Source organism: Hibiscus syriacus, unplaced genomic scaffold (genome assembly GCF_006381635.1).
Source record: "Hibiscus syriacus cultivar Baekdansim isolate YM2019G1 unplaced genomic scaffold, ASM638163v2 tig00116975_pilon, whole genome shotgun sequence".
In the NCBI taxonomy this organism is placed as follows: Eukaryota; Viridiplantae; Streptophyta; class Magnoliopsida; order Malvales; family Malvaceae; genus Hibiscus; species Hibiscus syriacus.
The window spans coordinates 564,962-629,201 of NW_024063499.1; the positions used below are offsets into that span (position 1 = coordinate 564,962).

The 64,240-nt window shown below is 35.0% G+C and overlaps 1 protein-coding gene and 4 pseudogenes across 1 annotated transcript; 2 read left to right on the plus strand and 3 right to left on the minus strand.

Moving 5' to 3' along the window:
* Window positions 1-2,166: 2,166 nt before the first annotated feature.
* Window positions 2,167-3,386, plus strand: LOC120192523 (annotated as a pseudogene).
* Window positions 3,387-4,465: 1,079 nt separating this feature from the next.
* Window positions 4,466-11,524, minus strand: LOC120192454 (annotated as a pseudogene).
* Window positions 11,525-12,987: 1,463 nt separating this feature from the next.
* Window positions 12,988-31,216, minus strand: LOC120192446 (annotated as a pseudogene).
* Window positions 31,217-45,849: 14,633 nt separating this feature from the next.
* LOC120192580 (protein-lysine methyltransferase METTL21D-like) lies at window positions 45,850-48,870 on the plus strand. The gene is made up of 9 exons (XM_039195335.1): window positions 45,850-46,063; window positions 46,157-46,223; window positions 46,447-46,512; window positions 47,091-47,184; window positions 47,296-47,412; window positions 47,628-47,728; window positions 47,858-47,932; window positions 48,019-48,111; window positions 48,518-48,870. The coding sequence occupies exons 1-9, from the start codon at window positions 46,050-46,052 to the stop codon at window positions 48,830-48,832; spliced, it is 942 nt and encodes a 313-aa protein (XP_039051266.1). The 5' UTR covers window positions 45,850-46,049; the 3' UTR covers window positions 48,833-48,870.
* Window positions 48,871-50,432: 1,562 nt separating this feature from the next.
* LOC120192400 lies at window positions 50,433-55,021 on the minus strand (annotated as a pseudogene).
* Window positions 55,022-64,240: the final 9,219 nt, after the last annotated feature.

The window sequence follows — 64,240 nt, forward strand, 5'->3', positions numbered from 1 at the left end:
TGGATTGAATAATAAAATTTAAATGACACATTTTAATCGAACGATTTTATCGAAATATCACTCGTACATGTAGTAATCATATGTCAGACATCATTTCTCCTAATATTATCGATCTAACATCCTTTTTGACAAGGCGTAGAGCACCATTCGCGCCTTCGCGGGGTTTTATCCGATATGGCGCTACGTAAAGGAAGGCGCGGATCGACATCCGCGCCTTCACGGGGTTTTGTCCGAAATGGCACCACGTAAAAGAAGGCGCGGATCGTTATCCGCGCCTTAGTTGAACCTCTGACACATACGAAAGGCGTAAATCATGAAACGCGCCTTCCATAGGTCCACATCATCCCTAAAAGCATTTTTAAAAAAATATGCTTTAAAAAATTAAAAAAAAAAATAAAACTATAAGGACTAACATCGTAATTTAATACATATTAGTTCCATGAATTGAAGAGTTTAATGAGGTTACCCTATATATGCATATTGGAGTATTTAGGTTATGTTTTTTGATAACGTGGGATAAAAGTTAAAAGGTGTATTTCTGGACAATGTGTTTAGGTTATGTTTTCATGAGTTGTCTTGGATCGTTTTCATTACATTTTTATTTCAATTATATACATATAAATGTAATAAGAAGTTGATAAATTATTATTTGTTTAATTTTTAAGTTACCTTACATCAACCCAAAAAATAAAAGTGAAAAAATAATTGATTAATTACTTAGAATTAGATCATGTTACTACTATATCATCAATGTACATTGTATCATGAAAAATTAATGGTGTGACTATATGTTAAAGCAAAGGAATCCAAGTATGATCTTAAAACCGAGTGAAAACCTTTAGCAGCTTCAAATATCAATCGCTCGATAAATAAAGACAAGACTCAAGGACTCACTCAAACAACAAAGTGTAAAAATAACATGCAGTCATATTGACTTAACAAAGTTAGAGAAAGTAAAGAACACAAAGAAGCAATGGATGAAAATCCCCCTTCGCGTGTTCATTTGCCAAGGTATGACAGCTTCATCGTCCAAGCTTCGTTTGAGAACTTGATCCATTGAAAATCAATTTCTTGCCAGAATTGCAGCCATCATTCGAAAAAGGAAATTGGAAGAAAGAAAGAAAGAACTGTTACCGATATCCTCTCTTTCTTTGTGTAATCCGACCCTTTAAAAATTAAAAACAAAATCCTTGATTGTTTTCCTTAACTTAATCTCCTTAAAACACTGTCTTAATTCCTTTTCCCTTAATTTGTTAAAAATCATCTAATGAAGTGATGATGTCGTATTCAGTGGTTTGCTAATTGTTGTCTTGATGTTGCATGTTAATGATAGATTGAAACTGCTAAAGGTTTTCTCTCGGTTTTAAGATCATACTTGGATTCGTTTTGCTCTAACATGCAGTTACACCACTAATTTTTCATGATACAATGTACGTTAATGATATAGTAGTAACATGATCTAATACTGAGTAATTAATCAATTATTTTTCACTTTTATTTTTTGAGTTGATGTAAGGTAACTTAAAAATTAAACAAATAATAATTTATCAACTTCTTATTACATTTATATGTATAATTGAAATAAAAATGTAATGAAAACGATCCAAGACAACTCATGGAAACATACATAAACACATTGTCAATAAATACATTTTAACTTTTATCACACGTTATCAAGAAACATAACATAATCACTTCAATATGCATATATAAGCTAACCCCATTATGCTATTTAACTCACGAAACTAATATAATACTAAATTACAATCCCTATAATTTATTTTTTTAATTCTTAAAGCATATTTTTTAAAAATGTTTTTAGGGATGTTGTGGACCAACGGAAGACGCGTTTCATAATCTGCGCCTTCCGTATGTGTCAGAGGGTTATCCGCGCCTTCTCTTACGTGATGCTAGCTCGGACAAAACTTCGCAAAAACGCAGATGATGATTTGCGCCTTGTTAGAAAAATTTGCTAAATTGATAATATTAAGAGAAAGAGTATCTGACATGCAATTATTATCTATACGAGTGATATTTCGATAAAATCGACTTTTAATCTAACAAAATCAAATTATTTCTCTATTTATAAAATTCAAGTCAAAATTTTATTTAAATAAGAAAATTGTCGGTGATCACATTTTTTTTTCAATTATCAATGGTCTTTCGGTCACAATTCTCAACAATTTGACTTGTCTGGTATCTCATGGTTCTATAAAATAAACAAGGATCTTTTCACCTTATGCAACCACCATCTTTCAATGGCTTCCACCATTAGCAAACTCTACATCACTCTCTACTTCACCTTCTTTTTCTCTTCAACTTTAGCTGTAAACTCTTCTTCAACAACAGACCTAAACTCCAATCTCTCTTCCGTACGAAACTTTTGTCGATCAACACCATACCCAGATGCTTGCTTCGATTCATTGAAGCTTTCCATTTCAATAAACATCAGTCCCAACATACTAAACTACCTTCTTCAAACACTCGACACCGCATTATCCGAAGCCGGAAAGCTCACAAATGTTTTTTCCAGCGTCGGAAAAGCAAACGATATCATTGAGAAACAAAGAGGTACAATGCGCAAGGGGCTCCATGAAATCACACTATCTTCCTTGAAAAAATCAGTGTCGAGAATCAAATCAGGTGATTCGAAGCAACTACCTGATGCAAGATCATATCTCAGTGCAGCTCTAACAAACAAAAACACGTGTTTAGAAGTGTTGGATTCAGCTTCCGGGTCTTTCAAACCTGTGTTAGTGAACTCTCTGGGGAATATTTACAAACACGTAAGCAACTCTCTTTCGATGAATCCCAAATCAGGTAAAAAAGGGCCACAAAAAACGTCGATTGTTGGGGTTTCCGAGCTGGTTGAAACCGAAAACTCGACGGATTTTGCAGAGCGGCGACGATGAATACGATCCGAGTGAAGTGATCACGGTGGCGGCTGATGGAACAGGGAATTTCAGTATCATAAACGATGCTATAAGCTTTGCTCCGAACAATAGCTATGACCGAGTCATAATCTACGTTAATGGAGTTTATGAAGAGAATGTGGAAATCCCAAGCTATAAAACCAACATTGTTCTTCTTGGAGATGGAAATGATGCAACTTTCATTACTGGTAATAGAATTGTGGTTGATGGCTGGACAACATTCAGATCTGCAACTCTTGGTAATCTCTCAAAATACTTAATATACCTTTAAATTTGGCCGGTCCTGTTTGGTAATAGAATTATGGACCGGGTTCGGGGACAGATAACCGGGTCAATTGGACCGGTTACCACGTGATGGAAATCGAGGATGCTTATAATTTTACTTTGTCGGAGTTAATTACTGGTGAAGCTTGGTTGGATTCTACTGGTTTCCCATATGATGCTGGGATTTGATAATATATATATATTGCCTCTTTAGTCCTCCATAGTTTGATTTCTAACATTGCAATGGAAGTCTAGTTGAGTGTGGCCTACAAGAAGATCGTGAAGCTATTGAATGTAGTGTAGATATAAGATAAGGGGAAATTTGTTTACTTTACATATCAGATCCCACGTGTATCTCGAGTCCTTTTCGAAGTTTAATTTCATGTGTTAAAAGTTTAGTTTTGGTCTAGCAAGTGGGTCATAGACAAATCAATTATCAAAGTTCCAAGTCTACGGGCTGTCCTTCCACACCCAAATGGACGAAACGCAACATGGTCTGTACTCTGTTGTTCACCTGTTGTCGGCACTGTGCCGGTGGTTGCTATTTGACTTCAACGTTAGCCACCCGGCACCCATCGTTTATTGACTCGGTCACTCGGGATACCGACGAGGCTGATAATATAGGCTCAATAATGCTCATCTGACTGCCATCTTTACATACAATTACTTGGAAGATTCTGATCATTCTCATTTGCTCCAAAGAAAATTAAAATGCAATAGATAGTATTTTTTAAGAATTCGTTTACGCCATAATCAGAAATTTTGTGTTCTAAAGAATGCTTGAGGTCATTGGATTCTCATTCTCCTTTGGTTGCAGAAATCTATTCTACCAACCACATGTACAAACACGGCAATTCTTTGCCTATGGATGATTCGCGAGTCAGCTAATTAGATGATTTCCATAATTGGAATGGACCAAATAGTTAACCAACATAACCCTACAATTAAACTTCTATTTAATAGGTAGGTTATTCCTTGTTGTGTTAGGTGATTGGTAACGGTCGACGTACCTTTAATAAAATTTAGAATTCGAGTTCTTAAGAATGTAGCAGTGATGAGAGAGCTTTACTATTTTTGCGGTCATACCCAACTTAAGACGATAACTTTGTAATATTATGAATACAAAGGCAAGTGTGAAACCTTCCCTGCGATGGAATTGGAACCCAAGGATGTTCTTCAATATAACTTGGGGCCATCTCATGTTCTTATCAGTTCTAACGGATAATGGAAATACTTGACAAAATGAATGTTCAGAAAAAAACAAATTATTTTTTTACATAACCTCTCTTTTAGTTATCTATCAATGTAACCTTATGAACATACCAAACCACGGTATCGCCGAAAATTACTGAAAAGTTTGGATTAAGGAAAATTACTTGAATGAGCTTTGATAGCTCACTAAAGGAGATTGTCGAGTTGCGCTTCCAGTTCTTGTATGTCCATCATGTTCATGGTGCTTTTTTCCTCTGTTGAATACTCTGATTTTAAAAGTGATTGAACTTGGATATGGGCTTCAACAATATTTGTCCTGCATAAACATACAATTGTTTTAATTTGTTGTTCGATAAGCCTGCTAAAGAAACAAAATTATTCAAAACTTGCTTCGATATTAGATAACTAGTCGGGATGGTATCCGAAATTACTTAATAAATTTGGGATGGTATCTTACTTGATTGGTTTGAAAAGAATTGTTCGTGTTGTTGGGTTCTGTAAATAAAGCTTCATCTTTGCTAGCACCTGTGGAAGTTCTTGCTGAATGGCTGAATTTACCTGTTCGAGAATGAAAACCATCAGTATGTGAATCGAAACTATGAACTTATAAACAGAGTTGCGACTAAAAACAATGATAAATCTTCAAAAACAAACGCAAACGGTAACCTCCAAAATAGGCAGGCAAAACATGAATTGAAAATGCGACACACCTTCTGCACAAGTTCAGCCACCTTTTCCGGTGTAGCAAAGGCTTGTTCCTTGAGTGGCTTGGCCATAACGGAGTCTAGTTTTGATTCCAAGTACCAGTAGATAATGCAACTTTTACGGCAGTTACCTATTGTAGAAATTGCCAACAATTAGGAATTTTATTTCACTTGAGAGTTTAATTTATTTCAATTACGAGTCTACAGTCTATTCTTTTAAGATTCTAATATCCTGAAGTAATGAAAAGACCAAGGAGAAAAAAAAATACCTTGGTAACAAATGAAAGCATAGGATCCACAACTTGCTTAGTGACCGCCATAATAAACTCCTCGCAAGTTGCTTTTAAACTTTTCTCCAACTCCTGAAAGTATGCGGAAGAAAAATGCGTCACACTATTGATGGCAAAGCAAATTCCCAGCATCAATCACAAAAAGGGGGAAAAGAAGGGAGGGGGCATTGGAGTTAGTGTGGTAATTGCAGGAGAAACATAAATAGTTGAAGACTGATGTGTTAGTTGAGGATTATTTCAACATGAACAAAAAATGCACGTCATTTTGATTCGTTTAGAACTATCAATAAATTATCAAAAGGTAAATTGCTAACCTTCTTCGCATCTACTTGACTTTCCAAAATACGGGGAGATAAGGTCCTTGCTAATGAAGTTGATCTAGTCCAGTCAAATAATGATGCCTGGCCTCCAAGTATCAGTCTCAAGTGTTCCTATCAAAGGCATTTTAAAGCAGCCAAGTAAAAGAAAGGTAAAATATGAATGTAAAAAAAACGTACAGCTATTATTTGTCTTCCCAGTATCTGCTGAAACTCAAAAAGAGCTTCAGCTTACAAATGCTAAAGAATCCTGGAAAGATTGTAAACATTAAGTATTGCCTTTCAGTCAAATATAAATTTAGACTCGGAAAACTTACCAGCACATGAGAGAAATCAAGTTCTTTGTGTGTAACGGAGAACTCTATGTCAAATGGTGATATCTGCAAGGCAAAAACTCATCCCATTCATTAAGAATTGAATGACCAGATAAAAAGAGAGCAAAAAAGAGGAAATAATGAAGATAACCTGTTCCCTTAATATCAGAAGATGCTTTATAAGGAAGAGCTGTCCATCCATTGGTGTTGATCTCTTTGAAATTACTTTGCTTGCTTTCTAGGTAAAATTTAAAGATTAAAGAGGGACAAATGCCAATGGTTAGATATCCAAGCAAGCCCACTGTTTATTTTAGAACACGCTAAACAGTGAATATGCCTGCCAACATGCTTATCCACATACAGAAATTGCATCATTACAGCAATAACATGCTTAAAAATAAAATAACTTTAGGCCTGTTATTCAGCTAACTTACTTGGATAGAGTCAGAACAAAACTCTACAGCTTCCTGAGAAAAACAACACAAATTAATTATTTAACAGAATACACAAAGAAGGGCAATGTTTACATAAGAAACTGAACAGGGGTGATTATTCAAAAGCACCTGAGCCAAGCCAGTGAAGACTTCTGGTTCCAAACACTGATACAATTTTGAAATAATAGATATTGTTTTCTCTAATGGTGGATACCAAGTTTTGAATACAAATGGATTTGCATCAACCTGTGCAAGAAAAAGAAAAACATTATCACAGATAGAAGAGTTAATTTCATGAAATTGAATTTCCAAAAGGGGAAAACATGAAGTGAAATTCAAGCAAACATGAGTGACGTCCTACTAATCTGGCTAACATCAATCTCCAGATGTCAAAGCTGCAGACATTACATACTTCACTTAGACTTTGCTTGGTATGAAGGATAGAAATGAGGGAGGATGAAAAATTTGTTAATCAAATGGATAAGATTCAAAGCAAGAAAGTCGTTATGAATCTTAACCATTTGATTAACAAATTTTCCATCCTTCCTCATTTCTATCCTTCATACCAAGCAAAGTCCAAGTGCTTCCACTTACAAGTCTGCAAGTAGGTTTTAGACTTGCATGTTTGCTAACCAACTGGAACAACCACACACAGGGCTAATACAACAGGATGACGAATTTGTTCCCATTCACCATGAGACACCACATATACTAATTTTTCCATTTCATGTTGCAATTATTTCTGTATAGGAAAAATACTCATGCCAGACATGTCACATCCACATATTGCACATGCTTCATTCATTATAGGAATGGAAACAATGGAGTTGCGTCTCGATGTATTTTTGTTAGGGTGTTGGGTAATGTAACAACATAGTCTAAACAGACACACAAACATATAGTTAAACACTTATGTCCGGGCAGAAAAGGGAGGGAATAAATAAACACAAATTGTACGAAGTTCTATAATAATGGTTACAAAGAGCATAGACACAAGGGCCTGAACTAGAAAGAGCAACCTTGACTAGCAGGAAAAATTGTCTTGCAAATTGAAAATTTTCCAGAAAAATGAAGATTTAAAGACACATCATTATCTACAAGCCGGGGATAAGGGAAAGTGTTAGTGAACTTACATAAGTAATTTCTGTCTTCACATCTTCAGACTGCTGCAGTTTTGCAGGGTAATCTAAATCTTCATCAAATGGGATATAATTTGCAATCTGTGTAAGAAAGAATACAATGGTTCAACTAAAACAACAAATTATGGGCAACTAAAACAATTATGCTTTCAATAACGCAGAGGGAAGTTACTGGCAATCATTTGATTTCTAGTACTATCTATCCGACAAACAAACCAAGACTTCATTTCCAATCGACTACCACAAATATCAAGTAGCCAAAAAAGACTCCTATTCCTCAATAAGGTAAAGAGTAGGTAGCTTCCATTGATTTATGAGATGTACACAAACAGACATATGGATACATAAACAATAAACAGACCTCATCACGGATGTGTGTTCGAGCACGAAAAGTCAAGCGTTCGTGAATGTCTGCCAAAATCCTTTCTAATGTAGGGCGTACCCCGGCCAATGACTCACTTTTTCGGCTAAACTGTTCTCCCAATACTTCAGTTTGAGGATATCAACCAGCTCACAGAGAAAATCAACATTTGTTTCATGAATGAGTTTTGGACGCAGTGTATCATATAAGAATGATGACCTGCAATTAAATACAACTTAGTAAGACATGCAGAAGAATTATTCTTAAGTCAAACTCTGTAATATTATTTCAATTAATTTCCATAAAGTCATTAAGCCATGTAATAAGGAAACAAAATGAATATGGTAAAAGAGAAAAGAAAGCTCTACAATATAGGCAACAAGGGTACTTACAAAGGATCTATTAATGGTGTCAAACTTGAAACATCCTCTGACGAAGGGAAAAAATGATCAAAGAGTTGGTGCTCTAGTTGACAGACCTGCAGCCATGACAACATGTAGACCCCAGTTAATATAAAGTAGTGCTGTCTTCAATTTACAAACACCAGTGTAAGAAACTCGAAGTTTCAGACTAGATATTGTCTCTGATCTGATGCCACCAAACATATAAAAGGTGCAGAGAGTGCATGACCTAAGTAACAAGTTTTGCTTCAGCCGATCAGAAGTTCCAAGAATCATAGTCCCATAAAGGTACTAAACATAAGGACAGTTAGTTGACCATACCTGCATTAGGTAAGCACATCCTGATCTAGTCAACGATGGCAAACCCTCTTTCTTGGCAAATTCAGATATTCGCAGATGCACTATGCCTTTTATCTAAAAAAGCATATATTAACGGAAACATTAAGAATTGGTTCAAATACTACATTAAGTGGAGTATGCGTGTGCCAATGATAAATCATCCACTCACCAAAGAAAGCCTCTGTTCACAGTACAATTTATGGCATTCAGCAAGAACATGAGCATATTCTTTTCTTGATGCTCTGCTTTCAATTTCTTCTAATACCGACTTAAGCTGCAAATGCTAACTGTTAGTGATCTCTTCCGAAGGAGAGTCATATTTCTATACATGTAACAGCTTTCAGACCAGAAAAGGAAACCATTACCTCACTGGCAGCTGCCTTGAAACGGATATAAATTACGGATGCCTCAACACCCTCAGAAAGAGATGCTTTGTTGCCACCACCGCTCCGAATTGCTGCCTGAACCTGATGATGGAAAGAACAATCATTTTGGAAGCATTAATCCAGCCATAAAAGCATATCCATGTATGTAAAGTTGACCTAGAGGTGGAAATTTTACCTGAGAAGAAGCACTTCTGAGAACAGAAAGCACGTGAGAGCGGATCATACCCAGGGCCCGGGACTGTAAAAACAGGTTTCCATATATTTAGTAAATCATCTATTTATACGCATACATTTCATTAACTAAAAACAATCCATAGATCGCCACGATATCTCCTTACCTGCAGTTGACGGAATTTTAACAAATAAACACTGGATTCTGCATATTGCGGATTACTTTCAACATACCTACAATGGAAAAAAATTCAAAAAGAAGTTTTGATCACAATTGCTTATCAAAGGGACAATTATTAAGCAATTGTTGATTAGTTTGCAAAGCTGGACTAAGTACAAATGTAACTTACGATATGCACTCGTCAAGCTGTTTAAGAAGTGGGAAAAAGTTTTCATTTCCAACATTCATGTTTGGAGAATAAAAGTTAGAAGTAATCTGCACACAAGAGGTAAAATTAGACAAACCATGAATTTCAGAACTATTGCACTAACAGAAATTCATCAAGACCCCATATAAATTAACATAAATCCTAAAGGATAAAAGGCTATAAACCAGGACAAATAAGCAATACATAAACTGAAAGTAAAATGATCTCTAGTTAAGATAGCATTCAAACCTTACATTCTCCAACTCATCAAAATACTTGAGCTTACTGCGAAGTGCTTCAGCAAACCCAATCAACTTTTGCTTCTCCAGTACCTGCAATAACAATAAGCTGGTGATGCAATCAATTGACTAATTTAAACCAAAATTTTCCATCTCACAGACAAGTGAATTACAGCTATTGAACATAAAGCCGAAAGTGAAGCTAGAAACAAGAAGACGAAACTAAATTCCAAACCATGCAATCAAAAATCATACCAGTCGATCACATGCATCATGAAGTGTTTTAGTTTTTGTTGCTACTGCTTGGTGTTGCAGCTGTAGTTCATTAAAAAGGTCTAAGGTCTCATCCACCTGAACAAAAGTGTACTCTTAACTTAGAAATCACAAGGAAAAGATAGATCAAACTTAATACATAGCTAGCAAAGCAAATGAGAGAATATATAGAGATATGTACTTGTTGAAGTATATCATCACAAGTCTGTATGCGGTCTGTTAGAGTATTAACATAGTGCTGATACTTCTCTTCGGTCTAAAGTAAGAGAACCAATGAGATGAAGTAAACAAATATTCAACAAAATTACTCCATGGACAAATATTTTGCAACAAGATATCGCTACTAACCTCCGACCTCATGGCCGATTCAAGATCTGTGAACCATTTATAAAACTGCACAGAATAAGGAGACGAAGCAAAACCTTTAGATCCAAATTCATCGATTTCATAAAAATTTAGTAGAATTAGATTATTAGAACAAAACAATGTAACCATCCACGTAAGATTAGATGTACAATTCACAAAATATATATAACAATTTGATTTACCTGATTTGTATTAACCAAAATTGCTTCAATAGCTCCAGAATCAATGAAATTGTTAGCCTTTGTAGAAACAGACAAGCCGTTATCTTGCCCATAGGTTCTCTCTTGAGCCTGCATCAGCATAATCCATACATCTTTCACCAAAACATTCATAATGCAATTAAAAGAAAAAAAGTAACCGAGAAGCAACATAATTCCTCACCAAATTTCCGGAAACGGCCGTTCGGCAACAGCATGAGATAGCATTAGAATAGCTCCTTGCTGTTGCTCCGTCAAAGGCGCATTCTAAATACAAAACCAAATTAAATAAATCAAAATGAAGAAGAAAACAAATCTAAAACAACGCATTCAGTTCCACACCACAGATCCGATCCTCAAACTAAAAAGTGCTCGAGTCATCCGATAATTATCAACAGTACAATCTCATTTTACTTCAAAAATGCGATAGCATTTACGTTACAATAAGGCTCCGGTTAAGAGATTGGATCTTTTAATTGCTAGATTTAAAAATGAAATGAGAGATTAAAATCAAATTTTCAAATTAGTTATAAGCTGAAAGTTTTTTTAAGTTCATAGAGATAAAATCAAAGCAGATCTAGAGTAGAAGAGGTTAAATCGTTAAGTTTGAAAGCAGACATTTTTGAGTTCTGAGGAGTAAGTTCAAGAGGAAACGAGGGAGAAAGATTACCTGTTCCCATGTAGAAGCGAAGTTGTAGCCTTTGGAAATGGCTCCAGATTTAGGGAGATTCGGAGGTGTAGCTGCTGTATTCGTTGCCATTTTGTTTGTTTTCTTAATTTCTAGGGAGTCTGGTTCTACTAGACCAGACGGACCTTAGCTATTTGATTTTGTTCATCAGACGATGCTGGTAACTGAATCTAACACCATATTTTAAAGCTGTTTTCACTTCAACGACGCCGTATCCTATTCTAAACGGATTGTTGTATTATTATTTAAGTTATTTAAAATAAAATAAAATAAAACTACTAATAAAAACATAACATTTGACATATTTTTATTGAATGTTGAACGAAAATAATTTTTTGAATATTAAATTAAAAATATTTAGATTATTTCACAAATTCTTTACATTGTTTCATCCCACAAATCTACTTTATTTGTTAATATTTTCTTTGATATTGTAAGTAATATTTATAAAATTGCATTATTAAATAAATTAATCTCAATTATATCTTAACATGTATATTATTTTAGTTAAAATTATGATAAGATTATAAATTAATCTGATAGATAAGTGTTAGATTTTTTCTCAATATCTAAAGTTAAATGATATCAAATATAATATATCCATTTTAATTATTTTTTTATAAAAATATCAATTTTAATAAATTCCCTGATAGTTGAGCTTATAAGCAAGTTTTTAAATAGTTTTAGATGATTATAAAATAATATATGTACAGAATGATTGCACATATTACACACACAATTATTCAAACTTAAAAATCTCTAGAAAACACACACTATTTTTTACCATTGAATTCGGCTTATCAATGAAAAAATCTTTAATAGTACCAACGAACTTAATGCTGCATTCATTTACCTCCCTGAGCCAGAAAAAAAAACTCGCATTTTGTTCAAGGATCCAAATTATGTGTTTGTTAATACATTAGAATTCAACATGTACCCAAGTGATTGGATGAAATCCTTGTTTTGAAAATAAAAACTGAGAATCAGGCACGTTTTAACAATTTTTTTAATATATTTTAGTTAATATTTTTATAATCAATTTTATAATTTTAATTAAATTTCTAAGATTTCATCAGATTTTACAACCTTTAACTATTTCTTTATATTTTAGTTACAAATTCTTAAATTTCATAAAATTCTATAAATATATATTTATTTAAACTTGTTAAAAAATAACATAATATAAAAATAATATTTAAAACAAATCGGATTAGAGTCAAGATTTTTTATCGACACCAAGTTTAATGTTAAAATTATTAAGAAAAATGAATGAACAAAATGTCAACCCAAAACAGATATGTTTTGAAAAGAGAATAATAAACGTGTAACAAAAAAGACCATATTGTTCTGCCCTATAACCATCTCAATTTATATTAAACTACACTAACCAGTAGGGTACAAAGGAGATATATAGAATAAATACATTTACAAATCAATGTGATGAATTTCATATACACAAATGAATGATGAAAAGTCTTTTTCATGTTTACTCCTTATAACGAACAATTAACAGATGCATATATTGATGATGTACAAATGTCGCAGCCACTAAAAATTACAATCGGAAGGGGATAAACAGGCAAAAAAAAAATTTAGGAAAAAGAAGAAATAGAGAGAGAATGGGAACCGAGCTTACATGTCAACGCGATAAGGCAGAAGCTCTGTTACCTGAAATCTTCATTTTTTAGTAAAATATTTAAGCTTGACAACAGTTTTAGACGTATACTCGAACGTGAAGATGTATGGTACTCCAAATATATGCAATGAACTCGAAAATGAATATACCCATGTCCGACGTTCATCATGAGTCCAGGTATCAGAGAACGGATTTACATTATCAATCAACGCACAGAGTTACCACCTTGTGTATTTACTTCACAAAGATCAGTCTGTGATCCACTAGGAACAATTGTCGAAGGAGACGACCACTGATCTGGCACCATTAGAAAATAAGCAGTCATTGCTTTTCGGAACCGTTTCTTGTACTGTTGGGGCGAGATCACGGTCGGAGGTGCGTTACTAGTCCCGCCAAGTATGCCCGAGGTCTTCACCCAAGTTTCAAGGTGCTTGTCCCATGTGTATTGTCTCATGAAATCAATTATTCCGAGAACAAGCTCATGTTTTTCCTCATCCACACCAACCAGTAATGAGTAATCCATTACATCAATCAACTGTGCCAAAAAAAGCATATATTATTAGAAAAAATACTAGCATTCAACTCTGACCAATTGATCGGAAAACATTACTGTGACCATCGCATCAATTCAATTAGCTCACATGCATGCCATAGGAGAAATATCAGAGCGAACGTCACTATTACTTGAATGGTTAAAATATAATGATGGTGAGAAGAACCCTGTCCTATATTATCCACAATTGTTCCTCTCAGGTCAGTACGATAATTACCAAAGTTTACCCTATAGTAAGTGTAGTAAGCACCGTGGGATCAAAATGAGAAGTAACTTACAGCAAGAAAGGAAGTGTCATTCCAGACAGCTCTCTCCAACAACCGTTTTGCCTTGCTTCCAACAAATATCGGAGATTTCGGCATTGCTTCAATCAAATTTTGATCCAGAAGGACTTTGTTGGTACCAGTTGTATCAGGGTTATACCTTGATCGAGAGGATCCTTTAAGGTCGTAAAGCCTTGTAATATTACGCCTGAAGAGAAGATTTTCCATCACTAAAATGTCCATTTTTGACTCCTTCCCTCCTTTAAGGTGCTTCGCTGAAACCTTCAAGACAATGATGCCAGAAGAAATGTTAAACAAAAACCACGGTAAATTTAGAACAAAATAAGAAAATCCCAATTTAGATTTGGAACTTGGATTCAGTTAAAACAACATATAAATCACAGGAAAATTGAAAAGCTTCTCAGTGATATGTACTTTGGCAGCTAAATTCTCAGGCTTCTGACATCAGAACATCAAGTGTTACACACCAAAGAGATGCACACGAACAAACAAAATCTCTAAGACATCACATTTAAAATGTGCTTCTCGCAGAATAAAAAAGGAAGTATTGCTATATGATTTAACAGGAATGTTTCAGAAATGAAGAGGAAAGCATAATTGACAAGACAGGAAAAGCAATAGATAATGAGCGTTTTGGGCTACTAAATTTTTTTTCTCCCGACTTATTAGCCAAAACTCCACCCATGAATTCCAACTATAGGTGATATTTTTTAATAATACCTGATATATCCCAAAATCTTTGCCAGGCAAGTTGGGCTCCTAGTATTGATTGAACCGGATAAATACTTGAAATAAGCTGGTCCAAACTTGATGAATGACTCTAGCTCTGTCTTTGTAACTTGTTTGATTATAAACCGATCATCTAAAGTTTTTGCAAAGAAAACATTGCTCTTGCCACCTTGAGCACCCCACTTCTTACAACGACTGAGAGAACGTACAAAATCCAGCTCAGAAGGGCAACAAGTCCTCCTCAAGCTCTCAAACCGCTTTGAAAATAACAAGTTACAGAATACTTCACCTTCCCAAGCGGGCCATCATCTGTAAAAGAAACTTTGGCATGGAAATCCTGTGTGTATGAGATGGGGTCGGAAACCAGGGAGCTAAATGACCCAGACAAAGAAAAGATAGTATCATCACCAGATCCAAGTGATCCATTTGAAGAATTAAGTGAGAGTGCATTCATCAAATCAAAAAGTGACGATGAAACTGCAGACTCTGAAGCATTTTTGGTCTCTCCAACTCAGACATCTGTGAGTGGTAATCTGATGACACAAGTGCATATGATATAATGCTAGTTGGCTCATCGTCATAAACAGGCACTACTGTGTCATTAACACCAATAGGAAGCAGCAGCCTGGCACCACTTTGCCTCTCCAACTCCCTAAACGATAAGACATAGACTGGATTATACTCACCAATATTGATTTTTTGAGCACTGAATAAAGATTTCTTGTTAAATGAGTAGTAGACATTTGGAAATTGCATGTTTGCCCGAATCATAGACTTCTCCATAGTTTCAAGCCCCGCTGTAGGCAAAGCAGACTGAGAAGAATGAGCCACTTCTAATTCATTAGGATCACTAGCACAAAATCCCAGATCTGAATCTACTGCAGCTGACACATCTGTCAAGACTGAACCAGGAACAGAGTAACCATTCTCCTTAGGAACTACACTAGCTGAGTGATTTTCGCCAGTCCATGCGATCTCAAGGGTATCCGATAAATTTTCCATGATTGGAAATTCCCCTTCCAACAGGACCTTCTGTACAACTTTTCCAGATTCTAAAGAACTGGTTGCACTAGAAGTAAGAGAAAGTTCACCCTCCTTAATTTTATGGTAGTCTTGGTCCATACCCTTTTCGTTGTGATCTCCGCCTGGTTTGCTAATTTCATCAGTATTGCCTCCATGATTTATGTCTATAGCAGGCTTGGTCTCAACTACAGCAGAGTCACAACTTCTAAAGGCTTGTATACTTGGCTCGGGAGTGACATTCATCTCAACACGCTTCTCCAAAGAACTTACAGGCTTCAGTCCAAGATTTGGGATTGAACTGCTCATAATTTCCTGGACATTATTGTTGATTGAACTATATACATGTATCAACCGTCGGTCCCAAACATACGAAAGAAAGAGTACTTGCCTCCGCAACTTATTAATCTCAAGAATGTCAATCACAGGTTGGCCAACGTTCACCTCCTTGCGGATCACTTCCTGCCAAGATTTCTAAACGGATAAGAAACCAGACAGTAAAAGATGAACAAACTTAGAAAGAAGGTTGTTATTTTTTACTAAATAGTTTACAGACTTTATATAGTAGTCTAAGTATAAATAAGGAAACAATCCCTAAAAATCAGTAACTCCCTAAGAATCAGAGACTAAGATTCGACCCTACTATACAAGGGAACTCCTAGGAATAAGTAAGTAATTTATCCTTAATTTTAGGAATTCCAATACTCTCCTCAAGCTGGAGTGTAGATATTTATCAAACCCAGCTTGCCAATAATTTCTTCAAACATGCTTCTGCTCAAGCTTTTGGTCAACAAGTCTGCAACTTCTTGTCTCATAGGTAGGTAGGTAGGTAACACAAACCTCTCCCGAGTTAATTTTTTCTTTGATGAAGTGGCGTTCAATTTCCACATGTTTGGTGCGATAGTGGTGAACAGGATTATGTGCTATGCTGACAGTGCCTGGTTGTCACAATGCATTTTTATAGGTCTGGTATAGGACACTTTTTTTTTATAGGAATGGAAGGCCTCGTTAAAAACCCCCTTCTTGGTTAAAGGAGCTTAGGGGTAAGCTCCTTAATCAGCGAAGGAGGAAAAGAGCGCCTTAAAAATTTTATTATAATAAAAGTTTAGATAAGATTTAAACACTACACCAAATTACATCACATAAAACTTAACAACTACTTTCAACTAGACCTCCTCGCTGGATCAGAAAATCCAGTAATAGAGCCTTACCGTCAACCTATCCCTTTCTTAGCTAAGCTATCAGCCTCCCCATTGCTTGCCCTTGGAATCCACCTCACTGAATGAACCATACCATTTGAAAGTCGTTGTATCCAGATTCCTTCGCATATACCATGGGATAGTGTTTGATACTCTTCCTCTGCACTGCTGCGTGCTACAACGGACTGTTTTTTACTTCTGCATGTTACGAGATTACCCCAAATGTAGCTACAGTAACCACTTGTAGAACGTCTGTCGTTAACAGCACGTGCCCAGTCTGCATCAATGTATACTTCTACACTTTGGTTGGCAGTTTTCTTAAAGTGCAAGCCTTTACCCGGAGTCCATTTGAGATACCTTAATATCCTGTACGCAGCTTCCAGATGTTTCTCCCTTGGAGCGTGCATGTATTGGCTAATAACACTCACACTGAAAGCTATGTTTGGACGAGTGTGAGATAGGTAGATAAGTCTCCCTACCAGTCGTTGATATCTCCCCTTGTCGATATCTTCTCCATCCAGATCAGTTCCCAATTTAAGATTGAATTCCATAGAGTTTTGGCTGGTTTGCAGCACAACAAACCAACTTCAGAAAGCAGATCGAGAGCATACTTTCTTTGGGAGATGGAAATACCTGCTTTAGACCTTGCTACCTCTATTCCAAGAAAATATCTCAGATTCCCCAAGTCCTTAAGTTCGAATTCAGCACTAAGAAACTCTTTTAGCCTTTTAATATTGCTTGAATTATCCCTTATTAATATTATATCGTCCACATAGACAATGAGAATGCAACATATTCCACTTTTTGAGTGTTCGTAAAACATGGTGTGGTAAGTTTGTCCTTGAATATAACTTCTACTAGTCATAGCTTTGGCAAATCAGTTGAACCACACACTTGGTGATTGCTTTAGTCCATATAAGGATTTCTTTAACTTACACACTTGGCCCTTGCTCTCTTCAAATCAGGTGGGAAGTCCATGTACACTTCCTCATTTAATTCTCCATTGAGGAAAGCTTTTTTACGTCCAATTAGGTCAAGGACCAATCCAAGTCGACAACAAGGGATAAGAGAACTCGAATGGTGTTTAGCTTGGCAACTGGTGCAAACGTCTAATCGTAGTCAAAGCCATAGGTTTGAGTAAAGCCCTTAGCCACAAGCCGAGCCTTGTATCGGTCGATACTGCCATCCGGTTTAAATTTTGTAGTGAAGATCACTTGCATCCTACGATCTTCTTACCACTTGGTAAATTCAAGACTTCCCACGTTTCATTGTCTTTGAGAGACTTTATTTCTTCCATCACAACTTGCCTCCACTCAGTTGATGTAAGAGTTTCTTCTATGTTTTTTGAAACTTCTACAGTATCAACATTAGACACAAAGGCTTTATAAGACTTAGATAAGTTTCCATAGGACAAAAACCGAGAAATAAGCTGTTGAGTGTAGATCCTTGTTCCCTTTCGAACTGCAATTGGAAGATAAATGGATGGTGATTGAGGTGAGACTTCTTTTTCAAACAGTCCTCGGTTGGGGATGAAATTAACACTGCTGTTTCGGTTTCAGGAGAATAAAGTCGTCTAGAGTATACTCGAAGTTCTGGGGCCTGTTCTTGCTGCCTTCCTGGATCAGGTTCCTGTTGTTCTTCGGTGGTGTGATTGATTATGCTAATTTCTTACTGCTTCACAGGAAAAACAATCCCTAAATATGGAATTACAATGGATGTTGGGTTGTTAGGTTTGTTTGTGATAGTAGAGGTAGGCTCATGAGGTATAATGAGAAGGGTATTAAGGGTCTTATCTTCATTGAGAGTCTCCCCCTAAAGATAAGATGATACAAAGTATGGTTCATTCTCAAAAAAGGTGACATCCCGATAAACAAACATTTGGTGTAAGGTTGGTGAGTAACACTTATAGCCCTTTTGTGTGGGGGAATAGCCAATAAAGTCACATGTGTGGTCTCGAGGATCAAGTTTAGATTGATTGGGTTGATCATTGTGAACAAAAGCTTTGCAATGGAATATTTTTTTTGGTAGGTTAGGAACACGAAATAAGGGAAAGACCTTTTGAAGTGTATGTAAAGGTGTTTGAAAATTTAATACCTTTGATGGTAGACAGTTTATGAGGTAGCAAGCAATGAGGCCAGCCTCTCCCCACAAGTATTTTGGGACACCCATGGTGAACATTAGGGCTCGAGCCACAACAAGGAGATGTCGATTTTTTCTTATGGATATCCCGTTTTGTTGAGGTGTGTCGAGGCAAGAACTTTGATGTATGATGCCTTAGTCAGAAAGGTAAGGGCTTATGACAGAGTTGAAATATTCTCTACCATTGTCAGTTCGAAGAGTATGTATGGTAGAATTAAATTGGGTTCGAACAATTGAGTGAAAGTTTTAGAAGATTTTGGGTGTTTCAGATTTCTCTTTGAGAAGGTATACCCAACAAACCCTAGTGTGGTCATCAATGAAAGTTATAAACCATCTAGCCCCTGTAACATTCTTTACACGGCTGACTCCCCGTAGATCACTGTGTATTAACGAGAAAGGTTGAGACTGGACATAAGGCTTTAATGGGTATGGTACACAGGTGTATTTGGATAATTGGCAAATTTCACATTTCAAGGAGCTCACACTTTTATTGCAAAAGAACAATGGAAGATGTTTCTTCAAATACAAGAAGTTTGGATGTCCTAGTCTGTAGTTCCATAACATAATTGTGTCCTCTTTTGAAGTAGATAGAGCCAATCCTTCTTGTGTACTGTCTTTATTCCAAACATAGAGTCCATCATCAACTTTAGCAGTGCCAATCATCCTCCCCGATTTCTATTCCTATACCACACAACCAATTGCAAAAAATTCAGCAAGAACATTTTCATCCTTGGTAAGTTTATGATTGAAAGTAAATTACAGGACAATTTTGGGACATGTAGGACTTTATCAAGGGAGAAATTTTCTGCTAATTTACTTTTCCGATTCCAACCACCCGTGAGTAGGATCCATTAGCTATGCAGATTCAGGATTGGTCATGACAAGGTGTATAAGTGTGAAACAAAGTGAGGTTACTTGTCATATGATCGGAAGCACCCGAATCGAGTATCTAGGAGGGTTTATTAGGTTCAAAGACAATGTTGAGGGCGATACCTTGGGTGGCTAGAAAACCACTAGCCGTAGAAGTACCAAGAAACTTATGGAGTGTCTCAAGTTGGTTTTGGTTAGGTGAACATCAAGAGCATCATCTGCAGCAGTGGAGGCATTAGTGGACAGCATTGCAGTCTTATTCTCCTTTTGGTTTTTCCAGGATAGCCATGGAGTTTGAAGCACTTTTCCTTTGTATGATCAGCACGATTGCAGTGGTTGCACCATGGTCTGTTTGATCTAGAATCATTTCTAGCATATAATTTTTGTGGATGAGAACTTCTAGAGATAAGGGTAGAATTTTCAGGAGGACGGTAACCAATTGTTGTCACAGGTTTAAGTTTTTTTAGGTCTCCCATCATGACAAGTCGTCGTTTTTCTTCTCTTTTAACTTCTGCAAATGCTTCCCCGATTGTTGGTAGAGTGGTTCTGCCCAGAACTCGTCCACGGACCTCATCTAACTCACGATTCAATCCTGCTAAGAACTCATAAAGGCGTTCTTTGTTAAGATGAGTTTTAAACTGGGTGTGTTCCCACGCCTTCGCCCCAGTCTGCCTCGTAGTACATATCCAGCTCCTGGCATAAAATTTTCAGATTGTTGTAGCAGTGAGTTACTTCAAGTGCTCCTTGTCGAATATTTTTTAACTTCAGCTTGATCTCAAATGCTTGGGAGGCGTTTCCCAGATCAAAGTAGTTTTCTTTGATTGCATCCCACATGTCTTTTGCAGTTTTGAAGAAGAGATAGGTGCGACTTATATGTCCCTCCATTGAGTTAATTAGCCAAGCCATTACAATCGAGTTGTTGAGTTTCCAAATCGCGTAAGTCGCATCTGTGGGGGCTGGTTAAGAAATTTCTCCATTGATGTAACCTATTTTGTCATGGAAATGAATTACCATAAATACCGATTGGGACCATTGCAGAAATTTTTTTCCATCTAGATGATGATTATGAGGGAGGAATTAAGGTCACCTTGAGAGGTTCCTTAGTCTGAGTCATTTGTGAGGTCTCAGTTTCGGATAGAGTTTCATTGTCACCCATGGAAAATGGCTTCAACCGGAGAGGTAGGAAAGATTAACGAGAGGGACAAGAAGATAAAGACGAAAGGAGCAGGATCGAATGATTTCTATAGCTCTGATGCCATGAATAAACTTAGAAAGAAGGTTGCTATTTTTTACTAAATAGTTTACAGCCTTTATAGAGTAGTCTAAGTATAAATAAGGAAACAATCCCTAAAATCATTAACTCCCTAAGAATTAAAGACTAAGATTAGATCCTACTGTACAAGGGAACTCCTAGGAACAAGGTAAGTAATTTATTCTTAATTTTAGGAATTCCAACAAAAGATTAGGCTAGTTTTATGAAAAAGAGAAACAAATTAACATTCAGACAGCAACACAAGTGACAGGGCAGGGTGAAGATGGTGAATTTCAAACCAACTACCTGAAACTCTTGTCTATCCTTTTGCAGGATAGCTTCCAGTTCTTCGATACAGATTTTTCTTTCAGTAAACTTTATGCTACTATCTTTGAACTCTGAACCTAATAATTTCTCTGAAATCTTTTGAATTGCATTGTACACTTCACTAAATAGGAATTCTGCCCTGTTACTCACCTGCAAAACCATATAAACCATCTTGTATGTGTTTTGTGATTCAAGAATAGCTTTATGAACAGGAACAAGGATTTATGATAATCAAACCTCAATTGCTTCACTTTGCATCCACTCCTGATTATCACAATTAAATTCCAGTTTGGAAGGTGGAAGATAAACAGAATGAACATCAATGGAAGCATATCGAAAACAAGCAACCATTCTCCCGAAACTGCAAATAATAAAACAGTATAATAAGATGATACCACAGGAAATCTAGTGTTCTGAATTTTACAATCTATAGTCTACCTTTAATTTCCCTACCCTTCCCATCCCCCCATGGAAAATAAACCACATCATTCAGAAGGGAATCAATGGATTGGAGGGTCAATCCTAGGGCTTCAAGGCAATTAGTTACTTTATCTTGGGAGCAAAAACCGCTTGGCATCGTGCATATGTATAAATAGATATATGCCCTTATTCTCAATTACATAATGATATCATTTTCCTTAAACTCTTTTAGGCCAAAAAACTATACTGTGTAAGAATAGCAACAAGACTCAAGAACTAATGAAGGCATATGATGTAACCAGGCTACCTGGATCAATCCTCCGATTAAGAATAATGAATTTCAAAAGCCAACTTAAACCATCAATGTCCCAAAATTCCCTAATTGAGCAGAATTGCTCAATTCTAAAGTCAAATGGAATATTTTTTTATTGGAAATAAGTCCAATTAGTTTTCATTTCAGTAAAAACAACATACATCACTAAGTATAGATATTAACAAAGTTTATAAATACAGGGTTAATCTAGATAGTAACAAAGTGAGTCTAGTTAATCCTATATGAGAATCATTATGTTACCAAATATTACCAAAACGACACATATGACTAACATTCAGTGAATAGTTCACAGAGAAAGCAAATGGATTGCTCGTAGATTAAACATAAATCAGATAAATGGAATAAAAAAGACCAATCTTCCACAAGTGCCATCTTCACAAGTGATCATTAAAACCAGTAATCATTATTCTCTAATATTCGTTATACATCATCTTAATTAAGTAATAACTTACCCATAGAATCGAAGGCAATCCCTATGAAGGGAATGACCACAGCTTGCAACTCTGCTAGCAGCTGCATGGTTCGAAAAACTCAGCTCCAAGAATTTCCCAAAGGATAAACCCCAAGCAGCATCAGACATTATAACTCTTCGAGTGGCTGGGGGGAATCCCTTGACCTGAGGGCATCGCAAGCATCTATGCCACATCCAAATCTTGCCTTCCCGTTCTCCTGGTAAAGGAGGATCTTGTAGTTTCTTAACAGATATCGTCAGGCTACCTTGCCAATGGTATAACAATGAACATGTGCCTCGGATGGCATCTCACACGAATGACAATGGGAGTTCTGATAAGAAGAATCATAAGTTGTACTAATAGGAACCAAAGAGGAGGATAGGATTTCTACATGAAATAACAATTACCTGATCAAACAAATTATCTCGTAAAAACCGCCCCAAAGGTTTATCAAAGCTACCATAGTATTTGATTCGAAAGAGATGAGAACGCTCACACACAGTTCCCTTCCACACACAACGTGTTGATAAGGATACCAAAATGCTCTGGTGGTCTGAAGGTGATGGAGGAAACTCTTCCTTTGAGGATGCCACCTCTTTATTACCATTAATAGCCTCTGGTTTTGACGAGGCCAATTCCGGGCCACCTACATTATTTGCAGACAACATATTGCCATCAGCAAGATTATTGCCACCACCTTGCTCAGGTGCTTCTGATAGTGTTTGACAAAGAGAAACAAACTGGTCACCCATTACAGGTTCTCCATGCTAGCTGGTGTTTGAATAGATTCTTTAAGATACACTCCACCTACCTTGCTAAATGCATGATTTAGGGAGGGAAGATTGTTATAAGATATATCCTCCCTAGAATCAGACGGTGAATCAATAATCCCAACAGAGTCTGAGGGAGATTCCTCGGATGTAATTTGAGTGTGTGTACCTTTAGACAAACAAGATGAACTGACCCCAGAATATTTGCACGGGATTTCAATGTCGGCAGATGATGGTCTAACAGAGATAGCTTTGTTGGATTTCTCTAATTCATCTATAGGTTGAGAAACAATGGGTTTCCCAGATGATGAGATAGTAAAACCAGGTATGATGGAAATAGACCTGTCAATACTTGATGGTTTATTAGGTAAGGCAACATTTATAGGAGATTTTAAAGGGAGCTCCGGAAGTGTAGCACCTTCATCAGCTAGAAATGATGTCTCAAGAGCCAAGTGATAAGCTGCAAAAACACCATATTGGACCACGTGTTTCAACTTTTTCAACTCATCTCCACTGGCTCCCTTGAGTAAAATCTGAAACAAAGTAAGCGTAGGACCATCTTAGTGTCGCCATTTTTATCTAGGAAAAACATGTTACAATGGTTATCAAGTCTGTTTTGTGGGTATATTAGTGGCATGACATGACCCGACAGAGATTTATGCAGTCGTAAATCTACCCATCTTACCATCCTAACAATTAGTAATCAACCTGATTGCAGCATAATTTCTGCTGTCGAAACCATTTTTAGGTGGTTCGAATTTTCGTCCCACCTAAAAATGGTTTCGACATCTGCTACATTATATTTCAAATTTAATCTAGAAATCATGCATGACAAAGAGCATATCAGTGGGCTGTTGCTACAACATGATGCTCTAGTTGATGTAATTTAGAATATTTGAATATTGAAAAGTATGTTAAGGTGAGAGATTTATGGAGAAATGCCAGATGATTTCTTTCTGTTTTTACTGTTTCTCTAGTTTCTTTTCAGGTGTTTATGTTGCCGATCATGCGATGTCTTTAGTCCATATCATGCATCTTACATTACCACGAAAAATATAAATGAAGTAAAATAAAACCAAAATAAAACAAATAAATAATAATGATTCTTTTCATGCAAAAATTTTGATAACTAGGGAATGGATGTGCGTGTGTGTACTGAAGGACTTACGGTGTAACCCAGAGGCTTAGGGCAACCCTCAAAAAACATTAGAGTCTTTGTCAATTTCTTCCCTCCTTGCCCAGCGCTCCCATGCTGCTCAAGAAATTTCTCCACGTGGAACACATCACAACAACCCAGCTTTGGTGATGTTAGATGGTCAATGGAGGGAACTATTTGAGCACCAGTGCAGCGGACTATACGCTCTAAGAGTGACCTCTTAATATTAAGAACAAGTGATATGTCTTTGGCAAGAAGGTACTCTTGAGCATACCGGGACACGGATTTCTCCACCAAAAGAACTTTAGGATGATGTGCGTCAATTTTAGCAACTGCCATCTTAAGATGGTCCATTTCCTGAAAGAGGATGATAAGCTCGTAAAAACAAAACTTAGCCCTAACAGCCTCATATACCACAAGGTGGGAACCAAAATAATGTTTCATGGTTTAACCCTATTAGGAACCAGAGTTAATAAACAATAAAAATAGATGGAAAAATTAAAAATTCAAACCTGCTGCAACAATGTATCAAAACTTGACAAGTGGTTAGAAATGCGCTGATATTCCAAAGCTCCTCCAAGGACTAGAAAACGAGGTTTATCTATTTTTGATGTCATTCGTCGATGAGCCACATTTTTCTTACAAACAACTCCCTTAACCACAGCACTAGAAAAGAAAAGGCATTAAAAAGAATCATTTTTCCGTCAGCATAATTAGACAGTAGATGGAAAGAAGACATACATGAAGTATAAAGCCTTCTTTTGTAACACATTTACATTGATTATTAATTGCACTTTCTTTTCCATTAAGCCCAGTATATAGTATAACTACCACACAAAAGAAGTCAACAATCTCTCCAGATTAATCTCTATTTTGCCCCCAAATGAACACTAAAAACCACCGCAAAAGCATTCTCTTTGATGTTCAGCTACAAATATGAAGGAAATTCACAAATAGTAACTGATCAGGAAGTGATGTATTTGTAGAAAGAACTTTAGGCATGTGCTCATGCACAACAAATTCAAAGAATTGCAACCAGTTCGATAGTACCCATCAACAGAATGAGAAAAGAATGAACCATAATTGGTATATTGGACAATATAACAACAAAATATTTGTCAAGACCTGATGATTGGATGCTCATGCCATGATATACGATTAACTGTCTTGAAATCAACAATAGAATTGATTACTAGCAACAAAATTTATTTTTATGATTAATCTGTTAGCTGCCACGTGATAAGAATTATGAACTATTCTAAAGCTGCTCAATAAAAACAAGTGAAGTTGAATTCTTCATGCAAAACTTTAAAAAATAAATAAATGATGTTGGTGTTACCTTTGCACAACTGTGTTGAAATCTATAGTATAATTGATTACTAAAACAAAGTCATTTGTATGATTGTTCTGTTAGCTGCACCAAGGGTTGCTTCCTCCTCACTTTGATATTTCTCCCACAAAAACATCCTATTGTAAGGCGTTAGTGAGAGAAGCTCCTCATTCTCTCTAAAAATCAGGTGTTTTCAAATATTTTCTTTCTTTTTCCCTTTTTTATATCTCGTCGATGTCGAGTAAGGTGAGAAGATCTGTTGGGAAAAATTGCTTTACAGTGATCATTTTCAATATCCCAGAGTATCTTCATCATCATGGTCTTAGGTTATTTTTCGATAAATATGGCGATGTGGTTGATTCTTTCATCCCTATTAAAAGAAGCATGGGAGGAAGTAGGTTTGCCTTTTTTCGCTTCACCAGAGTGGAGGACGCGAGGAAGGCTATCAACTGTGCTGATAGATCTTGGTTTCAAGGTTTTAAAATTAGAGTTTTCATGGCGAGATTTCAACCTCGTGAAGAATTCTGGAGAAAGAAGTTTTCTGGTCCAAAACTAGCCGAGGTCAAGAGCAAAGTGGAGGTTGTTACTCATTCAGAGGCTCCCTTAGTCGGTGTTGTTGACGAGGATAAGCTCTTACCTCTCAAAAATAGCTTGGTAGGTTGGTGCAGAAAATTTTTAAAAATGAAAGAGTTGGCTACTCTTTTGCATAAGGAAGGCGTGTTTGGTCCCAAAATTATGAGGTTAAGTGGTTTAGCAATTTTAATCATTTTTGAAGATGAAGAGAGTAGGGATTTTGCTCTTAATAATCAGATTGGGGCGTTGAGAAACTGCTTCGACAAAGTGGATGTGTGGTCGGAAAAGTTTCAGTGCAGCAGCCGTCGGGCATGGCTTTCGTGTAAAGGAATCCCTTCGTTTGTATGGAGCCATTCCATCTTCAGAAACATTGCTGGCAAATGGGGAGAACTTATCTCCATTGAGGAAGGGACCTTCAACCCCGACTCGTTTGATAGAGCATTGTTGCAAATAACCACGAACTGCCAAGCTCGAGTGGAAGATTTCTTAGATTTGAAAGTCGGGGATCAAATCTATACAGTTTATGTTTCTGAGTTTGAACCTTGTTTCAAACCAGAATCTGTCTAGGTAGATTCGTCCATGATGGAAAAGGTAGTTGCCTATCTGTTATCCACGGAGAGGGAACTCGATGGTGATTTGCCAGTGAAGATTTCCGAGGTGGTTAGAGGTTTAGCGTCTAAGGTGGAAGGACATGGCATCATTTCAAGACATATATTGAGAGTCGCCAATTGGGAAGCGTATGAGTTAACAAAGGCTGGTATTGGTTGATCAAGTAGTATTCTGTTGAGGTTTCTGTGTTCTTGTGTTTGTCCAGTTTTTTAGGTCCTGGTCTTACTGCTGCAGGTCATTCTATGTTTTTAAGTTTTATGTCAAGCTGTCTATGACTACGAATTGGTTGTACGTTATGTTTCAGGGTAATAAAATCCAGAGGTGCTCTTGTCCTCCTTCCGATGTCCTTCATGTTACTGATATAACATGAAGGATATGAAGGGGGTTTTAATGAGGCCTAACTTCTATAAAAAAAAAAGATTTCCAAGGTGAAGGAATGCGCTGAGGAAGTAGGTAGAAGCATGGACTCTTTGGAGGTCAATAATTCCAAGCGGTGTTCTGAGGAAGAAGACAATCTATTATGTTGTTTGGGGAACAGAACTAGAGGCAACACCTTGTCGAGTGAGGTTGAGGAGGAATTATTCTCGGGACTGTCGATTATTGTTGCTGGTCAGGGGATGGCTCAATCGAAAATTGAGGGAGTAGTGGAACACGAGAATGTGCTGGTTCACGCGGAGAAAGAGGCAGAAAATGACAAGAGGAAAAGTAGTGTCACTACACATGGTTTTGAGGGAATGAAGGATTATTTTATTGAATTCCCCATGTTGGATGGTAGGGTAGAGACAAAGGTAGTGGAGGATGAGAATATTGTGGGCCTGACAAATAATTCTGCATTCATTAATTCCAAGGGAGTGGACAGACAGAACTGGACAGCAAAGGATGGGAATAATAATAATTTAAACTCTCTCCATTCAGCTCTTGGAAAACATCCCGCTCAGCACTGGAAGTCTAGAGAATGCCGTAGGAAGATTAATCATAGTAAGGTGCAGCGTGTGGAAGGATTGTCTGAACTTGAAGGTAGAATCCTTTATGATTCTGATTTTCATGCAAGGCGGCAGAGACATAACAAGGATGCGAAAGAATCCCTTCATATCGGGGAAGATTCGGATTTTGAATCTAAAAGCTCACGAGTGTTCTTGATTTCGGAACATTTTAGCGATGGACGTATTGAAAGATACAATATGTGGTGATTTGTTTTCGGGGAATCAAAGTTGATTTTGGATTTTGGAGCTGGAGTTTCGGTTGGTCACCGATGTCATGTCCAGTATTAGGTGCAGAATGGCGGACAGAGTTTTTTCGAAGTTTCTGGTTTCTTCACTTATCGTGTGGAAGCTCATGGCTTTAATGTCCGAATTTGGCTTTTATGGTTTGTGTCAGCTGTTATGTGTTCTGTGTTGTGTTGTGTTTCGGGCCAAGTTCTGGTTATCCTCTTGGAGTTGTTGTTGTAGCTGAGGTGATTAGGCAGTTAGTGTTGTTGTGAAGGGTTGTTTTCTGGTTCTTTGTTTTTGGTGGGGGTACTATAAGTTTGTATCTTATGTACTTTCTTTTGTTTAATGAAATCTTAAGGCACTCTTTTCTTCCTTCCTCTGATTAAGGAGTTCGTTTACAAGCTTCTTTAATCAAGAAGGGGGTTTTTAACAAGGCCTTCAATTCCTATCAAAAAAAATTTGTTCTATTAGCTGTCACGCACTAAGAGTTATGAACTATTCTAATGACCCTCAATAAAAACAAATTGCATTCTTTACATAAAACATTAACAAATTTTTAATGAGTTTAGTGATAATACCTTTCACTGCGATGCCCAGAAGCTATGCATTTAACTTTCACATATCCTCCAGGATCCATTCCACCTCCCTTGCTTGTGTCTGGCTTCAGAAGTGTTGCAGCTTCCCATGACAAAGAAACTATTATATCCAGCCAACTTTCTGCGCCATTCTCATTATCCACAGAGAGTTTTTCAACCTGCAAAAGCTGAGCTACCAAAGCTCTAAAATGCCCTTCCAGCACATTTTTCATGGCCTGCCTGTGCTCCTCAATGAACTTATCCCTACTCCGGTACTCCCCACTGTCAAAGCTATTTGAAGTACATAAATATCCCCACTCCCCTGTAGCACCCTCATCATCATCATAATAAAATATAGCAGCTTCTCTTTCATCCTCTACATCCTCAGGCTCAGGAGGGAGCCACAGTAGCATATTGTTCTCAAAATCCACAGGCTTGGAATCTGTACCATCCACTTCATAAGCAGGAGCTTCACCTTGTTCGGCATTCTCTTGCCCATTTACTTCTTCAAATTTCTTAATTCCATCCACGCTTTGTTTATTGGAAATCTCGGTTAATGGTGAATCATCAAGAGATTTTGCATCAAGGTTCTCCCCATCAGAATGAACTTTAGCTGATCCATAATCACGATTGACTTCATCAATATTGATTGCACCATAATACTCCTCAGAATGAGAATATTGCCTTGATTCTGAATCTGAACGATATGCAGCATATTCATCATCTTCATCATCAGTCCTGGAGACAACAGTTAAAAGCAGTATGAAGTTTTGATCAAGATCTGAAAATACTAAATAAAACGCACAAGAACTTGAGATTATGTATTCAGTCAAGGCAGACTGAGTGATTTGAATTTGAAGAAAAATTGACAAAGTAACACAAGGTAAAAGAACACTTTGCTCTCACTCAAAAAATACATCAGCAAGGACAAAGGTACCTGTTACCACAAAAGCCAATATGGTTTGATGAAGAATCTACTGTGATGGAACTTGGATTTGTGCTTGACCCAAATGTCTCATTGTTTTCTTCAGTGGCTCCATTCATCTGGGCCAATCCACACGGGCTAAGAACAGAATTATAATTCACACGGTGGTAAGGTCCAGTTGACAGAGTAGAACCAACGGTGCTGCTACTACTAATACCAGTGCAGCTGGACTTGGTACTGGCCAAGCTTGTTGCAGATGGTGATGGACTAAGACCAGGACTAGGTGCTTTAGTCCCATTCTCAATAGTTGCTATACCCTGTTCCCATTGCTTGAAGCAATAATTACATACCCTAATCCTTTCCCAATCTTCCCGAACATCTCTTGGCCGATCAGATGGAGCAGGAACTGAGATCGCGGTACACTTGGCACAAAAGACTCGACCACAAAGTCGACAATGATGCCTACGGTTAAATACTGTAAACTGGGAATCACACTCGTAGCATACCCTACAACTCTGGTCGGGCATCCAAAAGTCTCTCGACGCATTTGGTGGCTCACTCTTCCTAGGGATCCACCACGACTTAACTATATCAACCAGATCAGATAATTTGTTGTCTGGAGTGCCCATTGAAAACTATCCCACCTGATCCCAGTCATCATAATTCATTCATTTGCCACTAAAACAACCACAACCACAGAAAATTCACTACACCCTGTACCCTGGCCATATGTAACCACAACAAATTATAATAGTAGGTTACAACAAAAACCACTACTCTAAAAGCTTATGAATCTAAACTGAAATAAATTCTATTAACCGATACTGGAGGGAAAACATGTATTGGAATTACCTTTACTGATAAAAACAGAATTAAACTGCTTGATCGATTAATTTATAATTACATTAAAAGCATAAGATTAACTATACATTTTCAAAAGAAAAATAAGATTGCCTGGAATATAGCACCTCAAATTCTAATATCCAAAGGCCCTAAATTCTGATACCTTCTTCTTCTTCTCTACTTGTACCGGTAGCTTCTCTTCACTGCTCGATCCAATAAAGCACGGAATTCGAGATTCAATAAACTGGTACTGATAAACCCTACCAACTATATGAATCGGTTAATTTTCATTGAGATCGGTGTGAAAAAAAAAGAAGATCGATTTAATCAGATTACAAGTTCAATTCAGTAAGATCTTTCACAACGGAAAATCTGAACAAGAAACAACGAATTGCTGATTTAATTTTCCAATGAAAGGAAAATGAATAACTAAAATAAATTACGACTATATAAACTTCATAAATTAAACAAAAAAAAGAATTCTACCTTCTTATCAATTAACTTTCGGTTTCCAGCTTCGCTCTTTTTCTCTTCTTCCCGTGAAGTCTGTTTCTTCTTCTTTTGTACTCCTCGTTTTGTTTGTCTCTTGTTCCCATGTAATGGGCGTAAGGGAGCTAAGTTAATAGGCCCAACATCAGGTTGAGAACATACCTATCGATCTCTTCTTTTTAAGCATATTCTTTTTCTTATTTATTTTTGCAAATAATAACGGTCCTATGTTTTTATGAACCGCATCTCATCTCGCCTGTAAACAAAATATTATTATTTTATTGTATTTTTATGACCAATAAACTACAAATGGATGGTTTTCTATATAAAAATTATTTTAGTGAAATATTATGAAAATAAAAAAATAGAGATGGAGACAATTTTTTTGTATTTTTTATTTATCATAATATTTTATTAAATAAGTTTTAATATTATATGTATAAATTTATATATTGAAAATAAAGTATGTTATAAGTATAAATACTTAGGGTAAAGTACGGTCCCTCAACTATTAAAGTTGTAAAATGATCCTTCAACTATAGGTTGTTGTTTTGTTGAGTTCATCGACTATTAAAAATTACAAAATGATCACATGACTATTCATATATTTCAAACTCATCTTTTTTCGTTGAAAAATTGATAACAATCTAAGTTTGACGTTAACTTGACTGAGATATGATAGTCGTTAGAGATTTTGGAATCAAATTTTATCATATCACACTCAACAAGTTAACATCTAGTTCAGATTATCGTCAAATTTTTAAATAGAAAATGATGAATTTGAATATATTAATAGTTAAGTGACCATTTTGTAACTTTCAATAGCCGGGAGACTCAACAAAGTAATGTCATATAGTTGATGGACCATTTCATAACTTTTAATAATTAGGGGACTCAAAAAAATAATATTTTATAATTAAGGAACCATCTGTGTACTTTACCCGAAAAATTATTTAAGAAAATAGTCAGACGTTTATATTTGATGATAATTAATAATGTATCAACGTGTAATGATCATTACAATTTTTTCAAGGAAGATAAAACCTGGACATTCATTAATTTTTTAATATATTTTAAAAATGATTATTTATGAATTATTCTTTAAAAATAATAAATATATCAAAGAAAAATCAAATTTAAGTAATTATCAGTTGACAAAATAAGATAATATATTTGAATTTGTAAGAAAATAAAATTAATATTCTAAATGAGAAAAACGTTTTATGATGAACTTTTATAATATTAATCTAAATTAATAGATAAATAAAATGATACGTATAAGTATAAAAAAATCAAAGTTTATTGATAATTATAAACGCTAACCGCGCTTAAAGCTAATCAATTTCTTTCATTATAGTGGATTTTATTTGTGGCCATAGATTTAAAAAGTGGAAATAAATACAATAATTATTATAATACGAAGGAAAGGAGAAAAAAAGGACTGATTTGTGGCACTATACAACATTTTGACTTAGTCATGTGCGTGACAAGTCGACAATCCCCATGCATATCTGTATATGTGAAATAAGGTTGTAATCACGATCAATCATAGTAAGAAAATTTTTAGTCTGAGTTGGAGTTGCCAAAGCTTAATATAAATTTAGATGAATTTGATTTGAAATAATATTAATTTATTTGATTTTAATTTGACAAAGTTTATATATATATATATATATATATATATATATATATATATATATATATGTGTTTGAGTTGGTAGAGCACAAGATTTTAACCTTGAGGTCGTGGGATCGAGTCCCACGGAAGGCATTTCATATATGGAAGTCTCCCACGAAAGCTGCTCTCAACTAGGGATGGCAGTATGACCCGAACCCGACGGGGAAACCCGGTCAAGTTCGGGTCGGGTCGGGTTTAATGATATCAGGTTCGGGTTCGGGGATTTTTTTGGGATTTTTTCGGGTTAGGTTCGGGTTCGGGGAAAGGTATCCCCGCCCCGCCCCGATTATATATATATAATATTTATATTTTTATATTAATTATATATATAATATTTTATATTTTTTATATTAATTATATATATAATATTTTCGGGTTCGGGTTTGGGTATAATATTTCGGGTCGGGTTCGGGGACAGGGCAAAAAAAATCCCCGACGGGGCGCCCCGATAAAAAACCCGTCGGGGATCGGGTCGGGGTCGGGGATTTATTTCGGGTTCAGGGACGGGACGAGCAAAACCCACCCCGAACCCGACCCGTTGCCATTCTTACTCTCAACCTGGCGTTGGGGGCAGCCTACTATTTTACCTCCCCTTTACCCCCATTAAATAAGGGTATGCTAATTTGAGTTGGAGTTTATTTATATATACTGGCAAAATAATAATTTATTATTAGAAATATATTTACAAGTAAAAAAAAAAATTGTAAAAACCTTCCGATTGAATTCATCACTAAAAATCTACCATTTCTTAAGTTTAGGTGTTAGAAAATGGCATTGACAATCTTCATACTAACAGTGGCATGCGTTAGCGCGGTGGTTCTTCTAGTGCAAAGCGACGTTAAACAATCGGCTGGGATCTTTAGGCGCAACGTTAAACATATAAGGAATTGGCTTGAAGAAGAATCTTCTGCTGCTTCCAAGTAATCATTTTTTTACCATCTCTGCTTTACTTATTTGTATTAGTTTTCAATTAATTTGTTTCAGCTTTTTTACTACTCAGATTTGTGTGTGTGTGTGTGTGTTTAATCTGAACTGTGTTGGATATTGTATCGTAAAAAAGAAAGAAACTTTTCCTTCAAAGTTTTAGAGTCTCTGGAATTTTTGAATTTTAAGCTTTGTGATATTCTGGAATGAGACCCAGAAAGGAAACAGAAAGAGTAAGTTTTTATAAAATTTCTTTCATAAGGGCAGTAGGGGTGTTTTCTGCTTTGATTTCATATATATCTAATAGTTTTGAGGTAATATCCGTAGCATATATTGTGGCTGACAGTCTTGTCATGAATTTGGTGCCTGTAACCTTCTCATGATTAACTTCCTCGATAAAGCTAGTTTTTTTAACAATGTGATTGCCATGAATCACTTATCCTGGGAACTTGTTTCTTTCTCAATCATGCTTCCCACTCTTCATTTTTTTCTTTATATCGCCCGTGTCTGCTCTAACCATTGGTTGCAAACGGCTCTTTTCTTAAGACAAGGCTTAGTTCTCAAATTGATCATCTTCTTTCAGGTCTTTCAAGGTAGCTGAGAAGGCAAAGCCCAAGGAATTAGAGTCTAAAGTTCCCCCTAAGGAGTACTAGTTTCTTTGAGGGGAGTTTGTGTTTATTCAATCACTTCAAAACTGCTTAATTTTGTTGTCTTAACATTTTTCGGTTTGTTAATAGCCAGACTTGTTGCTTGAGAGTTAATACTTGTTAGAAAAGTCGAGTCTTATTTTGATGAGCATGTAATGCAGCTAAAGAAATAGTGTACAAAGCGTAGAAATATTAAAGCTCAAATTGTCATCATTCAGTTGAGGTGCATTTTTATAGGGTTGTAATGGGACAAAATGGCTGAGTAAATAATGTGGAAAAAAATTCTCAATATAATCCACCTCGAAGATTATTTCCCCATCTAAGATGAATTGCACAGTACCATCTTAAAGACGTCATGTGCTCCACGCTTCTTCAAGCTAAACATAAAGACTATACGATTGTATGGCATCTTTATGAAGAAGACCCCATGACTACATAACGTCTTCAGGCAAATGGACAAGACCCCAGGAGTGCACGGCATCTTCAGACCAATAAGAAGCCTTAACTTAAAAAATAATACGGTGGATACCTTATATGGAAAAATCATTTTTCCCACAACCCTATATGGGCGAAAAAGCCGTTGTAATGGAGTTTGAACACTTAGAAGCTCAATCTCGATTAAAATTCATTGCTCGAAACTTGATTGAATGTTATTTTAAAACTTTAAGTTATACTTGACGTGAAATTGAACTATTTGAATTTGGCTTGAATAGTTTATTTATAACACTATTAAGGACGACGTTGTTGATGATGGGGATAAAAACGATAATTCTTAATTCTTAATATTATAAAGTACTCATACCCTATGGATATGGTAAATATAAAATAAATTTTAAAATTCTAAAGAGATGTAAAGAAAGTTATAAATATTCATTAAAAATTTATAAAAAATTAGAAAACAAAATTTATAAAAAAATATAATATTAAAATTTCAAATCTCCAACAATAAATGAAGTCTAAAAAATATTATGCAACATAAATCAATTATCGCTAACATATTAAAGTAACATTTTTTATTTATGAAAGTAGAATAACTTATCTCTAATCTTGAAAATGGGGTTATTATTAATAATAATAATATCAAAGTAATTTTTAGTAACTGTAAATATTGTATATTGGATTCTAATTTTTATTGGATTCAGGACAATGAACTTTTCATTTTATTACCACGATGAGATCACTATCCATTGTATAGAGATTGGTTGGGGCGTCACATCTGATATTAGCATTGGTAGCTCTTCTCTCGTCGCATTTGTCATTGGATATCGATTAATCTCTTATTCTAAGAGAAAAATAATGAGGGAAATCTATAGAAAATTTGGTACGTGATTGACAATCATATATGCAAGATTCTTGTTGCTACATTACGCACTATGGATCAAATTCATTTGACGGTCACTGCTTGTGTTTCGAGTGAGACAATGTATAGGTCATAAAATACTTGTTTTAACGTTTCCACTCGTGAACTATTTAAATACGCACGAAAAATTCAAATGACATCTCTAGAAGTCTTTTTGACGTATCCAATTAATTTCTGACATACCTCTTCAACACGAAACACATATAGCTAAATGGTACTCGTCTCATACTCATCATAGGCATGTATGAAAATACATTATCATACCCGTGCTTCACAGACCTGTCCCACCTGATGAGTCCAACCTGTACGTGATTATAATAATCAGCGGATCCAGAAATATTTTTTATGGTGAACACATATATATTAATAACAGAAATTTTTTATATGAGTAAACACAAATAAAATTTCATAAGGAGCACCTTTAGTAAAATTGATTACTAACATAAAAAAAATTCAGATTTCAATGTGGACACATGTCCACTCTCAACAATACATACATCCGCCGCCACGATGCATTCTTCCGTTTATAATCTTTGTTTAGTACATTGAATATATAATTCCTAATTACTTCTTTTGATTATTTCTTTCTTTTATCAATATTTTTCAGTTTATAATTTTTGTTTACTAAAACGAAGATATAATTTATCACTACTTTTTTTATGTGTATTCCATGGAGTATCGTATCACAATATTAAAACATCAATTTTTTGTATGAATTAAATCACTCCGATGAATAAAAAATTGTTCTTTGAAATCCAAGATTTAAGTATCACGTATGTAGGGATATGAATATTCAATATCAAATGTCATCAGTGATAAAATGGAGTATTATTCTTCCTAGAGGTCCTAGATTCAAGTAGTTGTATTTGTATAAACGTGTGTATGTTATCAATGACTAAAAATATTCTGAACATATATTATCTTATAATCACTGTAGACTATTTAAAAAATTATAATAACTACTGTAGATGTTGAGGAACAATCTCCTTCACCATCATTAATAATGCATATGATGTGATATATAATATAATTGTTTTTAATATAGTTTTAAAATTAATATAGTTAAATTTTGAATTTAAAATTTATCTGGTTTAATTATTTTTAAGACCCTTAGATTTTAAAATTAATGAAATCAAACCCTTAATCTCTTATTTTTTTATGATTTAATTACTATTTAAAATCATATTTATTTTAAAATTAAACAACTTGTCCTCTCGTATTAACCTATCTTAATTTAAACTAACTTATACTAATTATCATCAATGACCAAGCTATCTACCCATCTATCATAAGATCACACACATACCAACTATAAGGAGACATAAACTTGGCACCCAAATCAAATTATAACTTCAAGATAAAGATACATTTTTACAAGTCATCTTTCCTAGAATTCAAAACAACATATTTAAACATAAGAAGGAAAATTTTGTGACTTGACTAGTGATGCGATTCCATAACTATGTATTAAACGTAAAATTATTTAACGATGGAAATAACTTTTGATTTTTAAATAATTATCCAATCATTTCTTGTTGATACAATTTTACAGGTGTATATGTTATCGAAATTTATTGATTTTACTAGAAATTATTATTTGTAATGAATGTGAAGGGTGTTTGATAAACTAAAAAAAGTAAGTGTTAAAAAGATTAAACACTAAAAAAGTTAAGCATTGAACGATTTATTGATTTATAGAGTTTATAATTCTATATAATTACTACACGTTGTAAGATTAGGACAACTTCAATGGATAACAATAATCTATTGTGAGTTTCGATTCTCAAATATAATAATAATAATTATTATTATTATAGTACTTATAATTAATTCCTTTATATATACAAATCCTTGAATCTCGATTCTCGAATACTTATTAGGGTTCTGCACCCTCGTATTTCTTCTATTTTTCCCTGTTCTTTCTTTGGCATCTTGATTGAGCTGAGAAAACCAGTATCAATGGGCGTCTTTCTAAGCCCCAATCTCAAATCAAAGTTAATTTCTCTTCAATTTTCGTGTAAACGGAAAACAAGAAAGATCGGCTGCAAATCGGGCAAGTTCCTCGACAGCGTCACATGCAAAAATCCTGTTGCAAAAGACTCATCCACCGATGAAGAAGTTTTTTTTCACTCCAAAAGCACCAATGAATGACAATGGCGATGGCTATGATTGCGGCATCTTTTCAGAGACAAAGGCAGTGGAGGAACATTAATTAGCAGTGCTACCCATCTTTGCTATAGATGCCATCGTCGAGCAATGTAAATTTTATTATTTAAAGATTAAAATTTTTCAAAAGATCTTTTGAGTGAGACCTCATTAGGTAATATAATTTGCAAAATACACTGCTTGTGATTGAGACGGATAAAATCATCGTAGTTGGATTACTTGATGCAAGTAGTGGTTAAGATGGATCTTTCGTTTTTCAAGGATAAGAATTTTTGTAGTAGAGAATGAGCCTAATTGATTATATTAGACGAGTCCAAATCGAATATAAAATGATTAACCACGTTCAGCTGTAACAATTTTTGAATATCCATATAAATAATAATGAGGATTCGTAGGCTGCCATCGAGTTTCGCGAAACAATTCACAATTCTATTTGCTTCATGTTATATTAACTTGTGTTGAATTTCAAGAATGCAGGATACTAACATAAATGTATTGTATTCTTTGCAATACACCAGCTGGTGTTATATACAAGTTTGCACAACTAAGCTGGCTGTAACTAACTGCACAACAGTTTTAACAGCCTCAACCAACTTCTAACAACATCCTAACAGACTGTTGACAAAGCTAATTATCTCACGCATACATTCACACCTTCATCACACTTAACATTCTAATATTCTCCCTGCTCCTTCGACTCCTTCTTTTATTGACAAGGCAAAACATGCAACTAGTCTCTGAACACTTCAAATGCTCCCTTTGTCAGTGATTTGGTGAGGCCATTTGCTACCTGATAACAAGCTGGAACGTAATTCACTTGAAGTTGTTTAGCTGCGATTTTCTCACGAATAAAATGCACATCCATGTCTACATGTTTTGATTGTGCATGGTGCACTGGATTTGTACATAATGCAACAACACTTGTATTATCACACCAAATAATGGGTGCATTTCGACTCTACTCCTAGCTCACCTAATAATGAGCTCACTCATGTAACTTCAGCAGCAGCATCAGCAACACTTCTATATTCAGCCTCCATTGTAGATCTGGAGACAGTTTTCTATTTCCTCGAGCACCAAACCACAGGACATGCACCAAGAAATACTATATGTCCAGACACTGACCTCCTGTCATCAAGGCTACCACCCCAATCGGCATCAGCAAATGCCACAACTTCAAGTGATTTACCAGTGCATGAAAATGTGAGACCATAGTTTAATGTTCCAGCTAAATATCGAAGTATCCTTTTTACTGCAGCCAAATGCAACTCACGTGGAGCATGCATATACTGAGCTGCCTTGTTGACACTGAATGCAACATCAGGTCTCTTATGACAAACATATAAAAGAGCACCAACAATGCTACAATATTCTCGAGCATTTGTTAGTAGCTCACCAGCTTACTGAGTCAATTTTGGAGCACCTACCATTGGGGTGGTTGTGGGTGTGGCATTCAGTAAATATGTCATCTCCAAAAGTTCAACTATGTATTTCTTCTAAAACAACACCAAGAATTCCTTGTTGTGTTTGACTTCAATACCCAAGAACTAGGACAACTCTCCTAGATCATTCAAGGAAAACTCCTGGTTCAAAGCTTGCACCACACCATCAATGACATGAGAAGAACCACCTGTAAGAATGATATCATCAACATAAACAAGAATATATGTATAACAACCTTCATCATTCTTAACAAAAAATGATATATCAACTCGAGATTCACTAAACCCCAACCGAATCAAATTAGCTTTAAGTTTGACATGTCAGTTCCTTGGTGCTTGTCGAAGACCATATAGAGCTTTGTTGAGTTTACACACAAGTAAACTACCATCAGCAGCATACTCCTCAAACCCAAGTGGTTGTTGTATAAACACATCCTCGGTCAGATTACCATTTAAGAAAGCATTATTCACATCAACTTGTCTTAAGGGCCAATTCTTTGCAACAACTATCGAAAGAACTGCATTTAACCTGACAAACTTAACAACATGACTATATGTTTCTTTGAAATCACAACCAGGCACTTGTGAATATCCTTTAGCAACAAGGCGAGCTTTGTGTCTGTCAATAGACCCATCAAACTTCTTTTTTATTCGAAATAACCACCTCCATCAAACAATCTCACGCCCTGCAGGTATCTTGACAAGTGACAAGGTATTGTTTTTCTGTAGTGCATTAAACTCAGCTTGAACATCTTCTCTCCAGCTGGAAGGTTTAAGTGCTTCATAAACATCACTTGGAACTTCATTCACAACAGTAGTAGTATAAGCCTTTGGCTTAAATATGCCACGCTTACTTCTCGTCATCATTGGATGATTGTTACTTGTGCACCACTTATATTACATGTACCTACTTCAGAAGTATTACAAGGATTCAACCCTTGAACATCATCATGTGCACTGGCAACATCATCTTGTTCAGCATTAACAGCACTTTGATTAATAAATGAGAATTCACCTGATACTTGGTGCTCAACACTTGGCATATCATCTCCAACTTCTACCATTTTGGAACTTGAACTGGCAGAAGGTAAATTACTTGAATCGCCATTAGTATTGTCCACTAAATCATGTTCAGACCCTGTAGTGCATCTCCCACTGTGAAACCTACTAACATCAGTAACAATTTGTAGTGACTCAGGTGACCTACTTGCATTTGATGTGGCAGGTAACTGAAAACACTTCTTTGCAAAGGGAAACTGCATTTCATCAAACACCACATGTCTTGTTATATAAACCCTACCATCATCAGCAAGGCATTGAAATCCCTTATGTTGTGTACTGTAACCTAAAAACGTACAAGGTTTTAGACCTAAAATCCAACTTATGCTTTAAATATGGTCTCAAATGAAGAAAACAAAGACATCCAAACACTCTCAACTGTCCATAATCAGGTTTTCGATGAAGCAACTTCTCGAATGGTGAAACTCCTTACAATACCCTTGTGGGAAGCATGTTAATCAAATGAACTGCAGTAACCGCTACATAACCCCAAAACTTAACAAGCATTGATGCTTGAGGAAGCAAAACCAAGGCAAGTTCTATAACATGGCGATGCTTGCGTTCAACTACTCCATTTTGCTCAGAGCTATGTGGACATGTAAGCTTGTGTGTGATGCCTACTTTCAACAAATAGCTCGATAACCTGCGATATTCACCTCCCCAATCACTTTGAACAGCCTTGATAGGCAAATTAAACTGCACCTTAACCATTTGCTGAAACATCTCAAAATCACTAATTGCTTGAGCTTTGTCTGTGAGCAAATACAACCACGAATGACTGGTGCAAACATTAACAAAGGTTATATAGTATTTGTAACCATTCGAGACAACATGTGAAGGTCCCCAAAGATCTGTATATACTAACTGGAAAAGAGTATCATACACAGTTGTAGAAGCATGAAATGGTAACTTATGGCTCTTTCCCATATGGCATGCAATACACTTTTTATTAATACTTGAAGGAAGAATTACATTTAGTTCATTACAAACTTTTACTAGGCTATCATGCGATGGATGTCCCAAACGCTGATGCCACAAGCCATACACAGATGTAGACAACTGTGTTGTATAACATTCTACCTTAGAACTATCTTCAAGTGATGAATCAACAGCAAAGGAGTACAAGCCACCATCTTCCTTCCCTCGAAGCAAAATTGCACCAGTCCTTTTATCACGTACACAACACTCTTGCGCATGGAATTCAAAGAAAACGTTGTTATCCCTAGCAAGCTTCGACACCGAGAGTAGATTCTTGGTTATTATTGGCACATGCAATAAGTTGGTTAATAACAATACACGAGAAGATGTATATAGAGAGGATCTACCAACATATTTAACATCTAATGGAACATCATCACCAACTATTAATTTACATGGATTGTTTAAATCCATTGTTTGAGAAATATTCATGCTATCAGAAGTAATATGGTGTGTGGCACCCGAATCCATAACCCAATGTTCACGAGCAGCCAGTGGCTTAAGTTGAGTCAGCTGATGAGCACCAGTTTTTTGATTGGAACCACAATCATACCCAACATCCTTACTGTTATTAGCAGCATAATAAGCAGTGCCAGACTCATTCTTTGAATAAGAGTTACTATTGGCTGTAACTCCAGGAAAGTCTTCATCAAATCGATGCCAACGTCGATCAACTATATGGTCATTCTTCCCACACAATTAACACTGTAACCGAGATTGACCCCATCCTCAACCAGCCGATCGACCATAAGAGTACATCTGACGAGACACAATATTACGATCAGATTGATCTGCATTCTTACCTGATACTTGCCCTTGAACAATATTATCACTCATGGGAAGTGACTCAAGAAAATCACAAAACCCTGGTAGTTGAGTCTCAGCATCCAACAACATGGTGTAAATAGTATCAAGAGACACCGACTCGCGCATAGTGGTTATGACAGCCACAAAAGGTTGATAGTCACGAGGCAACCCCTTTAGAATACTCGCAACATGCACTGCCACAAGATGCTAATGCATTACACACTTCTTTAACTCAGGTAAGATATACTCTCATTGACTCATCTCCTTTCTTAAGAGACTGGAGCTTGTAGTGCAGGCTAATGACAGCAGTTGTAGATCTATTCGAGAAAAATTGAAGCATCGTGCTCCACACCGCATAGGCCGTTTCAGCACCCACAAACTGAGGTAGAAGTTACGGGTTGATCGTTGATAGCAACCAGGACGCAAGGGCGTTATCCTAAGCGACAAACTCTTCATACAACTCGTTCGATATAAACTCACCAGAATCACTAACCACCGTTGTGACGGAGCAGTCATCGAACCAGTGAGAAGCTGTTCTAGTCTATGGCTACGAACAGTGAGCTGCACTTGTTGTTTCCACAACAAAAAATTTTCTTCATCAAGAATAACATTGACTTTCTTATTGGAGAATGTCTTAGCATTCCTCGATACATTCTCCATTGAAGAAGTGAATCGGTCAGTATTCATCATGTTGATTGTTTTTCAAACAGCGAAAACACAAAGAAACCGCCCAGATCGTTTAGTGAAAGATACCATGTTGAATTTCAAGAATGCAATATACTAACGAAATGTATTGTATTCTTTGCAATACACCATCTGGTGTTATATACAAGTTTGCACAACTAAGCTGGTTGTAACTAATTGCACAGCAGTTTTAATAGCCTCAACCAACTTCTAACAACATCCTAACATACTGCTAACAAAGCTAACTATCTCACGCATACATTCACACCTTCATCACACTTAACATTCTATTAACTTGAAATCAACGAGCCATCCTCTGCCCAATAAATTAACAATTCCATGAACCAAGAAAAATGAGCTGGCAGGGGAAGTGAAAGTTACCAACTTCAGGACATCAACCCTATCATCAGACAAGAAAGCACTTGAAATCATCCTCCCAAGCTAGTTTTAATGCTTCAGAGTTTTATTTGGATTATTGATGAGATTTTTAACTTCTTATTAAATCCCATGATAAAATTACCCTCATGGTCACGTAAGACTCCACCTGTTGAACTGTTTTCCAATGTCGTGATCGCCCTATCAAAATTTAATCCAATCCAACTCGTAATATTTTTTTTATTGAAAATTCTATTAAATAATTCTATTAACTCTATTAAAAAGGTCTTATTTAATAATTTTTTTATTAATACATAGATTAAATCGATCAATTTAATTATAAATAAACTCATTTGAACCGAACACCTATAATAGAAAGATTGAATTGATAATAGAAAAGATTAACTTAAAACAAGGGTTAATTTCATCATATGTCCTCAACTATAACCGTCATTTTAAATTGGTCCTTAAACTTTTGAATATTCCAGTTTCATCCTCAAACTATGACTCTCATTCTAAATTAGTCCCTAAACTTTTAAACAATTTAATTTCATCCCTAAACTATGACTCTCTTTCTAAATTGGTCCCCACACTTTTGAATCTTCCAATTTCATCCCCAAATTCATCCAAAAATATAATTAGTTTCAACCACAATTTAAAATAAATTTTATTTTTTTCAAACATATATAATAATATAACTTGGTCTATCGATTTTATTAACAAATGATATAATTGGTATAACATATAGTTTGGGACAAAACTGGAATGTTCAAAAAGTTTGGAGACCAATTTAGAATGAAGGTCATAGTTTGAGAATAAAATTGAAATGTTCAAAATTTTAAATACTAGTTTAGAATGATAATCATAGTTTAGAGATGAAATTAAAATATTTACAAGTTTAAGGATCAATTTAAAATAAGGGTAATATTTTGAGGACATTTGATGCAATTAACTCTTAAAACAATCATCTACGATGAAGGGACCTACCGTGTACTTTCACCAAAGACTAAGACATAACTAGAATAAAAAAATATATCTTTTTAAAGTCAAATCCTGGAAACTTAAAAAAAATATTTTAAGTAGGTAAATTATACAAATAGCCATCAAACTTCTAAGATGTTTTCATTTTGGTCTCTAAAATTTTTAAAACTTGCAAACTAATCATTGAATTTTCAGATAAAATTTATTACTGCAATTCCTGTAAATTACTCACGTTAAAGTCCATATCAGCATTGTTCATCTTCTTCATCATTTTATCTCCATTTCTTAATATTCTATCAATAGGATTCATTTTTTGTATTTAAATAATGCTTGAATCATTAACGTCGTTACCGTCTAATGTTCTTCTATCGTCGTCATTACTGAATAGTTCAACAATATGATTATTGTTCTTAGCTTTCCAAATGCTTACTGTTTTTGTGCAACAGAGGTGTGATGATTCATCTATCATAGCAGGTAAGCTCTGCTAGAGTGTTGATGGGAACCTAAGAGATGGAGGGGGATTCAGCTCTTGATATAGTTATGGTGGAGGTAAAAACATTGCATAATATAAAAAGACACCTTAATGTTTTATTAAATGGTCACTTTAGTTCCTTTTTTTTGGAAGCATTTTGACTTCCAATAGTTCATTTTGGGCCAAAAAACCCTCTATGGATGGAAATCGCTACCTAACAAATGGTTAATGCTTCAAAATAGGGACATTCTTTTTAACTCTAAAAAAAGAATAATAATTAAAGTGACTATTTGGTCAAACGTTAAAGATCTTTTTGCTATAAAATAAAACGTTTAAGTCAAAATGCTCCAAAAGAAAGAATAAGAACCAAAATGATTGCTATTATAAACGTTGGGACCAATTTTAACATAATGCATAAAAACATAAGCAAATAAAGTAAAACTATTCCATCACATAATCGCAAAGCAAACAAATAGAATTCACTTTCTATATTTTATAACAATTGATGTTCTTTTCACATCGACAGAGATTCCCTTATGTTATACACTTATATATAGAAAAAAGATGTTTTCATGGTATGCAGCTTGCCGTTTTCGTCATGCACTATTGCAGTGATACAGAGGTACAATCTCCTACCTTGATGCACTATATAAATAAAACATGTCCTGCTTTCCCTAATGAACTTAATAGTGATCATGGTGCGTTACTTGTCCTATAGGTTGCTGTTAGTAATGCTGATTTTGAGAATTGATCGATAAAGCAAATTATCCACTCCATAGATGATGCCATTAGAGATGACTACTCTCTTACTTCCCTTACCCCATTAACAAGTGACATTTATTTTTATAGATGAGGCCTCCATTTTCCCTCAAAATTATATTTTGGCAGAAGATTAACTACATAAATTATATACTTATCGTACTCGATTTAATTTAGACATGTAGTCAAGTTTGGATTCACGTTTAATTTTTTTATCCCCAAATTCAAAAAAAATCGATTGATTATCTATTTTATTGATTAATTATATATACTATGGGTTAGTCCTTGGACGTGACACTTTTAGATCACAAATTCCATGGCCCATAATCCAGAAGAGATTCGGTCTGAGAAACCCAAATCGTTTCTCAGTTCAATCAGTGGTCTGATTTAGTCTAAACAAAGCCTGTCCCTTTCATAACCAAGGAGTAAATGGAAGAAAGCATTGCGATTTTCCCTGCACAACAGTCTGAAGCTCAACATCTCACGCACCCAGAAACAAAGGAACTTAGATTCCAGCAGTGATCGTCAATTCAAGAGCTCATATTAAGCATTTGGGAGCTTGAGATCGTCTGAAGTTAAAGATCGCGTTTTGGGATTTTGCTTCTCTTTGGGGCGAAAACGTTGATAAAATGGAGGCTGATAGGTACCCATACTATTCATCTTTAGTTTACTGCGATTGTTATAATGAAATAAATATCGAGTTCTTTAATTATATTTTACAAATATTTTGTGTTAGGTTGAATTCTCCAAGTACATCCGTAATTACTTTTGAAGTATTGGGTCATCAACTGCACTTCTATCAGGTGATTTTTTTAATCTTTTCTCTTGGGAGGTTTCCTTTTCAGTCAAATTAACTATCTTTCTAGGCTGATTAGCAAATTGTTGTCTGAGATTATGTGTTTCAGTCATGCATCATCTTGCTTGTTGATTCTGCGATTCAGCTATGATAGAATCACTTAATAGTGCAGTGTTTTTTAATTGTAGTTATCCTATATTGTCTCCTGAAACTTTCCTACATTGTGGCAGGATCCTAATTCCAAACATTTGGGAACTACAGTTTGGGACACATCAATGGTGTTTGCCAAATTTCTGGTATTTGTTTCAATCCCTTTGGTTGCACTTTAACTATGTTAGTAATATTTGAATTGTTGGTGCTGAGGACTTTGTTCGAGTCGAGTTTAAGTTGATGTTGATACCCAAATTTTCTGTATTCATTTTACCCCAAATTTCCAACGGTATAGCTCTTAGCTTTTACATTTTTCATGTTGGCGATAGCTCTCATACCGATAGAAGAAACTTGTATCCCGGGTATAAGGATTGTTCATTTTTACCTGATATGCTCAAGGTTTCATACCACAAAAGGCACCTCACAAGTATAATTTCAAGTTCTTACATATATACATTGCAGATCCCAAAACCTCCTCGGTATGAGATTGAAAATGTTCCATGTTTATTTTGCCAACCTTACATTCCCTAAAAAATTTTAAGCTAGTTTGTGTAAGGCCGAAATCAATAGAACACGGTCTAAACCACAGTTCATATTCTCTATTCTTACAACGTACTTGTCCTCAACTGGGAGCAAGGTTTTCCTTTCATTTTATTAAAATTAAATGTCTCGGGCTTTTCTTTAACTATTTTTCTGTATGATGCTGAATTCTTTCATTGTTTAGGAAAAGAATTGCAGAAAGGGAAGGTTTTGCCCATCCAAACTAAAAGGAAAGCGTGTTATTGAACTTGGAGCAGGTTGTGGAGTAGCGGGGTTTGGTGAGTATAATTCTGTACAATTAGTACTCGTGGTCGGGTTACGAGGGAAGTCTTTTACGACTGCATTATTTGCTCTGATATTGCTTAATCTGACTCAACTGTGGTTTCCAGGAATGGCATGTCTAGGATGTGATGTAGTTTCCACAGACCAAATCGAGGTCGTGCCATTGTTGAGGAGAAATGTAGAACGCAATAGCTCAAGGATCATGCAGATGAATTCTAATTCAGGTGCGGGTTTTTTTCTCTCTTCTGATTTAGTTTACATGATTCATTTAATTTTCATTTTTCTCCTTTTGCCCACCAAAGTGCCCTAATGAATCTTGGCCGAACAATTTGGCTTAAGTGGTAGAGAAATTATTTGACAATTACCTAGCAATGCTATTGGAGGAATTAAAGACAGAATTGTACTTTTTATCTCATGTGGGTAGTATTGTTTGTTTTAGATTCATTTGGATCAATTAAAGTTGCGGAGTTGGATTGGGGAAATGAAGATCATATAAAAGCTGTTGCTCCACCATTTGACTACGTTATTGGTACAGACGTCGTAAGTTTTCCAGATGCATAGATTCTTCCAAAAAGTTTATTTTTATGCCATTCTGGTAGTTTTCTTGTAGTAACATTAAACTGCGTGTAGAATAGTTGCATATATAGGACTGATGCTTTGCCTTTTAAGGTTTATGCGGAGCATCTCGTGGAACCTCTATTACAAACAATTATCGCATTATCAAGCCCAAAAACCACAATTATGGTATTGCTATACATTTTCCAAAATTTCATTTGGAACTGTCTTATTCGGTGATCGAACTCATTTTTGCTTTTAAATGTTCTGTTTAGTTGGGTCATGAGATCCGTTCTACTAGCGTCCATGAGCAAATGCTTCAAACCTGGAAAATTTTCTTTGACGTGAAGATTGTCCCAAAAGCCAAGGTACACAATTTAGACTCTTTCTTAAAATTGAAATGGAATGCACACAAGATTTATTATATGTTGTGATTGATATGAACCCGGACCAGAGGCTGCCGCTATGAACAACCGCCACAGTCATTTCTGGTTAACAAATTTGTGTATTGAGATGACGATGACCAATTCAAGGGCGGTCCTTTATTTTTCAAATTGAACTTATCTCGAACTCTTCTATTCTTGAACCTATCCACGGGTTTGAGCCTCGGATAAGATATTCTTCTAATCTTCATTGTTGTGAAACTGCCACTCATTGAAGTTGGTTAGTTTTTTTTACTCATTCTATGCAGATGGACAGTAAGTACCAACATCCGAGTATTCAACCCTTCGTCACTCATTGAAGTTGATTAGTTTTCTTACTCATTCTATGCAGATGGACAGTAAGTACCAACATCCGAGTATTCAACTCTTCATTATGGGGCAAAAGTCCTCTGCTGTTACTGCAGAGAAGGCAGAGCCTGCCATTCGCTCAGAGAAGCTGGAGAAAACGGCTCAGGATATTGAGCCCCAAGTTAACGAGGTTGAACCAAGCAAAACCGATCAAGACAAGGAGAAGAATCGTGGAAGTAGTTCTTTGGTAGACGATCTTCCATTGACAAGACTCCCCGACGAGAAGCTTAGTGAATGGGAGGCAAGAAGATACGGCTCGATGGCTGCCAGTCTTCTATGCGACGTAAAGATTACTTAAAATTTCCAGGTATTTTTATGTGCTAAAATTTTCCTAGTGTGAACAACTAACATTGGTTCAGTATTTACATCATAATAGAGTATACTTTTTCGTATATTTTATGTTTGTTTTATCGTTCATGTTCTCTCCTTGGGTTCGAATCTGGTTCATATTTTAAGTAAAATAGCATTTTATAAACGCTTAACACAAAAATAAGTGTCTGAATTATATCTGAAAGTTAATTTTAGGTGCTTAAAGAATTTTTTGTTAAAAATAGGTATCTAATGTTTCTAACGTTACACTTTTAGGTGTTTGGACTGTAATAATCGTTAAATATGACTGTTAAGTTTATAAAATTTTGATTTATTAATTTTTATCTGAATTAAAAAACTTAAAATTATAATTTATTTATATAAAAAAATTCAAAATTGTATAAAATTACCAAAAAGAACTCTGAAATCTCTTAAAACCTTAATTTAATCCCTTAGCACATGGTCGTCACCAACGTCGTCAATCGGTCAAACACCTAATATTATTTGACCGGACAACCTCTCAATGGGTGAAACCCTTTATGTTAACGTTCGACCGAACATCTAACGGCCATGAAGATACAAGATTTTGGATCAACTGAAAGGGTTCTTCACACCATGTATGCCCATTTTTTCGCTGCAATCACTACGTAAAGTATGAGAGTTCAAGCAGTCGCATGTCGTCGGGTTTTGGGCCGATTGACAGCGTTCGTGGCGGTTGGCGATGGTAAGCAATTGAAATTAAGGTTTTTTGAATTTTGAGAATTTTTTTAATAATTTCATAAAATATTAGGTTTTCTTAAAATTAAATTTTGATTTTGAGTGTTTTTTTAATAAGATTTTATGTCCAACACGTGTGAAACAATAATATTTTTTAATAAATGTTACAGTCCAGACATCTAAAAATATAATGTCTACCAAACAAACTATAACAGGAAAAAAAAATTAGATAATTATTTTTAACAAAAAATTCTTATGACACTTAGAGTTAACTTTGAGTATAATTTAAAAACTTATTTTTACATTAATCCTTTTATAAATATACACAAAAGTTTCATAGTGGTTCATATTTACCCCTAAAATTTTATATAAACTGTTTTCACCCATGAAGGTTACTCTCTCTGTATATACATGTAGTGTTTAGCACAAAACTGATCAAACTTCCATAATTTTTTCTATTTTTACTGATACGTTCTTACAGTATCTTTTAAATTTAATATGTTCTATTCGGCTTTGTTTAATTTCGGAATTAGTGGAATTCTAGAACCAAAAACTGTCACGGTTTTCTGATTTTCCGGTCTAAAAAAGATCGTGTCCGGTTGTTGAATGAAAGCATAGCCCTCGAGAAGAATAAAATTTTAAGATGGTGAAGAGTTGGCAAATCAATGGTGATCTTTCAGCATTCAAAAAGATGTTCAACAGATAAGTGGTAATGTTCAGAAGAGGCAGATCCCAGCTAATGCTCCTCAGTGCATTATTGCTGGTCATGCATATAATGAGACCTGCAACTGCAACCAGACCCGACTCGGCCTGAAACTCAGACCCCACCGAGAAAATGCTAAGTTGCCCGTGTCAGAGAGACCCCATTGGAGACAAGGACAAAATTACCACCATAATTTCATTCAGTACAATCTATACAACCATCATATTAATTTGTGGTACAACCCCTGCTACCAACTTTCAAATCCCATCCTTTTCCTTTTTACTCTAACCTACAATAATTGAGATACCATAGTGTCTTTATACACATTTCCCCATGATCTTACTCTCATGTCTATTGCTGTTCATTCATGGAATATTTTGATGCCACATTGATGGCTTCACGGGATATGACCTCTCCAAACTTCAGAAACAGTTGGGCATCTGATGTACTCATTGATGGGCAATTGACCAAGTGTGGAGTCTTGAGGTTTACATACTCGTCTTTGTAGCTAGTGACCTTGGATGACGGAAGAGGTGTCGGTTGGATCGAGGCTGGCTGTTTTGTTGGTAGGGTGTCTGGTGGCAACATGCTTCCTAAGACCCGTGTCACTTCGTGCATCGTCGGTCGATCAGACGGGTGTTTCTTGCTGCATAGAAGAGCTAGCTGAAAAGCTTTCTTGACTGCTCCAAGATCCTTGCATGTCTCGGTGATCTCCGGATCGACGGTTTCCATGACGACATTGTCAGCAGCCTTGGACAAAATCTGATACGCAAATTGAGTGTCCTATCATAATGTAATCAACCCAAAAAAGAGTATATCCTATCAAAATGATGAATTATGGATATAAAACTAACCAGATGATGGAGATTGGATTCATTGTCTACAGGTTTCCTTCCAGTTAGTAATTCAAGTAGCACGATCCCGTAGCTATAGACATCGGATTTCTCAGTCAGGCGAGAAGTACGAGCATATTCGGGGTCTATATAACCAATGGTGCCCATTATGTACGTTGAAGTGTGAGACTTCGATGTGCATAAGCTCTTCGCAATGCCAAAATCAGTAATATGAGCCTCGAAATCCTTGTCCAACAGAATGTTAGATGACTTAACGTCCCTGTGGATGATCCGGGGACTACAATCATGATGTAGATACGCTAACCCTTGCGCTGCTCCAAGTGCTATCTTTAAACGCATGACCCAATCGAGCTTTTTCTTCTTTGTAGAAACTGCAGTAAAAGGATATCTTAAATTGGTCATTCATAAGGTTCTAATAAGGTGCTACTTTACCATTGAATATAAGAAATAATACGTTACTGGCGAATTCTAACACCAGAATATTAGCAAGATACCACAAACTTACCATGGAGGAGATCCCAAAGACTGCCATTTTCCATGTAATCATAGAAAAGAAGGTTCCGTAAGGAGAGAGTGAATATCCTTGAAGACAGACCAGATTTCTGTGCTTAATACTCCCTACCGTCTCGAGTTCTGTCTCAAATTCTTTTAAGCACTGCGGATAGTGAGAGTAGAGTCTCTTGATGGCAATGGGCTTGCAATTCTTGAGTACACATTTGTATACTGTGCTTGATGCACCATTGCCGATTATATATTTCTCACTCAAATTCTCGGTCATCCTCATGATGTCCTCATAAACATGAAGTGCCATATTCATGTGAAGGATCACTAGTTTCGGCCTCGAGTAAGTAACTGCTTTTAACAAGTTCACAAGTCCATAACATGGTCAGAAATTTCAACAAGGCATATTTAGAAAAACAAGATGATAACATTCACAATTAATTTTCTTAGACAATCTGCTCCAAATTGTTCTAACCTAGTTTCAACCTACCAACTTCAATTATTATGTGATATATTTTGCATTTTCAATTCAATAACCAAAAACAAGACCTTGAAACTCGTATAATAATCCTTTGTAAACTGACGTTATATACTTCGAGGCAAATGCTTGCATTGGTTTATGCATATAAAGAGAAGGCACTGGCTTATCCAACGATCCATCTGGCAAAGGCGGAGGATATTGGGGACGACACGCGGCAAACAAGATCATCAGAAGAACCACAAGGGCACCAAGTGCAATGCCTAGAATAGCTGCTTTGGAGATCACAACTGCACCAATGAGAGTGAGCAGCAAAATGAATAATCAACCAAAGAGAACCAAAGAACTTGATGTTAAAAATATAGGCACATTTCAAAATAGATGAAAAAGGTTTACCTCTCTCTATGGGACGAGACTCATTGCATGGAGAAGAGACCCAATAGCCGCAAAGCCCGGGATTTCCGATAAAACTGTAAACAGTTTTCAGTTCTAACTTAGCTTATATTGGGGAAAAGACAACATCTAAACCGAGCTTTTCTGCTCAGTAATATAGATGTTCCAAAACTCAAATTGGAAATATCACACCTGTCAGGTGAGAATCTTGAAAAATTATTGCTCGTGGGAAAATCACCAACAAGGTTGTTGTAGGAGACATTTCTGCAAGGTTTCAGAAGATTTATAGGGTCATATGATGCCAGGGTTACTGTCTATTGTGAAGCTAAAGCTGTATTAAAAATAAATCACAAAATCTAGTGAATCATCAACTTACAGGACCGTAAGACTCATGCAGTTGCTTAATGAAATCACATCTCCCGACAAACTATTGTTCTCCAGTCTCCTGGCAATTTAAAACCAACAAAATATAAGAATACAGTTGCATTGTTCTTTGCAGCACCTATTGATGTTTCATATAAATATATACATGTATGCATATAATGATATACACATGCATGTTCTTTGCAGCACCTAAATGTTCAGAAATGGAGTCAACAGATCAACTTACAATAAGAACATGTTCTGAAGCTGCATGAGTTCCTGAGGAATCACGCCCGATAGATTACCATAAGAAAGATCTCTGCAGAGTACAACCATAAGACGAGAAGTCAGCAATGAAAAAGATCAGTCTAGTAATGAAAGTAAAATTTTAAGCTTACATCTCCATAACACTTCTAAGATTAGCAAATTCTGCGGGAATGACTCCGGTCAAATGATTTCTGCTCAAATTCCTACAGAAAAATAGAAACAACAATAAGGCTGAAATCATTGCGAAGGACTTAAAACAAAATCCTGTTTTCTAGAAATACTCACAACTTCAGAAGGTGTTCCAAATCACCAAGTGATGAAGGAATAGAGCCATTAATTTCATTGTTAGAAAGGTCCCTGGAGAAAACCAACAACTAAGAACCAATAAAACAAGAAAAGAATAACACCTTTGGGCACTTAATACTTACAGGTTATCTAAATTACCAATTCGAGAGAGCTCAATTGGTATAGACCCCTTGATATTGTTAGAGGAGAGATTCCTGAGGTAGGAAGACATGATTAGCATGATGAGCCATATCATAGAAAATATTATTATAGAAATTAAAAGGATAAAATACGTAAGATGGTGAACATTTGAACCAAACAGGCTCCATTTTGTAGATTGATGCTACCAAATAAATCATTAACATACAAGAATGATGCTTACAGATAAGTCATACTCTCTAGCCTCTCGAAAGCTGGTGGAATTGTTCCATTCAACTTATTCCCATGCACATTACTGACATCAAATCAATCAATAGATATCGAAGTTTAAGGATTTTCCAATTTATAATGTCGAAAGTTACAGAAATTAGATCACAAGTTTGGTGCTTACAGGCTGTTGAGATTTTTGCATGAGCTAAGATTACTCGGAATACGCCCCTCGAGCTTGTTGTTAGCAACATTCCTGTAAAAAAAATTATACCAGTGCTTACGACACACTAAGAACCAACATATACTCAACAACCAGGAAAGACTAACATACAAATCATATAATTCTGTTAACTTCCCAAGCTCTGATGGGATATGCCCTGTGAGTAGATTATCATTCAGCTCCCTGACCAAGGAAAAACCGACACATCCAGTATGTTACATGGCCAACCTAGATATCACATGACACAAATATTTGGCAGATGCCAACTGGCATTGGCAATGTGCAAGATAAAAAAAAGACCACGTAATCTTACAAGTAGTGCAACTTTGACATGTTACCCAGTTCTGGCGGAATTGATCCAGTCAGTTGATTACCATGCAAATATCTGCAGTGTATGGTGTATTCCCATCAAAATATCATTCAAGAAATATAGTAGCAGCTACTTCAACATATTTTGAATTTCATAACAAAAACATACAATTTTTCAGTGTAGGTCAGATTCCCCAAAATAGGAGGTATAGGTCCAGTTAACTTGTTGGAGCTTAAATCCCTGGATAGTACAATTGTGAAGTCGACATGGCATAAGATTTTATAGCACATAATAAAGAGAGTTTGAATGATAGTGAATCGGACTTCAGTGCAGTACTTATAGGAACAAAATGCACTTACAATACAGCAAGTGCCTGCATTAGACCAATCACGGAAGGAATCTTCCCCGAAAGATGATTGCCTTGCAATGATCTAACCATAAAAATTAAAATGAGCAATTAATAAACTGAAAGTTTTGATGCTACTGTCTTGATGAGGGAAGAAGTGAGAAATTTCAGCTCATACAATGTAGCTACTTGCAAGAACCCGATATTGAATGGAATTTCACCAGTTAGTTGGTTGTAGGACAAGTCCCTACCAATCACAAGAAAGAAAAATGTTTTAATTAACTGATCTAGACGCTTTGTAAGCATTTAGTCTCTCGAGCTAGATGACGAGTACATACAAGACCTGGAAGGCAGTGCAATTGCCAATACTCTGAGGAATGCTGCCGGTCAAACTGTTGTTCCTCACATCACTGTAAAAAAAATAACTTAAGTTAGATCAGAAAAGGGCCTTACTTTCCGGAAGGTAAAAAGGCATAACAAAGGACCAGGATTTTAAATAGCTTTCGCGGTCACGTTTCGGTTGCGTCGCGTTTATCACGGTTGCTATATAACGGATACTATTGCAGTCATTGCGGATACCGCGATCGTGACTGAATAGCGGAATAGTTGTCCGCTATTGCCGCGATTGGCCACGATCCCGCTTCACACCGTTATTTCCGCGATAGCAGTTTCGAACACCGCCGCGACCGCAATATAACTGCCACGACACCGCTATTCGACCGCTATTTGAAACTCTGCAAAGGACGATCAATAATGTAAGGAAACTTACAAGTACCATAGACCAGTTAGCTGGCAGATGTCCGGAGAGCATACCAACTAGATTTTCCTCGTAAACCGCTAAAAAAGTAAAAAAATAAAAGAATTAAAAACAACCAGGATAAAGAATTCTTGAGATGATATCATTAGATGAGAAAAACATTAATATTGAACTTTTTTACAATAGAAAGAAAGGATGGGCCAACATTTTGCACTCACAGATACTGTAGCACTTCAGTCCAATAGATGAGCCTCGGAATTTCTCCACTTAGTCTATTTTGTGCCAGGTCCCTGGAACCAATATCATAAGTCGAGGCATGAATGAAAACTTTTTCCATTATACAACTACGTTAAGAACTATACGAAACAACTTACAGAACTTTCAAGTTTGGAATCTGTGACAGAGTTGAAGGGATTGGGCCAACTAACTGGTTGTTTTTCAATATCCTGAGGCATTCATTAGCAAAATGAAATTCAAATACATCTAATGAACCAAGAATTCAATTGCTACGTTAATGCAAGAAATGCTTCGAATATAACTTACAGAAGTTCTAGTTGTTTCAGTTTCGAGATTGAAAAAGGTATGTCTCCATATAACTCATTAAAAGACAAGTCCCTGATAACACAAGTAATCTTCAATCCAACTTACAAGCCACTGAACATCAAAAACCATTCAAACATCAGAATCCTGAGCTATTTTCTGTTAAAGCACTTACAGGCTTTTCAAAGACGAGCAGTCACCAATCTCATCGGGGATTTGTCCAGACAGTTGATTTCCTCTAAGGTCACTGATCAAATAATAGAAAAGCTCTATCACATCCCAATTCAAATCCCAAATTTCATGCACAAAATTCTTTTCAAACAAAAAATATATTGGATTCCAAAGAGATGGCAGAGAAAAAGAACACTACAGAGAAATAAGATCCTTGAGGTCTCCAATGGCTGGTGAGATTTCCCCATCAAGATTCAAGTCTGATAGATTACTACAACGCCAACAAACAAACAAATGTCAGCTGAATGAAAGAAACGGAAATCAAAAGTTTGCACAACAAAGAAAATTTCTTAACATCAACAATGACAAAGGACAAGACAGTTAGAAGAACAAAATAATGACGCCAAATTACAGTGTGTGAAACTTACAGGGCGACGACATTGAAGGTGACATTGCCACAAGTTACCCCTCTCCAAACACAATAATCTGAAGGTGCGTCGGTCCAGTCATATAGAACATTGTCCACATCCCTAAACGACTTCTTTATCTCCAACAGTGTTGTTCCTTCATTACATTACATTGTATTAGACAAACGCGCGGAATGTTAGCTCCATTGTAAAATATACAGACATACAGCACGTGAAGAATCAAATTTATCTTCAACACCATTTGAAAGAGAAAAAGAGAAGTTTCAAACCAAAATTGTCGCTTTTAGCATGAGACATAACTGTAATGATAAACGAAACCAGCAGCCAAAAGTGAGAAAACAAACCAACTTCCAAAAAAAGTTCCTACTTGTTAATGGTTAGCAATTTTAGAGACCCCAAACAAAACCCATAAAAGAAGCATAGAAAGCCATGGAGTAATAAAATGGAGAGCCATGGAGTAATAAAAAGGAGAGCCCTTTTTAAGTTAAGGCAGAATGTAACACTAACCATCTTCAGAATCCCCCAAGGCCAAATTCAAACAGAAGTGAGAAACCAAGAAGACAAACGCCAAGCGAAATGTCACTGACATTGCTCAACCTTCTTAGCAAGAAGAAATCTTTGGGGGGGGTTTTCTTCCAAGCAAACCTGCCTTAGTAGTACACCATATACCTCAAAGACTCGAACCAAAGAGACTGAAACCCAATTCTTTGAGAGATAAAGCACAAGGAAAACAGAGAAAAAAAAAGGCTCAGCTTTTCTTTTTCTCTACTGTTCTACAGCTGCCTTCACCGACATGGAAATGATGCAGTGAGAATCAGAATCAGCTTAAAAACTTTTTGATGATACTTTTGTTGTCCCTATTACCAAAGTAAAGTTTTTTCCTTTTACAATGTAACGATAGTAGGGAGGAGAAGAAGAGCTAGACAGAAGAGGTCGCTGCTCTGCTTGTAACATCACATCGTTCTGCAAAAATAGACCCAGACCCTCACCTCCTTCCTATGCTAATAATAATAATATTTATATAAATAACAATCCCTAAAGAGTTACAGAGAAGTTCCAAAAGGGGGGGCTGGTTGCAACTGTTAAAATACTAACAGAGAAGGAAGAATTATTTCATAGATTAAAAAAAGTGTTCTTTTTTTCTCTCTTCTGCCATGGCTCTGCCATCTTAGCTGCCTACTGCAAACATACAACTTCTCTCTCTTTTTTTCCTATTTAAGGGTAGAATTAATATTAGAATAATTAATTAGTTAAAGAGTGTAGTTTATATAATGAAACAAAAAGGTCGCTTTCTTTGTTTATTTGGGAGCTGAAAATAAATAATCCTTTCTGGGTTGACAAAGAAAGATCGCTCTTTTTATTTTTTATTATTTTTGTCGTGTTTGTAATATTATATTCATTTACATTTTTGTTTGTAGGTCTTATTATTAAATTTTATTTAAATTTTATTTCTAAATTAATCCTCCTTGTATATTAATTTATCGGATATATTTTTATTTATAACATGAATCAGTGAACGATTTAGTTATTGAATTTTATTATCCTTTTATAGCATCAAAGCTGCAATATTTTTTGGTGGTTCATTATAAACGAGTTATTCAACAGACCGATCAGAGTCATTTTTGCCAAAATATTTACTACAATATCTCTTAAGTTTATATTCTTTGACATAAAATTATATATTTTTACTACATGAAATGTGAATCCGACAAGTAACGAATCAGTTTTTAGATTTATGATGAAAATATCTAAATTGACCTGAATATAATAGTTGTAATTCATATATTTAAAAATAATATAATAATAATAATATTTCGAGATAAAATTGACTATATGTGTATACCAGATCAAATCAAATGTAAAACTTTTATGAAAATATTAAATTAAATTTAGATCAAATAAAGTCCTTAAGACTAAATCAAATCAAATAATAAATAAAAAGTAATTCATAGTCTCTATTAAAATAAAATAGATAGTATATGATCTGTTAATTTCCAATTTAGGTAAACGTGTTATAGAATATCCTAAAACACTGTTTACGTCGTCTTGGTATGATATATTTTCCGATGTGATATCTATTATATTAAAATAAAAAATAAATATATAGAGCCCAGCTAATAAATCTCCTAAAGAAAAAAATCATCCAATCAATCAGTTTTTTCGTAAAAATATTATTAATATTTATTTTACCTCGGGAAGATCATTTGTCCCGTCTCGTCCCTTCACTGACACCCTTGACGCCGTCAACGTCGCAGTCATCCTCCGTTATTTTTAAAGATAAAGTATATAAATAACCATTTATCTCTAATTATATGATACAATTTTTTAGTATTTTAATTATTAAAATTATAAAATAGTGTCCGAATGTTATAGTGTTATTTGTTGAGTTTAATAACTATTAAAAGTTATAAAATGATCATTTATGTAATACTTAAATTTTGATTAGTGATTAAAATAAGTTTTAAAAGTTTGAGGGTTAAAATATAAATTTTGTAAAGATTTAGGGACCAATAATGTAATTTTAAAAGTTATTGATTTTAGCTCGTAATTGAACGGTTGGCCTAAAACATAATTTTTGTAAGAATCAAATTTTTCTGTACGAGATTTGTGTTAAAGCTATAAACCGATAAAGTTTGATATTGAACTAGGATAATTGGATCGAAATATAATTATTTTAAAAATTTTGAAGGATGATAAATTAGTATTAAAAATATTATTTCTACATTTTAGAATGATGGAAAATAATATGAAGCATTGAATTTGATAATTTATTTACATGTTCAATTTGGACCGTTAGATGAAAAATTGTAAGATTTAAATTTTTGGAAAATGGTATGGCAAAGTTGTTAAGGGCAAAGTATTTTGTCCATATTTAACTTTGGAATATGATAAAGTTTATGTGGCATGATATTAAGGTAAATATAAGTTTCGTTAAATGTAAAATGGACATTTCTAATTAAATGATTTTTTTATTAATTTAAGATTGAATAAAGGCTAAATTAACATGAAATTAACCAAAATTTCATGAAATTAACCAAAATTTCATGAAACTAAGCCATTTTCAACAAACATTTTGTGCTCCTTCATACCAAGGTAAAAGAAATTTTATTTTACTTTTTTGAGTAATTTCCTTTAGTTTTTGGATCATGTCGTGAAATAGAAAATTGTTCTATTCGAAAAATGCTATCATTTGGTACCATTATTGCTTGTTAGTTTGGTTTGTGTTCAAAGATCTCAAATTCTATGGTTTATGTTCACATTAGGGTTTATGGTATTGAGGAAGAATTTTGACGTTTTGGAGGTTGTAGAATCATTTCCAAACATGATTGCTAATTAAAATCACTTGTACATGGTTATATGAACAATCAAACCCTAGCTTTAGGGGAAAGATGTGTTTTGATGAAATTAAGTTGGGGCTTTGATTGTAGAGATTTTACAAGGTTAAATCAAAGTTTATTTCATGCTTCAATCGAATAAAAATCGAGTAAAAAAATAAAAACCATAATTTTGAACATACAAAGCATTCGACCTTGACTATAGAAGATGAAGAAAAATTGTGGAAATTTGTGTAGGGGATGGAAATGATGTAGGAAGTATTCTACAGCCATGTAAAACTTTGGGGACTATTTTGTACTTTTTGAAAAGTTAGGGGACCAAATCAAAAATTTTTGATAAGTTTTGGATTGTTGTGTACTTGTTAAATAGTTGATGTATAATGCTTGAAATTAATGTTTAAGTGTTGGAATTGAAGTTAGGGTCTGAAATTGGATTATTTTAGAAAGCTTGTAAAAGTTAAAGTTTAAATCACAATATGGAAAGGTTGGCAGTTTAAGTGAAAATGTTATGTGAAGTTGGAATAAAAAAGAACTTGAGTGAAATTAGAAGTATTAAGGTCAACATTTATGTTGTGATATGGAAGTTATATAGAATGAGCATTGAAAAATTTGTTAGGAATTTATTTTCCAAAGTATGCCTATGTTAGTGAGATTTTTAACAATTGGTTTGAATTTGTATATGTTTAACAATGATATTCATTTAAATTGAGTGCTTGAAATCAATATCAAATATTATTAAAGCTAAGGAGAAACTTAAGGATGAAATAGAAAATTATAAGGAAGACTGCAAGCTAAGGAACCAAGTGAGTGCATTTAACTTATTTTATGCTATCGAAACAAACATGACTTGCAGTGAGCCAATGTCAGTTACATTAAGAAGTGACTCATAGTGCATGAGAAGTGTACTTCAAGCCTATATGTTTAATTGGTAAGCTTATAGATTTAGTGAATAAGTTAACGATGCAAGTTGGTGAAATCTGCTTAAACTTATGTTCTGAACATAAAGTTTAGAAAATCACCAAAAATTCTAAAAAATAATTGAAGAATGAATTTTATATCATTAGATTCATATATCAGTCTAGTTTCATTTAAAATAAATTTAAACTTATTTTGATGGGTATACAAAAAGATATGAATTTTAATAGGTGATAAGTCGGAAAACAGGACAACAGATTCTACCCAAACAACTTTTGTCAGTTAACTTTGAAAATTCGCTATAAATTGTACAAGTGAAACTAGATGGAATACTTTATATGGTTAGATTTTTATTTGAATATAGTTTACATTGGTGCAAACATAAAAAATAGTTTATAAATTAATACATAATAATATTTTTGAAGCTAGTGCAAACTATCAGAATATGAAATTTTGATAAATTGTGTATTAAAAGTAGTAGAGGCAAAGGCTTTAAATCTAAAGTTTTGTGAGGTTTATATTTTGATTAAAATAAATAAATAAAGTGTTAAAGTGAGTGCAGTTTGTTATTTGATTATTATAGTTAATAACGACTTGCAATAAGTTAACCTCATTTTATTTTTCATATGATTTATAATTTTCAGTGGGGAATATTTATAAAAAAAAATCATCATGTTCAATGCATAATTTTGGTATAAACTGCCCAAGTGTGATATTTATGATGATGAATTCTAAACATTTACAGTTATCAAATATTTACAGACATCAGATATTTACAGATACATATATTTTACAGTTATCAAACACATATTAATAAATGATTATATGATACATATAAGCATATTGTATGTTGCATGAGAGTCATTGGTACATTTGACATGCCATTTAGAGAGTACTTTCCAGTTATCACTTATCAGTTATCAATTCAGTTTTCGTACGTTCGTGTACCAATGTTCAGCACTACTGGTACTAAGGTTATGATTGTTCTGAAGTGCATCATATCGCAGTTTCAGTTAGGATTTGGCACCATGTTGTGCCAAGTACGCACCTTAAATTCACATACCTTATAATCTTTTGCATATACATTGGTCTACAACAGTAAGTGTGAAAGTTATGGCAATATATATAAGAAAGAACATATATAGAAAATAAAGTTAGGAAATATGTTCGAATGAAAATAACAAAAGTTATTTATGATATTGACGATGACTCACAAGATTTTTGATAAAATCATGAGATGATGATTTTTAGGTTTTCATAAGGAAAAACGACTTACTAACCCGGTTGGAAGTTAAATGTTTTTATTTAAATTATAGTTTATTTCTTATATTTTATGAAATTTATGATTTTATATCACTTTAGTTATATTTTTGCCTCACTAAGTTTTACTTAGAGCACGATGATTTTCATGCGTTGTTCGAATAAAATAGAGGTTGTGAAGTGAAAAGCTTGCCAACATCTAATGCAAAAATCAAACCTACCAACGGTATCAGTAAAACATCATAACTTTGACTTATTAGTGGCATGTACATTATATCTGTCGGATTGCTTTATTAGATTTATTTAAAAGGGTTTGTAATAATAATTAGGGTTATTTTCTTTAGTTCTGTCTAATTTTAGCATTAATCTTATTTATGAGTGAATAGTATAAATGTTATATTTTAAAATCAAGCAATATTAGGCATTTGTATTTGGATATGAACAACAGAACTGATTAATTACTGACTGAAATCAATTAGTTTTCAATGATCAAACATTATTTATAAATTTATGATTATGGAAAAAAGTTAAAGTTAAAAAGAAAATTATTAATGAAACAAAATTTTTAAGAATTTAAGTTCAACTTTGGTACATTAGTGTACCAATGTTCAACTTTATATTCGTGTACAATGTTCAACATTGTTGGTACTCAGGTTATGATTGCATTGAAGTGCATCATATCACAATTTCAGTTATGATTCAGCACCGTATGTGCCTAGTGCGCACCTTAACTCACGTACCTTATATTCTATTACATATACATAGGGCTATAACAACAAGTGTGAAAGTTTGACAGTATATAAAATAAAAGAACATAAAATAGAAAAAAGTTAGGAAATATGTTCGAATGCAAATAACAAAAGTATTTGATATTTGATTATGACTCACAAGGTTTTGATTAAAATCATGAGATGATGATTTTCAGGTTTTCAGAAGGAAAAATGGCTTGATAACTCGGTTGGAATTTAATGTTTTTATTTAAATTGCACTTTATTTCTTATATTTTATGAAATTTATGGTTTTATATAACTTTAGTTATATAAATGCCTCACTAAATTTTACTTATCGCGTGATTTTCATACGTAGGTTTGAATAAAATAGAGGCCATAAAGTGAGGAGCTTGCCAACATCTTATGCAAAAATCAAACCTACTGACAGTATCAGTAAGACATCCTAACTTTGACTTATTAGTGACATGTACATTATATCTATTGGGTTGCTTTATCAAAATTATTTTAAAAAAGGGTTGTAATAGTAATTAGAGTATTTTTCTTTAGTTTTGTCTAATTTGAGTATTAATATTATTTAGAGTTAATATTAAAATGTATATTTTAAATGTTTTAAAATCAAACAGTATTAGACAGTTGTACTTGGATATGAAAACATTGAACTGTCTATTACAGACTAAATTAATGTACACCCCTAACCCGTATCCGACCCGGATCCGAGTCCAAGGTGTAATTGACTTTTCAAACGTTTTTCTTTACAAATGGCTAAAATTTAGATTCTCAATTCAAGAAAAATAATTTTAAAATCAAACAGTTAGACAGTTGTACTTGGATATGAAAACATTGAACTGTCTAATTACAGACTAAAATTAATGTACACCCCTAACCCGTATCCGACCCGGATCCGAGTCCAAGGTGTAACATTGACTTTTCAAACGTTTTTCTTTACAAAATGGCTAAAATTTAGATTCTCAATTCAAGAAAAATAATTACTTTACATTAATTAAAATCAATTGGTTTTACAAAATATATCAGAGCATATTCAACTTAATTCTATTAGTACATGCCAACTAGATTTAATATAACAACATACATATGATTCAAATACATTTATAATCTTAACTGTGGAAATAAGAATTTGACCTGTCTTGCTCCTCTTAGATTCTCCTCTTGCTTCCCGGAACCTACGTATGAAACACTTACACGCTAAGTCTATGACTTAGTGAAGAAAACACATATAATCGAAACTCTAAATATTTAACTATGCATAAACATTTCACATTTCAAATATTAAATTAATACAAAAAATCATATAACAATATAACAACTATATATGCACATATCTCAACATCTTCCTTCTTAACATTATTATTAATATCTTTTAGCATATGATCATTTACTTACAATGTATGTACATCATATATCACATATATCACTTCACACATAAACCAGTACAT

Excerpts from the sequence above, each read along its gene's own strand:
- LOC120192580 (XM_039195335.1), top strand. Across the intron at positions 47,185-47,295 it reads TTGTGGAGTAGCGGGGTTTG|GAATGGCATGTCTAGGATGT; the intron begins GTGAGTATAATT and ends TGTGGTTTCCAG. Across the intron at positions 48,112-48,517 it reads AGATTGTCCCAAAAGCCAAG|ATGGACAGTAAGTACCAACA; the intron begins GTACACAATTTA and ends CATTCTATGCAG.